This window comes from Gadus chalcogrammus, chromosome 17, assembly GCF_026213295.1.
Source record: "Gadus chalcogrammus isolate NIFS_2021 chromosome 17, NIFS_Gcha_1.0, whole genome shotgun sequence".
Lineage (NCBI taxonomy): Eukaryota > Metazoa > Chordata > Actinopteri > Gadiformes > Gadidae > Gadus > Gadus chalcogrammus.
The window spans coordinates 17,697,854-17,769,942 of record NC_079428.1 but is presented as its reverse complement, the minus strand read 5'-3'; the positions used below and the strand labels follow the sequence as shown (position 1 = coordinate 17,769,942).

Genomic DNA, 72,089 nt, shown 5'->3' with positions numbered 1-72,089 from the left:
AAGGGCTATTGCAGTAAGTCTGGTACATGGAGGGCCTTCACCAAATTTCTTGTCCCAAACACTGTTTGACTGCATAGTTCAAGGGCCAGCGAAATCTAGACCAAACCTTGGGACATCGCCGACTCCGAAATCCGTGAGAAAATACAAAAGGTTTGTTGCATTTTCATTTCATCATATTCAGCAGTCTCTATCTATCTGTCTTATCATTTGTGCCCCCAATTCAGTTAAATTGATCAGTTTATATCCGTTTTACACTGTGTATTATGCATTCTGCCACAAGATATAATTTTGGATGTGACGAAGTGCCCAGGTTGCGTTCATTGGACTGAAGTAGTCTTACCCAATTAAAAGTAAAATCATATCACTGGCACGTTATCAGCCACTAACGTCAAAGTTACAATCACCTCTAGCAAAGCAGTGTTGAAATATGAGAAAATTTGAGTTTTGAGCTAAAAGTAGTCACTGGAAAATGTTTAACTGGAATTGGATTAGAATTTTATCTGATTTTTAAAAAAATAAACTGTTAATCATTTTTAGGTTCAGAATCAACAACTCTGGAGGAACTCACCAGTCAACTGAACCTCTCCAAGACTATCTTGCCAATGCAGGCTGTCTGAAGCCACTGCACTGAAAAGTGTTGACGACAGGGATAGACTTGTGGAAGATGTCTTGATGTTTCAAGTCATTAATCGAGTCCGTGGACCATTTGAAAGGTATTTTAAATTTAGTTAAATGAAAATCTGTTGTTTGATGCCTGACACATGCAAAAGGGTGAACTCTCATTGAATCACCATTCCTCCCATACTGTCATAGGTTCAGAGATGGGTTAAAACACTGAGTCCTGGAGCAGATCCAGAATCATCCAGAATCGTTCAGTCAGTGATGTGCTACAATCCAAGGCCGCTCACCGCTGACCAGGTTGATGGGCTGTTTCCACATCCAGTGTCAGAGGAGGGAGGAACCAGAAAAGAGGAGAGAACAGTAGTTGCTTCTGGAGGGACTATTTGCAAGATGTTGAAGGTGTGTGTGAGAGATAGAGAGAACAACTCAGGAAACTATATGTGCACTTTTCTAGGAAAAGGGAAACAAGCTTCTGTTTGTTAACATGACAAGTTTATGATTTAAAGTATTGGTCTGTCTCTCATTCATATTTATCTTCCACCCCACAAAGTCTGAAATGTAGTTTGTGTTCTGTGCTTAATTCTATGCTGTCCTGCTTGCTCCAAAGAAGATGGATCAAAGAAGTTGGGGGACATCCGAGCATTGCAACTGGATCTGATGCAGTACCACCATCGGCTTCTCTCCCTCAACCATCTCTTGAATTTCTTCACCCTATGGTGGAGCAGCAAAGTTCCCTGTTGCCAAACACCCTGCATCAGTTGTCTCTCGACTGCCGATCTACAGCACGTCGAGTTTTTAAGACCAACATGGACTTTGCAATAGAAACACACGGGTTTGGCATGCCCATAGATGATGAATTTAAAGTTCAAACGTATAAAATGTAACGTATGTAAAAATAAATAAAAATCTGGCATTTTGTTTATTGTACAATTACATGGTAATGTCAAATTACTGAATTCACACTAGACACAGTTGCTTGCTTTGTTAACTTCAGTGGATACATTTCCTAGTAAGGGCTTACATTTGTCCTGTTGTCTGTTTGAGTAAGAATGGAGCCAGTTTACTTGATGAATTTGTTTTTATTGTAAGTTAATTAGTGTACTTACTTGTGAATGAGCTTGGGGGTTCTGTGCAGAAATGTAGATGTGTCCAATCTACATTTTTTATACAGGTACATTAACTATTAATAAATGTTTATGTAATAATAGCCCCATCTCTTATCAAGTTCAAGTTTATGACATACTAGACATCAACTAGCAACATCATATCAGTAGTGAAATTCTTAGGCTAAGAGCCAACTCAACTTTGCACACTGTAAGAGAATCATTCACTTATTCCTCTGGGATGTCTTGCTTGCAAAAAAAGTAAAAGAGACAGAAATAATTGTATTCCATGATTTCCATCATTCATTAATGGGTCATTCATTCTTGAATTTCTTGCATGTACTGTTGCTACATGACACTGTTTTCAGGAACCTCAATATTATTTTGCTCTCTACTGCAGGTAGCGGTTCACATTATCAGTGCTAAATGTTGATCAATCCTGAAACAAACCACGTATAGCTGTGTTGGCTTCCAATATGATGACAACACCTCTATGCCACATTGCAATTTACCTACCAGAAGCTGGCCTGATCAGGCCAGCTTCCTTGGGTAGGTAAATTGCAATTGTGGCATAGAGGTGTTGTCAGTCATATTGGAAGCAACAACACAGCTATACGTGGTGTGTTTCAGATTGATCAACATTTAGGCACTGATAATGGTGAACCGCTACCTGCAGTAGAGAGCAGAAATAATATTGAGGTTCCTGAAAACAGTGTTCATGTAAGCAACAGTACCATGCAAGAAATTCAAGAATGAATTGACCCATTAATGAATGATGGAAATCATGGAATACAATTATTTCTGTCTCTTTTACATTTTTTGCAAGCAAGACATCCCAGAGGAATAAGTGAATGATTCTCTTACCAGTGTGCAAAGTTGAGTTGGCTCTTAGCCTAAGAATTTCACTACTGATATTGATGTTGCTAGTTGATGTCTAGTATGTCAATAAACTTGAACTTGAATTAAGAGATGGGGCTATTATTACATAAAACATTTATTAATATGTTAATGTACCTGTATAAAAAAAATGTAGATTGGACACATCTACATTCTGCAACAGAACCCCCAAGCTCATTCAACAAGTAAAGTACACTTTAATTAAACTTGACAATAAAAACAAATTCATCAAGTAAACTGGCTCCATTCTTACTCAAACAGACAACAGGACAAATGTAAGCCCTTACTAGGAAATGTATCCACTGAAGTTAACAAAGCAAGCAAACTTGTGTCTAGTGTGAATTCAGTAATTTGACATTACCATGTAATTGTACAATAAACAAAATGCCAGATTTTTATTTATTTTTTACATACTGTTACATTTTATACGTTTGAACTTTAAATTCATCATCTATGGCATGCCAAACCCCTGTGTGTTTCTTATTGCAAAGTCCATGTTGGTCTTAAAACAATCGTACGTGCTGTAGATCGGCAGTCGAAGACAACTGATGCAGGTGTTGGCAACAGGGAACTTTGCTGCTCCACCACTAGGGTGAAGAAATTCAAGAGATGGTTGAGGAGAAAAGCCGATTGGTGGTACTGCATCAGATCCAGTTGCAAATGCTCGGATGTCCCCCAACTTCTTTGATCCATCTTCCTCTGTGGAGCAAGCAGGACAGCATAGAATTAAGCACAGAACACAAACTACATTTCAGGACTTTGTTGGGGTGGAAGATAAATATGAATGAGAGACAGACCAAATACTTTAAATCATAAACTTTGTCATGTTAACAACAGAAGTTTTGTTCCCTTTTCCTAGAAAAGTGCACATATGAGTTTCCTGAGTTGTTCTCTCTATCTCTCACACACACCTTCAACATCTTGCAAATAGTCCCTCCAGAAAGCAACTACTGTTCTCTCCTCTCTTTTCTGGTTCCTCCCCTCCTCTGACCACTGGATGTGGAACAGCCCATCAACCTGGTCAGCGGTGAGCGGCCTTGGATTGTAGCACATCACTGGACTGAACGATTCTGGATGATTCTGGATCTGCTCCAGGACTCAGTGTTTTTAACCCATCTCTGAACCTATGACAGTATGGGAGGAATGGTGATTCAATGAAGAGTTCACCCTTTTGCATGTGTCAGGCATCAAACAACAGGATTTTCAATTTAACTAAATTTAAAATACCTTTCAAATGGTCCACGGACTCGATTAATGACTTGAAACATCAAGACATCTTCCACAAGTCTATCCCTGTCGTCAACACTTTTCAGTGGCTTCAGACAGCCTGCATTGGCAAGATAGTCTTGGAGAGGTTCAGTTGACTGGGTGAGTTCCTCCAGAGTTGTTGATTCTGAAACCTAAAAATGATTAACAGTTTATTTTTTAAAAATCAGATAAAATTCTAATCCAAATTCCAGTTAAACATTATTCCAGTGACTACTTTTAGCTCAAAACTCAAATTTCTCATATTTCAACACTGCTTTGCTAGAGGTGATTGTAACTTTGACGTTAGTGGCTGATAACGTGCCAGTGATATGATTTTACTTTTAATTGGGTAAGACTACTTCAGTCCAATGAACGCAACCTGGGCACTTCGTCACATCCAAAATTATATCTTGTGGCAGATGCATAATACCACAGTGTAAAACGGATATAAACTGATCAATTTAACTGAATTGGGGGCACAAATGATAAGACAGATAGATAGAGACTGCTGAATATGATGAAATGAAAATGCAACAAACCTTTTGTATTTTCTCACGGATTTCGGAGTCGGCGATGTCCCCAAGGTTTGGTCTAGATTTCGCTGGCCCTTGAACTATGCAGTCAAACAGTGTTTGGGACAAGAAATTTGGTGAAGGCCCTCCATGTACCAGACTTACTGCAATAGCCCTTCCTGTAACAAAGTATCGGTCCTCTCTGACAGCTGAAAAAAAAGAGAGGTAGAATTTAGGTAGTGTTAGCATAACCTTTTAACTGTTGCCATGGAAATGCCTTAAAGTCACAGTTTGTAATCTGAGTTTGGCACCCTCTTTGGTACCAGGGTAGCCACACTGGCTTTTTAAAGTGTTAGGCTATTATTTCAAAGGATTAAAATCACTATGAGGTTCAAAATGGAGTGGGAGCCATAATCTATTTTACAGGGTATATAATTATTTCATGAAAACCAAAAACAAGTAATGGCTACCTGATGAATCAAGAGCCAAGTTGAGGTTCCCTTCTGTTCCCTCAAACACTGAAGACTGTGCAAGAGCTTCTGTAAGCAGTCGAAGAAATTCTCTTCTTGGACCACCAAGATCCTCAGCTTCTTCACTTGTTCCTTTGTCGTCAGAAATCTCACACTTATCCTGTGTGTTGGGTCTGTGGTAGAAATTACTGATTATATTCTATGGTAAACTGTGATTATTATGAGGTCTTTTATACATAATAGTGGAAAACACACGGTGCCTAGGTGTCTGGGTTTAGAACAGATGGAGCCCCCCTAAAAGGAGCAGGGCTATCTTTGCAGACCATTTGTTGTCTATTTTCTGACCATTCAGGTTAAAGTGGATTTATGACTGAATGGAGGCAGACACCTCAAGGAGAAGCTGTTCTGTTTGTGTGTATAAAAAGACGCCGCAGTTTGTGAACGGGAGTGACTTTGCAAACCCACTCAGGCTGTTGTCGTTGTTGTTCTGCTGCACGATAAAGTCTTTTGTCAATTCTTGCTCCGGACCCCTCGTTTTCATTTTACTCTCTCTCTTGAATTAGTCTAAGTGTTTTATATCTCGGTTAATCGTTCAACATATTGGCGTCGCGAACAGGAGGAAATAGGGACTCGCCAGCTGCCGGGCCAGAGGACGGGACCGAACGGATCATACGACCAGAGCCTCAAGGGTAAGTTGTCTTGCCATATATAGGATAGAGTCTGTTGAATCTGTTCATGCCCCGTCTGAACGCCGAGCAGCAGGTAAGTGTCTCTTCGATCAAAACGAACCGAAATTATAGATAATGAGCGAGTGAGAGGATACGGGGGCTCCGGAAGAGATTGACCGTTCGCGCGCACATTGGCCATTCGCGCTCTGTGGTTCTAAATGACAGAGACGTTGTGTGGCTCCCTATTTTTGATACGAGTTGTTGTTATTTTAAGTTTTGAGGTTTTGGTCAAATAGACCTATTATAAAGTCCTGTGGCTGTATTCTAGACTCGAATTAGTGGGAAAGGACAGTAACAGGTCCGCAGGTCGATTGAAGTGCCTGTTGGATGTTTGAGAGTATCACAGAGAGTTGAGTTGGAATTCATTGCCGTTGATGAATTCATTTTTATTTTAGAGGTTTGCTTGGGATGTCGACTGGTGAATTTCTAGTTCCATGTTGGCATTTTTGAGAAAGCAGATTCTCGCGCTTTTGAATAGATACGTTTCTTGATTGGAGTACCGTTTGAGTTGGTATTTTGAGGAGTCTCTTGTTTGTTCGTGATCTGGTCGAGTGTTTGTGTTCAGCCATTATTTTGAAGGAATAGACTAGTTGTGCGAAGCATCGTTTGTATGAGTTCAATGCCCTAAACGTGATTCAATTAAGCTGCAGATATTGGATCTGGAGGTGAGGCCAGTCTTTAATTCTGATCTTGGTGCTTTGTGGCAATCATTCTTGTTTGAAATTCTCGTTGAATCATTATTCATCCGACTGTTCATGTGTTAACCAAAAGGCCAATTTCTACACTCGGTCAACCTTTTATTTGTAATTAATTACAAACAATTCGGACATTTTTCAATATAAGATAAATAAATTGTATGAACCGGCTTATTGTCTGTATTTAAGTCGTGTTAGGATTAAGTTACCTCGGAGGTTTTTACGACCCTTTCATGTTGTTGTGGTTGTTGATTCTGTCATACAATAAAGTAGGCGACGAGAATAGTTAATTTGTTAAGTATGATAATCAATAAATAATTAGGACGGATAGAGATAGTTGATTTTTGAAGTATTTAGTAAATGTGTAATTCTTCTTTGACAATACCCGCCTGACTAACTGACTGCACGAGCAATCACACAGGGGACGAGCAGGGCTGCAAAGCATGGATTGAGACGAGCGCCGTGGGAGGAGTTCACGTTGTAGCTTAGAGATATAAAGTATTTAAACTAGACTAGTAGAATAACTCAATAAATTGTATTAATAAATATGTATTTCAGAAAAAAAAAAAATAAAAAATAGGTAGGGCTGTCGAAGTAATAATTAAAAATGGCACCAACAGCGGTAGAAGTTTTGAGTAGAGACAACCCACTCCTCAGAAATGAGATAAAACAAATTCTAGATAAAACGACATTGAGCATGTTGGTGAAGGGTCATCACAAACATGTGTAAAACACATTACTAAGAATGCTAAAAGGAAATTAAAGAAGCGGAACGAAAAGAAGGAGGAGTGGTCTAGTGGGACACAAGGGGCAGAGGAGCCAGAATCAGAATATGGAAAACACTAAATGCAAGCAATAGGTAGAATAAAGGTTTAATTAGGTTCGTCCAATTTAAATAGATAGGGAAGGCAATCGGGTAGGATTATGAAGAGGATTGTGATTTTGAGTAACGGTATAAGACAGAAGTGAGTCGCCCAATATTGAAGATGCAAGTTTAATATTGTGATTTTTGTTTTCTTTCACATCATCCCTAGTTAAGGACAATAGGTGGATTGATGCTACATCTGCTGGGAAGGAGTACATACATGCTATGTTGTCAAGATTGGATTCGGAAGTAGTGGGTTTTACCTTCAATGCCACTAATACTGCTGCAACACTTTAATAATTTTAGCTCTGATAAATTATCTTTTGTTTTATAGTCGCCCTGATGTGTATTCATGACGCACACATATGGTTGCATAAGGCAGATGCGGCTGAAGACTCTGTCTCCATCCCTCCACTTTGCGATCTATACCACCATATAGGTGGGGATTGATCGTATCCCAGGTACGGCATCCTGCAATAAGCCAGTATGGAAGGCTGGTTAGCCAACGACGGGTAAGATCCCACCTTGAAGCCCGGGACAACCTAATTCAGGCACAGTCACGATTACTTGACAGAGTCACTGTGAGCACTGGCTCACTTGAACATGTAGTGACGAATTGCAAGGGAAAGCCGGCTGATGAAAGGTGGAGGGGGAACAGAAGTCAGATATGTCAGCTCTGGCAGCAAAGGTCGTCTTGAAACGGGGCATGTCGCGTTTTATTTCATTTTATTTTACCTTTGTGGCATAGAAGGCCACTAATGCATGTATGTTTTTTCGGTTTAGTGCATGACTTCGGAACAGCGTGGTTTCGGGCGGCTGATGGTAAACCCACCCATATTGGGCTTAGGATTTGGACATACTGGTTTTGATTTCCCTTCCCAAAAGATTGGTTTCAGTTTACTGATGCTTAAGGTTAGACTTTCGACGTTGGGTGCACCAACGGCGTTATTAGATTTGTTTATCATTTAATGCGTATGGTTTTGACCATTGCGCAAGGGGGGAGGTATTGAGGAGAATTAGGAAAAAATTTGAAAACAAGGTTTTTCTTCACCATACTTGCAAATAATGATTAACATCCAGCTAAATAAGTGTGAAATATTTGAAAAAACAGTGTTCAACAGATGGGTAGAAGCAGTCCCATCAGAAGACCAAAGTGCGGCTACGGTAATCAAGGTTCTGACTAGAGAAGTCATGCCAAGGTTTGGAATTCCGTCACAAATTAACTCAGGCAATAGAGCTGCGTTTATTCAGAAAACACTCAAACAAGTGATTTAACATCTGCATGTCAAACAAAGATTAGGCTGTGTATACATTCCTCAAACCACAAGGTATGATGGAGAGAGGAATCGGACGCTTAAGACAAAGTTAAATTAGAGTACTAAATTAAAGGACTAATGCACTACGACTGACACTAATGAGTTATCGCATGAAAACTAACAGAACGACGCATCTAACCCCGCATGAAATGTTTACGGGTCGACCCATGCCTTCACCTGTCATTCGAGGGCCTCATAAAGGACCTCCATTAGAACAATTGGAAACTGAATTAAGACGTTATATGGGACAACTAACTGGCATACAGAGGCTTATTTTTCAACAAGAGAAAGGCAGAGTTCCAGAGTTGGAGAAGGAGCCACCAAGGGGGGTGGAGCCAGGTGACCATGTGAGAGAAGGACCATACAAAGTCACCAACGCAACACCAACAGCCAACCAAGTGGAAGGAAGTGCCACGTGGTATCATCTCAACCACTGCACAAAAGCTGCTCAACCCAAAGCCAGAGACGACCGTGAGGAGGAGGAGCCAGACGCAGACACACGTGGGGCTGACCAGCTGCCCCAGGACCAGATCCAGTCGAGCCAAGAGATACAGCAGCATGATGATGCTGAAAACGGGGAGCCTGTTTCTGATCCTTTACGGGTTGTGCCAGATTTCGCTGGCACAAGCACAGACCCCGAGGAAGGATGAAACCACGGGGACAACACAAACCTGGAAGGGCCAGGAATTAGGGGGTGATAGGCCTACTGAAGAAAGCCAGAGAGGAACACAGGATAATCCGGCCCAAAATCATTCAGGACAAGTTGACAACAAAGGGAAAACAGTCTTGTATGCTCACATACCACCGCAAGACCAAGTCAATGACTTTGTGTTTACTGTTATGTCGGATGATGAACACCTATGTGCATTAACCATCCGCCAGAATTATGAACATTCACATAGGAGAGATCGGTGTAAATTACATATCCAATTTAATCCAATGAAATGGTGTTTAACAGTAACGTCAGGAATGCATGTGGCTATAACAGAAAGTATAAATTAAATATGAGAGAATATATACTTCTTAAAACTGTGGCTTGGCAGAACAGACAGGCTTTAGATTGGCTTTTAGCAGAAAGGGGGGGAGTTTGTGATCTTATAGGTGAAATGTGTTGTACCTTCATTCCAAATAATACTGCCCCAGATGATGAACAATTTAAAACGTTTAAGAAAATAATTAAAGGAAAACGCAGGCCATGATCAGGGAATGTTTGGATGGCTTGAAACAAAGTTTGGTATGTGGGGAATGATGTTCGCAAAGATAGGTGTAGTGCTCCTAATAGTACTAACAGTAATGGGTCTGATCTTCTGCTGCTGCATTCCCATAGTCAGATCCGTAATAGCATCCAGGCTTTCTAAAGAGATGGCCCTCATGGTGACTGGCATAGAGGAGTCGGGGGAGTGGGAGAGGATGCTCTATGGAGAGATAGATTGGAGTGACACTAGAAAGGAGATTGGAATGTGAAAATCGGACATCAAAAAGAGGTCCTATTTTCTTAACTGATGACCTCTCTATGGGAGTCACAACCATTTCAGACAGTGTGAACAAATGGACATTTGGACTAATGGGTTCCAGGGCTGGTGGCTGCAGAACAGAAGCAACAACTACAGTGCCCTAAACCCCCACGTTATATAGTATACCAGTACATGACGATAATCAGAGCTATCCAAATCTATGCAAGCTTGTTGACAATCTTAGTTTTTAATTTCTATCATTTACTTATTTTTTTAAATGTTATTTTTTAAGTTTCATATTTTTATGTAATATATTCTGAAATGCTAATTTTCAATGCATTCTGAAAATACTATGTTATGTGTGAATTCTAGTTAAACATTTGATAGATCTTTTTGCCTTTAACAGGTTTTAAAATCCTGAGAATTATACAGGTTGAGATTCCTGAACATGCTTAAAGGTTTTTAATGATGATCAAATGTAGTGCAAAATATAGCCTAAACGACTGTTATGTTTTTGTTGTGATCTTATCTTACAAAAAAGGGGGGATGTGTGGTAGAAATTACTGATTATATTCTATGGTAAACTGTGATTATTATGAGGTCTTTTATACATAATAGTGGAAAACACACGGTGCCTAGGTGTCTGGGTTTAGAACAGATGGAGCCCCCCCTAAAAGGAGCAGGGCTATCTTGCAGACCATTTGTTGTCTATTTTCTGACCATTCAGGTTAAAGTGGATTTATGACTGAATGGAGGCAGACACCTCAAGGAGAAGCTGTTCTGTTTGTGTGTATAAAAAGACGCCGCAGTTTGTGAACGGGAGTGACTCTGCAAACCCACTCAGGCTGTTGTCGTTGTTGTTTTTCTTCACGATAAAGTATTTTTCAATTCTTGCTCCGGACCCCTCGATTTCTTTTACACTCTCTCTTAAATTAGTCTAAGTGTTTTAAATCTCGATTAATCTCCTACAGGTCAAACGAGATTCTTTTAAAGCCCCGAATGGGGCTTTAATGGGGCAGCAAAATAACGTCCTTGTTGAACGTTCTGTGGTACGGGGTTTTCTGTCTGACTCTATGAAAAACAACACGTCAGACGAGCCAACGTTAGTGCTATCTTCCCACAAATATGCTATCGTAAACACACCTATTAGCCCCAAGCTATTACAAATTGTAATAGTTGTCACCTGTGATAAGCGGGTAAACCTCAATTTAAAGAGGGAGAGAGATATCGGTGTCGGTTGAAAACTGTATGACCCTCACAAGTTCTCGACGTCGCGAAATCGAATTCGCGCAGTTCGTTTCATGACAGTTTGTACACACATAAATAAATGGCTATCTAGTACACTTAATTACGCTCTGCAACTGTAATGTTTTGCACACATACCATGTAAATACCCCTTTTGGGCTGGAGCTTATGTTGTTTAAAATCCGTTATCCTGGTTGACACCGAAATTAATATTAAGTAACGTGTACCAGCGAGTGGGGGGCTAATAGGTCGGGCTACGATAGCTAACAAGCAACATTACCTTTACGTTGCTGGCTAGCCAATATTAGAACAATGCAAATTAATGGTACGGTACAGTTATCTTAAACAATAAAAAATAAACAATTATACTTACTTTTGCCTGGGTTTAGCTTTCCATGAGCTAAAAGTTGCCCTTGCTTCATAACGGGGACAATAATTCAGTAGTCCGTTGACTGGTGCGGGTTGCATGCTGCTGCTGCTAGACCCAGGTTGGTACAAAGACCTAATTTCCGAATTAATTGAATTGGCAGAAGGTGTATCGAATGAGTTTGTTACGTTATTAATAAGTGAAGGCGACTGTAGTAAGTTCCTCAGTAAGGACACGGCTTCAGCGGTTAAAAGGCTATTGTCTGCCATTGACGGTTAGTGTAAGTAGTAAGTGAGATAAGGTGTAAGTGAGATAACTGACTATTAACGGTCTGATTACTGAGGTAATGTCAAGCTCTTACTCGCTCTTGACGGTTGGCTCAGATTGGCGCGCTCTGGCTGTTAAAAAATGCACTCTTTGTTCCCGCCTTCCGGTTTAAATGCCGACCTTGACCTTGGAATTTCATGCACACATACCTATGAAACACTCTTACATTCACTATTGAAACGCTCTCACCGTCACTACTGAAATTACTGGTATTGAGGGGAAAAACGGTCTGTCTAGTTACTGGACCAGATGAAATGAGACGGAGAGGTAATAAAGTCTGTCGGCACGAGGACCTTGGATTTATTAAGTAAAGTGGCAACGGTTATACAGAGTCATAAAGCGTGAGAGATCGAATATGTCTAAGTCCCTAATCAGCGCTGATGGTTCGTCCAGAGCTTCGCCTCCATGGAAGGTCTGCTTCAGAAGAAGATGAAGAGTCCCTGTGTGATACAGTCTTATGCTGTATCCTCCTCTCGATGAGGTGTGTGCGTTTGAGGTGTGCGTGGTTCTGTGTGTTTTTGCTTGACCTTGGATCTCAGGCCCTGGTATATGCATGTGTATCTCTTGTGTTCCTCCTAACGGGGGAGAGCTCCTCGAAGTGTCTCCTGTGTGATAAATTAATGTGGCTCTCAGGCCCTGGTATATGCATGTGTATCTCTTGTGTTCCTCCTAACGGGGGAGAGCTCCTCGAAGTGTCTCCTGTATGATAAATTAATGTGGCTCTCCCGTTCTTGAGGATGACTGGTGCATTGTCTGAGTGTCCACCATTTGCCTGGTTGGGAAATGGGGCCTTCGGCTCTGGCCTTGACCTGACTATATTATCATGTTTGTGTTATGTGTTCGTTGGGTTAGAGCAAGAGTTTACTATATTGTAATGTGCCTGCCATGTGATGTGCTCATCAGGCTAGGGTAGGAGTTAGCTATATTTGTAATGTACATGTGATGTACTCAGCAGGTTATTTTGCCCAACAGTATGAATACTACATGTGAAACGCTTGCACATCCTCATGTAAGAGCATACATACATATAACTGAAAAACGTATTCATACATTTGAAACATTTATACAAATATGTGCTTGCATGAGTGTTTCAGATAGATACGTATAAATGTTTCACTTGTATGAATGTAAGCATTTCATATGTATGTGTATATGCAACAGAGGCAGGTATGTATGTACAACCCGGTACCACCACAACAGTATGAGTGGCCGTTTAGGACATAACTAATTGAGACACTCTCACACACATACCTATGAAACACTCTTACACTCACTACTGAAACGCTCACACACTCACTACTGAAACACTCACACATACATACATACTCCCGGTATCACGCCATTGCGTGCTCCTGCGCACGAACGTTAATCTATTGAAGCGTGTTCCCGAGCACGATAGTCCGACTTTTTGCGTGTTACACAAAACGAAATGTAAACCAATGCATTCTGAATGGGAGTGTTCTAAGACAATTAACGTGCTCCACAAAACGCTACGAGAGAGAGAGAAAGAGAGAGCGGGAGGGACAGAGAGAGAGAGAGAGAGAGAGAGCGAGAGAGAGGCTTCAGAAAGGGTGTGCGCAGATAGTACAGTGCACCCTAGTTATGTTTATGCCAAAACCTATATATATAATTAGGCTATAATTATATTATTTAGCGTGTAATGAGACAATCTATAGCCAAATTGTCGAAGATGCCCGAGAATCTTCGGGGATATCAGCATGGGAAATCGGCGAATCAGACCCATGAATCTATTGTAGCGACCCTGGGACAGTTAAATAGTTTGTGTGTTATGTGTTACATTATATTTCGTTGTCCGTTATGCCAGTTGTTCTATGTGCATGTATTGTAATGTTATTCTTGTCAAACAGCGTGTTGTGGCTGCGCGCACGGACGCTGCGGCTCGGAGCTCTCTACGGTACCCAGTGCTTTTTTTTAATTATTATTATTATTGTTGAATGTGTGGCTTTTGTGTGTGTGAAATAACATGTGTGAGTGGGTTAAGACTTGCATACACCTGTGCAGAGTTGATGAACATTATATTTGCGTCAAATCGACATTACACCGGACTTTTTCTCTATTTACTATTTTGTATCTTTTTAGTATTTTGGTAGTCATGGCGATGGCGGAGCGCACGGACGCTGCGGCTCGGAGCTCTCTACCTCAGTGTTTTACATATACCAGTGCAGATTTGATGAACATCGGATTTGCGTGTCAAATCGACAATAAACCGGATTTTCAGCAGTCTCACCTCATACCGCCAGACATAGCCAGACCACCGTGCTCTGCCTGGACTGTTGTCGGGCCTGGGAGGCGACGCAGACGGCGTAGGGAACGGAAGCAGAAACGGGGATGCAGAGCGGGTCTACTAGTTAGGCTGAGGAAACAGCCCTTGAGACCGGCTCTGCCGAGCATCTTCTTGAGCAACGCCAGATCCATGGTCAACAAAATAGACGAATTGGAGTTATTGATGGCGGAGAATCGGCACACTCGGGACTGTTGCGTGACGATAATCACGGAAACTTGGCTTCACTCTTTCGTTCCGGACGCAGCAGTACAGCTGACTAGTCGCACCATGCACCGCTTTGACAGAACCAGCAGCTCTCTTAAGAAAAAGGGAGGAGGTTTGTGTATTTACATTCATCAAGGCTGGTGTATGGACAGCAGAGTTATAAACACCCACTGCTCTCCTGAACTGGAGACAATGACTGTTCTGTGCAGACCGTTTTATCTTCCAAGAGAACTAACAGTGGTACTAGTTACTGCTGTAAATGTCCCCCCGGATGCCAACGTCAGCACGGCTGTCTCCCAGCTCCACGAATTGATAAGCAGACAACAGAAGGCTCATCCTGAGGGAGCTTTTATTGTTGCTGGGGATTTTAATCAGGCCTGTCTAAAGAGTGTGCTTCCCAAGTTTGTGCAGTATGTCCAGGGTCCCACCAGAGGTAAAAACACATTAGATCGGCTTTACTCAAATCTTAAGAAAGCATACAGGACAATACCCCTCCCCCACCTGGGCAGGTCGGATCATATTTCCCTGCTCAGTGTCCCAGCTTACATACCCCTCAGGAGGAGAATAAAACCAGCCAAAAGAATTGTACAAATCTGGCCCGAGGGAGCACTCAGCCAGCTACAGGACTGCTTTTTCCACACCGAATGGGCTGTTTTTGATCAACTGGAGCTAAATGACCGCACTGAGTCTGTTTTGTTTTATATTAAGACCTGCACGGACAATGTTACAGTGAACAAACAAATCACAGTTTTCAATAATCTGAAACCATGGATGACAGCTGAGGTGAGGACACTGCTGAAAGCCCGAGACTTAGCCTTCAAGGCTGGCGACCAGGACCAGTACACCATGGCAAGAGCAAACCTGAGGAGAGGGATCAAAGCAGCCAAAGTGGACTACAAGAGGAAGGTGGAGAACCATCTGGCTGACAACAACCCGAGGAAAGTGTGGCAGGGTCTACAACACCTGACGAACTACAAGGGCACCCCTTCGGATGCAGTAACTGCCAACACTTCGCTGGTGGAAGAACTGAATAACTTTTTCACCCGTTTTGAAGTTCAAAAACCCCACCTTGCTCCTGCTCCTCCTCCTCCTCTGTCCTCCCAGCCCCTGAGCACCCACCAGCTTGAGCTGCAGGAACATCAGGTGAGAAGAGTCCTGAAGGCCGTAAACCCACACAAGGCAGCAGGACCAGACGGAGTACTGGGAAAAGTACTGAAGGCCTGCGCGGACCAACTGTCAGGGGTCCTAACAAGGATATTCAACTCCTCTCTGGAACAGGCTATGGTCCCACCCTGCCTCAAAGCAGCCACCATTGTCCCAGTTCCAAAGAAATCCACCATAGGCAGCCTAAATGACTATAGACCAGTGGCACTAACATCTGTCGTCATGAAGTGCTTCGAGAAGCTCGTCCTCCCCCACCTTAAGTCCTGCATCCCTCAAAACTTTGACCAGCATCAGTTTGCTTATAAAGCAAACAGGTCGACAGCTGATGCAATCGCCACTGTCCACCACACTGCAGCAAGTCACCTGGAAAAACAGGGGAATTATGTCAGGATGCTTTTTGTTGACTTTAGTTCGGCGTTTAACACAATCTTGCCGAACATTCTCATCAGGAAGCTGACTGACCTGGATTTCCCTGCCCCAACCTGTAAATGGATTTACAGCTTCCTGACGGACCGTCCACAGACAGTGAGGATGGGGACACAAACATCTTCCACCCTGACACTCAGCACGGGCTCCCCTCAGGGCTGTGTGCTGAGCCCCTTCCTGTATTCTCTTTACACGCATGACTGCGTCCCCGCCCATCACTCCAATGTCATCGTCAAATTTGCGGATGACACTACAGTGATGGGTCTCATCTCCAACGGTGACGAGACAGCATACAGGGAGGAAGTCCAGAGGCTCACAGCCTGGTGTTCAGCTAATAACCTTTTGCTGAACGCCAGCAAAACCAAGGAGATGATATTTGACTGGAGCGCAACGAGAGGTGACCTCACCCCACTCCAGATAGACGGGGTCTGCGTGGAGAAGGTCTCCTCCTTCAAGTTTCTGGGGATGCAGGTCAGTAAGGACCTAACCTGGCACACCAACACGGTTGCGGTGGTCGGAAAAGCTCAGCAGAGGCTATTTTTTCTAAGACTGCTGAGGAAATGCCAGGTGGGGACAAAGCTGCTGCAGACCTTTTACCACTCTGCTGTTGAAAGTGTACTGGTGTATGGCATTACGGTGTGGTACGCAAACTGCACAGCCAAAGACAGGAAAACCCTGCAGGGGGTTATTAAGACGGCAGGAAAAATCATCGGCTGCCCCCTGCCCTCCCTGGAGAACATTGCCACCTCCCGGGGGCTGAATAGGGCAAAAAGAATTATGAGTGACCCATCACACCCCGGCCATGGCTTCTTCCAACTCCTCCCTTCGGGTAGGAGATACAGGTCCCTTGGGAGCCGGACAAACAGGCTGAGGAATACCTTCTACCCCTGGGCAATTCGTCTACTTAACGCCTGACCCCCCCCCCAATGGACATGTGAAATCCTCTACCATATTTATTTATTTTAAAAAAAAGACACTTATATGTTGACTGCATATTTATATTTATTGTGCCTATTGCTGTTGTTTGTGTTTGTATTTTTGCACAGTTTTATTTTGCACTATGGGTAGTGAGCACCACCCCCAATTTCATTGTACAAGTTTGCACAATGACAATAAAGTATGAATCTATCTATCTATCTATGTGGGGCGAATCATTAGGTCAGCTGGGGGAGGGCCTTGGAAGAACAGGAGGGTGGGGGCCTGCACGCGAGTGAGACCGTGTTGCCGGGGTAACCGGGGTTTGTTTGGGTCCGGTTTTCAGCTGTTGGTTTCAATGTTGTTACAATGTTACGGGTTTCAGTGACCTGGTTTTTGGTCCATTAAAACTACCTTCAACTAATGACTCGACATGATTATGTCACCGGCGAGGTCGTTACACTATAAAGAAACACGTCATCTCAAGCGGGAGAGAACGTTTGCGGTGCTGGTTTGTGTCACCAACCCAGCAACCCAGTCGCCAAGAAAAAACGTTGACGGTGTACGTTTCCATGAACACTGGATACGTAGCATTTCAACGTAAAAAATAGCGTGTTATACCTACAGCAGGGGTGCCCAACCAGTCGATCGCGGTCTACCAGTAGATCGCCGACAGATCCCAAGTCGATCGCGAAGGGGCGATCGCGAATTTTTTTTATTTTTTTTATTTTTTTAATGAAATTAAATTTGCGCGGTAGCATATACGCGCGGTAGCGCATGTGCTGTTAACAGCAGTTGAAAGCCGTCAACAGTAGTTACACACTCCTAAACGTTGGCATGGCTGAGGGGAAATAAGCTAAGACTAGGGTTGCCAACCGTCCCGTAAAATACGGAATCGTCCCTTATTCGGCAATTAAATGTTGCGTCCCGTATTGAACCAATACGGGACGCAATTTGTTCCGTATTTCCATAAATGTCCAATACACATGTCTGTCACACACACAAATACTAAATCTAACAATAATGATCAAAACAAAACACAGGGAATACTACGGTCAGCAAAATTGTCGCGGCGGGATCTATGCAAGACCCGCTCTGGTCATCTGTGTGTCTGCGCATGCGTGTGGTGGTCATTGTTGCCTAGCGACAGACACCACACACCGGCGCTGCTCACAAAACCCGCGCCTTTTAAAAATGTCCACTACACCCGATATTCCACCACGTCCTCAAAAGCGTAAACGCTTGCAGAAGTACGGACGTGAGTGGGAAGACGCACATCCTTGACTGGACAGCGTCAGTGGAGATGTTTACAAGGCAAGTTGTAAAATATGTCGGCGAGTGTTTTCAGTGGCGCACGGTGGGCTGTCTGACATCAGACAGCATGCAACAGGAGAGCAACACTGCAGACACGAAAGATCACAGAAGACCCAAGCGTCAGTGTCACAGTTCTTCATACCCCAATCATCTCCTGAGGTTGATATGGTATGGGACATTATGTTGTGATTGATTTCCTATCTGGTTGTGCTTTTGCCAGAACATCGCAGTGCATGGGCAGAGCCTATTTTAGTAAACTGTTGTGGTTTGATTGATTGTTTAGGATGTTGAGTTTTAAAAGTCGAATGAACGACCATTTATTTAATATACAGAAGTATATAAATATTATATATGGCCATTTAAAGAACAAATCATACTAATGGATTAACAGTTAATAAATAAATAAATACATTTGTTAAAAGAAAACCTTTATTCTTTAATATACATACATTTCCTAGATTAAAAATGTTTGTAGAGCTTTCTGTGTATTCTGTGTCACAATTTTTATATTTTTGAGGAATGCAGTGTTCAGTGATCATTACATCAATTATATTATTAGTGTGGTTTAACTGTTTGGATGACCTGACTTATTTTCGAGTGACAAGACAGGCAGCAGACAAATGTTCAATTTAATCAACAATATGTCATCCCACTCCTCCTCTCTATATTACCGCAGCTGAGGTGACACAGGTGTACCACACAGTCAGACACAACCTCAGCTACAACAGTGTTGACTGTGCACATAAACTGAATCAAAAGATTCTCCTGGATTCAAAAATTGTAAAAAAGAAAATGTATAGGGAGAACAAAGGCAGAGGCAGTGGTTAAAGATGTCCTTGCTCCAAAGGCAGTGGCTGATGTTCTCAAGGCTCTAACATCAGATAAACCCCTCCCATTTTCCATTCAGACAGATGCATCAAATAAAGGCAACAGGAAGATGTTCCCCCTTGCTGTTCAATACTTCAGTCCAGAATGCGGGGTCACCAACAAAATGCTGGATTTCATTGAAAATGCAGATGAGTCCGCTGCTGGGATTGTAGCTCTCATTGAGCAGTCGCTTGACAAATTTGGCTTATCGTTGGATCATGTGACAGCATTTAGTGCACTGCAGAAAACACAAATGTGAATTATAGAATTCACAACTCTGTCTTCACCAACTAGAAGAAGTAACAAAAAGATCTGCTGCAAGGAAACTGCCATGCCCATATTTTGCACAACACAGTGAAGCATGCTCTTGACCAGCTCACTGTAGATGTGGAAAATGTTGTGCTGAAGGTCTATGCCTTCTTTTCCACATCTGCCAAACGAAGAGAATCACTCAAAGAGTTTTGTAGGTTTTGTGATGTTGAGTTCCAGGAAATTCTGCGACATGTCACAACCAGGTGGCTCTCCCTTAATCCAGCCATCACCCGGCTAATGCAAACCTGGATTGCACTGAAATCGTACTTCATCAGCCTGGGGAGAGGAGTGTCCCAAACAACTTCGAGCATTGTCAAAGTTCAGTGAGGACTCAACTGAGGAAGATGGAGACATTGTGGAGGTTAACCTTCTTTTCTGCAATAATATCCTCTCTCTCTTTGAGGAAGTTGTAAAGAAGCTGGAGAGTGATGAAACCACCTGTGTTGAGTTATATTCCATCATGGAAAACTTCGAGCAAAAGCTCACACAGAGACGAGATTAACAGTTATATGGCTACTTAACTAAATTGAAGCTGCAGCGTCTCCGTCCACTTGATGCTGACATGGCAAGGGCAGATTTTACTGCATTCCTCAACACAGCACTCTCATATGTTGAGAAATGGTTCAACTTTTCGGAAGACTACTGGTTGTAGTCTCCTCTCTCTCTGCACCATGGCACCATGACCTTTACTGACATTGAGAGGGTGACCACCAAGCTCAACCTCATCCATAAAGTCAACATGGATGAACTTTATGATGAATGCTCCACAGCAAAACCCATTCTGAAGAGGCTCAAAGAAGATGCTGAAGATGAATGGAAGTCCAAAGGTGTGGCTGCCAGGTGGGTGGCTCTCTTTCGAGTAGCTGACCTGCCAAACATGCTGTCTATCACCAGACACATCCTGAGCATCCCAGCATCCACTGGATGTGTGGAAAGGATCTTCTCCAGAATGGCCTACAAATGGAGTGACTGCAGGAACGGGTGCTCCACAGAGCTCATGAGAAGTGAGCTCCTGATCACTCTCAACTTTGAGCAGTCCTGTTCAGAGTTTTTCAACAGCGCTTTGAAAGACAAAGAGTTACTCAGTGCTGCAAGGAGTAACAAGAAGTACACCTGGAAAAATAAGTAACAGTTTTGAGGGGAGGAGTAATGTTGAGGGAAGGAGTAATGTGTTGCACTTTCTTTTTTTACATAAGTTTATAAGTGTTTTTGTTGTTTATTTGTACTGTTTTTTTTTGTAAAAATGTTCAAAGAGAGTCCCTATAGTTATGCACTTAAAAAGTAACATGAAGTTCTCAGTTTATTTTGTTTATATTTTAAAAGTTCATTGCTGCACACGCCACACAAAGAGATTTCATTCAGGATTTAATTGACTGCATTTTATAAGAGAATGTTATGTGGTAATAAAGCATTTCAAGCTTTAAGTATGACTAATTCCTTTCTTGATCAACCCTTTACTAAAAACACCAGCACAAAATAAAACATACCACTGCTGCGGGCACCCCGCCCCACAGGAGTCGGGGCCGTGGTGGGCGTCCCTTATTTTAATTTCTGAAAGTTGGCAACCCTAGCTAAGACCTACCATTTTCACCCTGAGTGGGAGGAAGATTATTGATTATCGTTGAGAAGGTGCCGTGCGCAGACGGAATGAAACCCCCATTGAAGTCTGTAGGTTCACGATACAACCCCCCCCCCCCCCCCCCCCGTCAACAATTGATTGTTCTCTACCCCCCCCCCCCCCCCCCCCCCCCCCCCCGGCTTGAAGGTAGGTTTGCTGGTAGATCTCGGGAGGTTGGCTACTTGAAAAGTAGATCTTGGGTCAAAAAAGGTTGGGCACCCCTGACCTACAGTATCCACGTGTGCCGCTGTGGAGGCGGGTTTCGGGGTTAGGGACACGATTGTTTAGGGGGGGGGGGGGAGACTGTTGTTGACCGGGGAGGGGGGGGAGGGGGAAGACACGTTTGTTGAGGGGGACGACGACACACGATTGTAGGGGGGGGGGGGGGGAGACTGTTGTTGACCGGGGAGGGGGGGGGGGGGGAGACACGTTTGTTGAGGGGGGGGGGGGACACACGATTGTAGGGGGGGGGGGGGGACACACGTTAGTTGAAGGGGGGGGGGGGGGGGGGGGGGGGACACTTTGTTGAGGGGGGGAGACACGTTTGTAGGGGGGGGGGGCACGCTCGACAACGAGAGTTGGTTTTTATTGAACGCTCGACAACGAGAGTTGGTTTTTATTGAACGAGACTTCAACCCGGAACAGCTGCACGAAACGATGGTCACGTCACTCTCGGTGACGGTGTCGACAATAATGAACACACGAACAATGTTAATAGAACAACACACAACCACATAACATCCCGAACCCATTAACCCCACTTAATCCTAACAACAAAACAAGTTAACAAAAGCCCCATTTGTCAACTGAGAACCCCAATTCCCAGAATCCCCCGCGGCTCCGGAACACGGCGTAGCTTATATTAATCTTTATTATCTGAATCGGAAATGCAATATTTTAGGACAGATACACCATTTGTAACTCCCTCTAATAGCATTCGGTAGACACCAATGGTTTCCTTTGACGGGTTTTATTGTAGCCTTTTACTCCAACTCCACCGTGAAAACTATAGATGAATACATACACAGTACAACAGAAATCACGGCATTAGCTTTACATAAAATCATAAATTACACGGCACACAAAAAGCCAAACAAGCAAAACAAAATACAGGGAAACAACAAGAAACATACCTCGTTGGCTGCATGCTATTTACAGGGACTTTGAAACTAGATTATTTTCGGCGATGCGTATCACAAGCTATTCACCTTCTCTCATGCCGCATCTCAAACTGACACAAACTGACAAAACATCAGCCTAAATACACACACACACACAAGTGACGTCATTCAACAAACTATTTAAATACAATTTTAAACCTGAATAACGAACACAATTATTGAATTACTAATATAAACAAAAATGAATTTCCTTATGTCTTATAATATGAAAGTAATAATTAAATTACAGAAACCTTTTAATGATGACAGTTACACTCCCACCAAATCACACAAACCAGTAATGTGGGATTTCTCTAAACTAAATATTTTTGTCAAACTTTAATATACAAATGAAATAGTTCTGGTTTTAAATTAACAGCATGTCAACCCTTCCTCATGAAATGTCAAGCAAACATTAACACTCTAGTCTGCCTCAAGCAGAGTAACAACCTTATGTATTGGTCTCTCAAGAAACACAGTTTTAACTGTGGGTTTCCCCTTTTTGTCAAATGTGGTGTTGCTAACCAACAATCTTAGCTTTCTGACTTTACTGTCTAACCCTGGATAGACTTCTGTGACACGGGCTAACTTCCACTCATTGCGTGGTGCCAGATCATCTTGTAGAAGGACAATGTCGTTGACCTTTGAGTCTCTTCTCTTCTTTTGCCATTTTTGTCTTGGTTGCAAGCTCAATAGGTATTCTTTCTTCCAACGAACCCAAAACTCATTGGCCAAATACTGGACTCGACGCCACCTCTTCTGAAGATAAAGATCTTCTTTGATAAATTGTCCGGGTGGGGGTAGAATAACAGTTGGCTTCATGGTAGGCGCTATCAAGCCTTTTTGACGACTGGTCGAGAATAACTGTCAGAACACTTCTTACACTTCTTATTTGCCTCTCCCAGGCGCCACCCATATGACTTGCTGCTGGGGGATTCATAAGAAATTCACACCCTAGATCCTTGACCTTTTCTGTGTCCATTCCTTTCACGAGTCCTGCAAACTCTCTTCTTGCACCGACAAAATTGGTTCCTTGGTCACATCTTAGCTGGCGAACATTCCCTCTGATGGCAATGAATGCTCTTAGTGCATTAATGAATGCGTCAGTCGTCATGTCATCAATGACCTCTATGTGTATAGCTCTTGAACATAGACAGGTGAGTAAAAGACCATACCTTTTGAGCTCTTTACGTCCTTCCTTAACATAGATCGGTCCAAAACAGTCTATGCCGGAGTAAGTGAAAGGTAGTGCTGCCTCCATCCTATCCTGTGGTAAGTCACCCATTTTCTGTTCTTCAGTACGCCTTCTGTACTTTCTGCACTTAACACATCTGAATAGGTGTGATGAGACTGCACTGGAACATCCAATGATCCACCATCCATTAGCTCGCAGTTCGTTTATCGTCATTCCACGTCCTTGATGATAAACCTTCTCATGAAAGTGCTTGATGAGTAAAGCTGATATGTGACCTTTACTAGGGAGTATAGCCGGATGCTTCACGTGTGGATGTAACGTGGCTTGACTGAGACGTCCTCCCATCCTTAGAATACCTTCTGCATCCAAGAATGGACTCAACTTGTACAGCTTACTATCTTTGGACATGAGAACTTCTCCCTTTGCTTCCAAGCGCTTTATCTCATCTGAGAATGCTTGTTCTTGAACTAGTTTGACGATTGTTTGTTCTGCTTCTTCCCTTTCTTCTAGGCTTGTGCTTTCGTTCGTTCTTTGCTTCAGACCTTTGTGTTCCTTGACTTTCCGCTTCAATCTGGCAACTGCTCTTACTGCTCTTTTCCAATCAGAGAACTTCTGTAGGCGATCCAATAATGATCTGTCTTCTTTTGTCTGAGTGTTACACACTAGAGCCTTGCGAAGTTCAGGATCGTCTTCCTTTATCTCTTCTACCTTGCATTCTCTGTTAGGAAGTTTGAGTTGCCAAAGAAACTTTGGTCCGGTGAACCAGTTTGAAGTCTTCAGCTGCTCATCTGAGAAATCTGTTTCTAAGACTCTGATGATGTCTGAAGGAGAAATTTCCTTGACTTTGGTACGGCTCACATAATGCACTTCAGTTCGGAGGTTGACGGAGGGCTCCAAAGTTGGTGTTACTTCTCTCACTATTATGTGATGGCTCACTCCAATGTTGTCACCGTAGTCCACATAGAGATTCCCGTGGCCAATAATGCTCCATCCAAGGTCTGTACGCTGTGTGTAAGGATGGTTATCCTTGCCAGGAACAACTTCCCTTGGAAGTAAGGCTTGTGAGCAGTTGTATCCAATGAGCAAACCTACTTCACAGTCTTGCAGAGGTGCAATCTCTCCTTGAAGGTGCTCTAAATGGGACCAGGACTTGGCGGTTTCATCAGTTGGTATGTGAGTTCTGTTGGCTGGAATAAATTCCCGGGTGTAGACTGGTGGTAGGGCAATCTTCTTACCAGAGAAAAACCCTCGAACTTGGAGGTTGTTCACTTTTTGAGAGCTTACTACTGTTGTTTTTGAGCTCATTGTAGAAAGCTTCAGATTGACTTGTTCTTTGGTTACTTCCAAGGCTTCCACTACTTCACTCAAGGCGAAGGTTGTGTCGCTTTGCGAATCCAACAGAGCATATACAAGGATTTCTCGTGCTGGTTGAGTTGTTGCTGAAAGCCAAAAGGAATTATTGCCGCTGTTTGCATGTTCGGTTCATGAAATAGCACTCTGTTGGCAGTAGCAGCTGTGAATACCCCTTGGTGTTGTGTTGATTGAGTAAATTCATTATTCCTCTCTTGACTTGGTCTGGGCTTTTCTTTACTTGTATTTCTTTCAGTGCGTGGTTGTGTTTGTTGCTCTTTAGATCGCTCCTCATGCAGACAGGTTGGATGTCGGTTGGAGCACACGTCGCAAACACTCCTACTGTAGCAGCTCTTTGAGTGGTGACCTAACTTCAGACAACCAAAGCACAGTTTTTCAGCTTGAATAAATGTGATTCGATCTGAAATTGGTTTATCCCTGAAGTTCCTGCATTTGTGCAAAGTATGTCCGTTCTTCTTACAGAAAAGACACATCATGATGACAAACCCTTCATTGGAACTTGTGGTCAGTGTCTTTGCTCCGACACTGTGTTGTCTTTGGGACTTTTCAGGCTCAGCTTGTTTCAGTGACTGCAGTGAAGTAACAGGGTTACAGGCGATTTTTACTTCCCTTGTCAGAAATTTTACGAACTGGCTGAATGAAGGGAATTGGTTTCTATCCTCTTCTTCATCAACAACCTTCCGGTTCCATCCTGCTATTAACCAATCCGGTAACTTTGACAGAATTCTCCTGTTTTCATTACAGTCATTCAATATTTCCAGTGCTTTTATATGGACCATGGCAGCCTCGCAACTGCGTAGAAAATCTACAAACTCTCTGAGTTCAAAGTTGTCTTTAGATCCTATCTTGGGCCATGCTTGTAGCTTGTCTCTGTAAGCCATTGCAACTGTGAATGGGTTTCCGTATCGCTCTTCCAGAATCTTCCATGCACTAGCGTAGGCCGACTCAGTTCCAAGTAGGAAAAAGCCATCGATTGCTTTCTTAGCTAGTCCACTTACATACTGACGGAGGTAGTATATTTTCTCCTTATCTTCAATGTTCTTGTGGCCAATAAGTGTTTGAAATTTCCAGTCGTTGTACTTCAGTGGATCTCCGCTGAATATTGAAGGTTCAGGGATGGGAACTCTGTTAGCGCTCAGAGCATCTGCTAGCACCTTGACAAGCTCTGCTGTACTTTCATTTGAGCCGGTACTCGTACTTTGTATGGGAGACTTTTGCATGGACAGACGATTTGAAGGTGGAATAACTGGGTTGTCTGCTACCAGTTGCTGTCCCAATGTGTCCATTTGCTCTTCTTCTGCGGCCCTTGGTTGATCATACACCTGCATTCTGGCTCTTGCTGCATTGAGATTCTTGACTGCCTCCAACTTCTGCACTTTTCTCCTCTTTTCTTCCAGAGCTCTTAGAAGAGCTCCATGCTCCTCTTCTAGCTGAGCTTTGATTTTTACTTCCTCTGCCTCTCGCTCTAAGCTGCGCTTAATAATTGCTGCCTGTTCATCAGATATCTTCCTTTTAACTTCTGCTTCTAGACACTGTATTTCCTGCTGTTCCTTTTCTTGTTGTTCTAACACTTTCAGAACAGCTTCGCTTGCGGCAGCCTCTGCGGCAGCTTCTTGGCGTTTTATAGAGGACCTGGAGGAGTTGATTGAGGGAACTTTTAACTCGGTGGTGAAAGAACCTGACTTAGAGGAGCTTGTGCCAAAGAGAGAGCCTGCTTCTGGCCATTTTACTTCTTCTGCTTCTTTGGCTTCTCCATCGAGTCGGCTTGAGGCTTTGCTTACAATAAAGTTGGAGATCTCTACACACAGATCCACTTTTCTGCGCGTGTCTTGATCCGGAGTTGAGACATTGCGCAGCTCATCATAAATTAGCTGGACATCTGCTGAAAAACCTGCGATATCACCAATGATATCCTTGAGCAACTCTTCAGATAGACGGTCCTTTAATTGTGACAATGACTTCTTGGCTAATTTTACTTGTGTTTTCCATTTATCATAAGTGTAGTTAAATTTTTGTTGAAGCCCTTTACATTTTTCTTCTTGCATTTCTTTGCCTTTTTCTGTGAGAGATCTGATTCTTGAACTTTGTCTTAGCTTTGGCGCTTCATCATGCTGGGCTTCAGGAAGGCCTACTTCAGGTTTATCTTGGGAGTCTAAGCTATGAACTGTTGACTCACTTGGCTCTGTCATTGGTTAAATCACTTATTTAAGTTGACTCACTTGGCTCTGTCATTGTTTAAATCACTTATTTAAGTTGACTCACTTTTGAAAATAAAGCGTGAATGTAAACATCCCTTTAGTTGTGTATATCTTGCAATAAATCAAATAACTTTGGAGGTCACCCTTAAATGCAAACAATATGTAAACCTCTATAAATTGCCCAAAGCATCAAATGCAGAATAAAACTTTGATGGAGCTACAACACACTCTAAGTTGAAACACAAAAGTTCAATGAGAACTGTAGTTGCCCTTTAACTTTGGCACTTAAATGCTTCCATACAGCATAAGAAAAAACATTCACTTAACACAGCTCTTATTTACAGTAAATAATAACCAAATCCTATACAAAAGCCTTAATTTTCTTAGATCACTCTTAACTTAGAGATGTCCGTTGACATCTCGCGGCTCCGGGTGCCTTAACGGTCACTCATCTGTCAGTTAGAGATGTCCGTTGATCGCGGCTCCGTGTGCCTTAACGGTCGCTCATCTGTCAGTTAGAGATGTCCGTTGATCGCGGCTCCGTGGGCCTTAACGGTCATCTGTCAGTTGGAGATGTCCGTTGATCGCGGCTCCGTGTGCCGATCCAGCCAAACCTTAACAGGCCGATCCTTTTCTTGCGCTCCTTCGTTGAACTGCCACTCGCGTCGATGAACAGTCCGAGTTTTCACTGTAACTCCCTCTAATAGCATTCGGTAGACACCAATGGTTTCCTTTGACGGGTTTTATTGTAGCCTTTTACTCCAACTCCACCGTGAAAACTATAGATGAATACATACACAGTACAACAGAAATCACGGCATTAGCTTTACATAAAATCATAAATTACACGGCACACAAAAAGCCAAACAAGCAAAACAAAATACAGGGAAACAACAAGAAACATACCTCGTTGGCTGCATGCTATTTACAGGGACTTTGAAACTAGATTATTTTCGGCGATGCGTATCACAAGCTATTCACCTTCTCTCATGCCGCATCTCAAACTGACACAAACTGACAAAACATCAGCCTAAATACACACACACACACAAGTGACGTCATTCAACAAACTATTTAAATACAATTTTAAACCTGAATAACGAACACAATTATTGAATTACTAATATAAACAAAAATGAATTTCCTTATGCCTTATAATATGAAAGTAATAATTAAATTACAGAAACCTTTTAATGATGACAGTTACACCATTAAACGCGTTTCTAATGACATTTCTAGCGAGAAATGTACATTTTCCTTCCATAATCTTCAGTCAGTGAATGTGTATGATCTTTATTAATCTTTATTATCTGAATGGGAAATGCAATATTTTAGGACAGATACACCATTAAACGCGTTTCTAATGACTTTTCTAGCGAGAAATGTACATTTTCCTTACATAATCTTCAGTCAGTGAATGTGTATGATCTTTATTAATCTTTATTATCTGAATGGGAAATGCAATATTTTAGGACCGATTCACCGTTAAACGTGTTTCTAATAACATTTCTAGCGAGAAATATACTTTTTACTTGCATAATCTTCAGTCAGTGATTGTGTCTGATCTTTAGTTTTATAGTTATTAGGATTTGATCGGCTCGCTCGCATGTTTCAACGACGTCAGGTTGCTTTCGCTAAACTAGCAGCTCACGTGCTTCCTGCGTTTGTGTTATTAAACTGTTACTTTATGTAACTTTTAATGATATCATCTTGTTAGAAACACGTATATCTGAGAGCCAACCCAGTCGCCAAAAGCATACGTTGACAGTGTACTTTTCGTGAACACTGGATTACGTCGCATTTCAACATAAAATAGCGTGTTATACACACACACACACGCACGCACACGCACACACACACACACACACACACACGCACACACACACGCACACGCGCACGCACGCACGCACGCACACACACGCACACGGTCGTGCGCAGGAGCACGCAATCGCGTGATACCGGGTTGAAAGAAAGACGTCAACTCTGGAGTGACCGAAAATTTGCGGTGCTGGTTTGTGTGACGTAAGTACAACTAGGTGATTGACTGCTATTTAAAAACGGTTGAATGCTTGAAATACTAAGATTATGGAGTTGATAGTGCAAATAATTATATTGCCGTTGTCAAAGAATATTAACAGGTATTAACAGCTAATAACAGATAACAAAAGCGTTGCTTCATAGGCTAATGTAGGCCTACGTCGCCACCTGTCCCTCGGGTAGGCTAGCTAGTTCGTTAGTAATTGAAATTGAACAATGAGAAAGGCTTAGATAAGTACCATACACAGCATCATGTTAGAAGGTAATTTACACAATGTAGTCGGCTGTTTGTAAAAAATAGTTTGTTTTTAGTGATTTACTTTTTTCTCCATGCAGCTTCAAATAAGCATCATACATCTTAACTATCTCTCTGCCAATCTAATATTTTATATCTATAATCTTTCTTATCTATCTACTATCTGTGTATCTAATCTGTTTTATTTATCTGTCTATTCGGTTTGTCTGTGTCTTTGTAAATTAGGTAATCTTTCAATATGCCAGGCAGCACATGTAAGACATGCCCCTCCTGCAAAACCATTCTGCCTTGCGCTAAAAAGGTTTGCAGCCACTGCAAAATGGTCCAGCCTGTAAAAGAACGCCTCAAAATTGCCTTGAGAAAATTTGAGGCTAAGCGGGAAGAGTGGGCGTCTTCCCGCAAGAAGAACCACAACATGGCTGTTGTCAAGCAGGAAATGTTCCTCCTGGTATGTAAACAATTCTGTTTTAATTATGTTCTACCTTTAACTGTCTGAATCACTATTGCTTTGAATAGTAGGTCTTTTTTGATTACTACAGGCAAAACATTAACATGCTGTGATTTCCTTACAGCTCGAAAAGCTTCAAGCAGCAGGATATAAACCTGTCCTGCTACTTGGAAAAGCCACTAAAAAGAGCCATGTGGTCAAGGTGTTCACACCTCGTTGCACATTGGCCACATTTGCGGAGGAGTCCCTCAAAAAAATGGGCTCCATCCATGAGTACATTTGTCAAGGTATGATTCTTTATTTTTATAAATTCCACACACCCTCTGCTTTGTTTACCAAAATACTAACTGCATCTTGTTATTTGTCCACCACATTCATTTTTATCATGGAACTATTGCTACAATTTTTTTGGTTGCCATTTGCAATTTAATAACCCTTTGCAACACTTTTCAAACTTGCACAGGATGGACCCCTTTTGCAAGTGGGACTGCAGAGGGGCCAGAAGAGGGCAGGGGGACCACTCAGGTGAAGACATACAGGAATATCTATGACAATTAAAGAGGCTAATCCTATATATTGTTATATACTGCATATATACTCCAATATATTATGCTACAAATTACAATATACTAAGTCAGCTGTATAAGTGCTAACCTCTTTTCATGTTTGTTTATGGTTATTTATGTGTATAGATGTGTATAGATCTGTATGGTCTTAATTTCATATTTTTTAAAACAGAATTTACACTTGCACTGTTGAAGTTCCACTGTTGGACTTTGAGTGAGTGTTATCTTATGTCATCTTAGATGGACATGGACATGGGAGAGGTGGAGGACAGGGCCGTGCAGGTGGAGGAGGGGGAGGAGGTGGCCCTGCAGGTGGAGGAGGGGGAGGAGGTGGCCCTGCAGTTGGAGGAGGTGGCCCTGCAGTTGGAGGAGGTGGCCCTGCAGGTGGAGGAGGTGGAGGAGGTGGCCCTGCAGGTGGAGGAGGTGGCCCTGCAGGTGGAGGAGGTGGCCCTGCAGGTGGAGGAGGGGGCCCTGCAGGTGGAGGAGGGGGCCCTGCAGGTGGAGGAGGGGGCCCTGCAGGTAGAGGAGGTGGCCCACCCGGACACGGAAGGACCAGGTATGGATTTTTCAATTAAAGCATGCATGAGAAGGTACTAAGTGTCATACAAATAAACATCATTGCCTGAATGAGTAATATTTTATTTTCCATTCCAACAGCGGTCTCTACTGTGCAGAGGAAGCGGAGGAGAGAAGGTATGTTCAGAATGTCTGTACAGATCGAATTGCTAATTGACTACTATTCTTTTCACCATAGCATTACATTTATTGTAGTTATTTTGGAAAAAGGACTGTAATAAGAATGTTGGTTATGACCATTTGAGTCTTTGTTTGAATACCTCAACATTTCTTTCCTACAGAGCATCACAGCCAGAAGGGGCTTGAAAAAAGGAATAACGCCCCGTGCCCACTACCTCCGTCAGTTGTCCGTTGCCCATTGACTTTGAATGGGGACGGTCGCGCAATGCATTGTGGATCCGTCCGTTGACTTGGAGCGTTCGCCACCGTCAAAAAGTTGAAAAATGTTCAACTTTTTCGGCAGCGACGGATCCGTCATCCAATCAGATCGCGTATGCAAATTTAAGCACTGTGACGCGACTCGGGCTCTGACGATACTGGAAAGCGGGAAAGCGGGTAATCTTGCCTCGCAACAAGCAGGAAGAAGCGGGAAGAACCCGGCGAACCGATTTGATTGGCTGACGGATGCATCTGCAAAGACTACTCCCCCATCCGTCAGCCACGCCTTCTGACGTCCGTTGACTGACGGTGCAGTGGGCACGAGGCGTAAGACTTTACCGAAGAGTAAGATGAAATAGTTTGTAACGATCAGAGCACTGACAAACCCTTTACACAATTTATAATTATGGAATTGTAAATTATTCTCCTGTGTATTCATAGCAGCGATTACAGCATTAACCCATTTAAGCCGGGAAAGCATTGCCGCTGTTCTACCTTTAAAGCCGGGAGCGCTGTTGCGTCATTCTACCTTTAAGGACGGGAAAGCGTTTGCGTCGTTTTTCTGTATAAGGATTTTTTTGCCCAAAGTGTCGGCCTCTGGGCCAATGAAATGCATCAATATAGACACATATAGGTGTCAACTTGTTCCTCGTGAGTTTAGTTCAGAAATTTCTTCAAGCAAGTATGGCGGAATTTGAGACTGAAGACTTTTCTGACGGTAGCGATTTCGAGGAGTTTCTCGGCTTCGAAGATGTTGATGAGGCCGAGTACTTTGATAACGAATACGAACCGATTGACCGGGAATTATGGTTAAGGAACATGTTCGTGAATGACGACGAGGAAGAAGAAGTATGGAATGGGGCTATGGGAATGGGGCTGCTTGTGTTGCCGGTGCGAAGAGATTACTGGCGACAGAGTAAGAATCTCTTTCGGACGCAATACGCCAGAAATATGTCCCGGGACAGATTTGCGGCCAGCTGGAGGCAAGGACAATAGTAATACTTATTGATTGGGATGATGCTGTAATAAGTAATTACTACAGTTTATATGTAAGAGATGTATTACTGTCCCGGAGATGCGTAAAGCACCCGGGTGCGTAAAACCAGATAAGCTTCTCTGGAATGTCACTTATACTTATCAATAGTAATACTTATTGATTGTGATGATGCTGTAATAAGAAATTACGACAGTTTATATGTAAGAGATGTATTACTGTCCCGGAGATGCGTAAAGCACCCGTAAAACCAGATAAGCTTCTCTGGAATGTCACCAGTGGCGTAACAAGGCAACGACGGGCCCGTATGCAGGATGTTCAAGGCTCTTCCAAAGAATAGAGCTTCTTTGGAATTTCACACCTAACTGCGATCTCCAGAACAATAAGGCCTAGGCTACTATACATTCCCAAATTATAGCCTGTATCTTTTAATTACGCTACTTCTTAGGATGGAATGCAATTGTATTTGTATTATGCATAATACTTTTATTCAGTCATCACATACAAGTGCATGTAATTTAAAACGCAGACTGTTTACAGTTTTAGTCCCAGTTTGTTCCCCTTCCCATGTTTGTTATTATATACTTTATTACTTTCTTATATACTTATTTCACTTTATTATACTTTATTTTTTTTACTGTTTTGTGCTGTTCCTGCACTTTTACATATTTTTTTACTTTTTTATTTACTTTTCTACCTGTATGTAAATATTGTAAATATTTGTTAATAAAAACTCAAATTTCCCATGAAAGCCACAGGTGTCAGCTCTCAAATACTTTTTGAATTGTGTTCCTATCTGTTACAGGGGCTGAGAAATCAGTAATTTAGTAGGCGTTGACACAATTGCTGAATTTCTAGAAAAACTTCAGGTTTTGGGGGCTTTTCTGAAATCGCCTATAGGTTTTACAGGCATTTTTTCCAGGCGCTTTAGGCCTAAATGGGTTAATACAGTATTAATAATTACTGTTATTGATTTTATATTTGCGGTATTTTATATTTGCCAGTGGATAAGCATAGATGGTTTTGTTGTGAAAAACATGTTTTTTATATTTTCAGATTGCCCCTACCATATTGGTCGTGACTCCTTCGAAATAAGGAGTTACGGGAAGGAGAGGATGAGAAAGGTTTGACAGACCCATAAAGACCCAGCAAAAACACATGCGTGATTAACTGTAGGAATGACATTCTCGCTGATTGATCATGAGCATGCATATTAAGTGCATACTGTAAATGTAATTTACTCATGTATACAAGTAATTTGCATAATATTTTGGAATAGTACCGTCAATGCATTTTGTCTATCAAACTCATAGGCTAACACTGAATTTATTATCTTACTACTGAATTTATGGTTCCTTTCCTTGATAGGGCATTAAAGAAGTCCTTGTTGATTGGCAGCCTTGCCCAGTTTGGTATGTATTTAATTTGGTTTCTTTCTGTTTCACTGGTTTTTTTTAAACCACTTCATTGCTTTTCCGAGTATTCTATATTATACCATATTATTTTGCACCATCTTGGTGCAAAATAGCTGCTGCTATTTAACGTTTAACAGTAGTTCTTCCACCAAACACACTTGCCAACCAGATTTCCTATCAAGTGGTTTCATCATTCCCTTTCTTATGTGTCATACACTATTACATTATTAGATCTTGAATTATTAGAAAATGACTTGAAAGTGTGGTATTGCTCAAGAACAAAAATGTGCAAAGATTGGGCTTGATTTGTAATTGCCTTTATAGATGAGAATCAATATAAAGTAGGTATATACTGTGTGTTATGTAAGTGGAGTTCGACCAATCATCACAAAACGGTTCATTGATATATTATTTGTTCTCTTTTCAGTGGGAAGGAGTGGGCCAGGTCCTGGCAGCCAAAAGATTTGAATTAGTCCCCCTGCCCTCTTCAAATAAAAACATATTTTCAGTCTTTCTAGAATGTGGTGCTACTCCTGATACATGATTGCCCTGCCATTCAAATGTGGTCACTAAGAGCTTAATGACACACACACACACATATATATATATATATATATATATATATATATATATATATATATGTATGGACACAACAGTTAATATAAATATGAATTCCAGTCTGTAGGCAGTACATGGTGGGTAAAGTTAAAGTAACTCAAAGTTGTGGGCTGAAGGGTCTCTAGGTAATAGAGTAGTAGCAGCAATTAATTGAGTATTTAATCCATTCAATGTATTTAAGATATGCATCCAGGTATAATTGCAAATGGCTATATTGTATAGAAAATATTGATTTTAAACATACAAGTGCAAGCAGGGCCTACTGAATGTCAATTTAGTCACAACAGATTATTAAAATATAGTGCTGATAGATCTTTATTCAACACCAAAACACCAGATTCTCTTGGATGATTAAGTTAGCTGCTACGTCAAACCAACCATGGTGTGGTGGTGGTTTCATATATGTGAAAGGGCATTCAAATATAGCCTACTACAATAATAATAATAATACATTTTATTTGTAAATCACTTTTCATAAAAATAATCTCAAAGTGCTACAACAAAACACGAAGGGCAATAACACAATAAAATAAATAATAATAATCTAAGGACCATAGGTGTTATAGGGTGTACCGATGAGAAGGCTGTTACAGTAATCAAGCCTGGAGGGGATTAAGGCGTGGACGAGTTTCTCTGCGTCAGAGAAGGTGAGGATTGGGCAGAGTTTTGATCAATGATCAATTAGGAGGCCGAAGCCCTAAAGGACAACCCTGTCTCATGAAAATTACGTTCCCAGAGAACTATTCGGCATTCTCAATTACGTTTGTCTGAAAACGTATTTTGTCTCAACAGAAAAACATGGTGGCTAAGCCTATGATGGTTGCTATGGACGCTGAAACTAGCAGCCCGAATGCCGTTTAAAGCATGGAAATAAAACCATTGTCTTTGCTGATTATGTTATTTTATGGAACCGTGTAATGATGTTATTTTTCCACACATAAACACAGAACAGTCTGTTCAACCCGGTATCACGCCAAGGCGTGAAATAGATACATTGGTCCACCTCGCAAGGAGTGTTCAGTGTCACGCTATGCCTGACCAAAGCGTGAAGAGATACACGTTTCTTCCGCCCATCTAAATGAATGGAGGAATAGCACCAATAGGGGTCGATACGTTCTCCCAGCATTTGGGGGAAATGGTTACGTATATATATATATATTAGATTAGATTAGAAAACTTTATTTATCCCAAAATGGGCAATTTCGTTCACAGTTTCCAGTCTCACATAATAGATTACTTAATAAATACAATAAATAGCAATAGGAGGTAGACAAAAACATATATCAAAGGCAGTCCAACACACACATTTAACTCACAATTCATTTCAGCCCGTCAGTAACAACCACCCTGCCCCCGGAAACACCCAGCAACACTGGTGTGCTCTCCACCTACTCCTTACTTTTGTCATCATTTAGTAACCTGATGGTTGCAGGGATAAAAGAGTGGGAGTACCTCATTGTTCTTGTCCTGATTGAACAGTAGCGCCGCCCTGAAGGCATTAGGCATATATATATATATATATATATATCTCCAATATTTTAGGACAGATTGACCATTAAACGTGTTTCTAATAACATTTCTAGCGAGAAATATACTTTTTACTTGCATAATCTTCAGTCAGTGAATGTGTCTGATCTTTTGTTCGATAGTTAGTTTTATGGTCTCCCTAGCATGTTTCAAAGACGTCAGGTTGCTAGGGACGCGACGATCTAGTTGTGGGCCAGCAGAGGGTAACATTTATACCGAATTTGGCCTGTAACCAAATGTATGATATGCTATACGTATAGCCTAGTTTATATGTTATAAATATTTGTTATATGGTCTGGTTATACCTGAACTTGGTTAAAGATGTTCAATGGTCAGATACAGATCATGTTATAACGATAATTGAATAAAAGTTATGGTCTACTTATAGATAGAATATTACACGACGTAATAATTGTATACATATAATAGCCTATATTTTAATATTCAATTAATTAATTACAATAACGGCTTTAAACATGTGACATGCCTACGTTTTTTGGGCCTTTCTTTTCAATGGGCCTGCGTCAACGTCACGTGACTCTCGGCAAACCACGTTGGTTAAAGACGGCAATGGAGCTTGGTTAGGAAATAGAAAGATATACCATGAAAATATCTTCCCGTAACGGGGCAAACAAGGTGTCATTTGTCATCTACGTTTCGAGGCGATTGCAACGGTGCCATGCATGACCATATTTGACTGTGTTTCAGGGTAGTAATTAGCTGTTGATTTTGGAGGCCTTTATAGATAATAACCAGCTATAGATTTGCTACCCGATGGAGTTTTCTGACAAATTACATGTTATTTAGCATCTACATTAGCAGCTGAGTCCAATGAGATCAAGCTCGACCTTGTGCCACACAGAGATCATGTCCTAGACCATAGGTGTACCATGTAAAATACAGGGGCCATGTAGTGTAGGGGGCCGTGTAGGGCCGTGGAGTGTCATGCTTTGTGTCATTGGACTCAGCTCAATGTGTAGATGCTAAATAACATGTCATTTGTCACAAACTTTATCGGGAAGCAAATCAATAGCTGGTCATTATTGATTAAGGCCTCCAATTTCGACAGCTAATTACTACCATTAAACATGTTTGAATGTGTTCATGTGTGGCACCGTTGCAATCGCCTGGAAGCGTAGATGTTGAAGGACATCTTGTTTGCCCTCTTACGCACCGGCCCTACAAGAAATTACTCAGCAAGTGCTCCATCTTGTTGCACCTCACCCAGCGGCTCGCTTGCAAGATTTTGGTCTGAAGTTCTACCCAAACCTACACCCTAGCCATCCAACATGCATATCTGAGAATCAGGCCTCTCTTTAATAATGACAAAAAGTTATGAGAGAAACACACATTAACTTTTTGTTATCTCATAAGCGGCGTGGTTCCGGCTCCTTTTGACCTTTTGACCCCCGACTTCAAAAACGTGGCCACAGGCCAGCTGTGTCTACACACCTTTAGCCACAAATGTACACCTCCATCCCACAAAAAATGGGGACTAGAAACTAACCTCTGTCTTATGTACATTTACTGTACTGTTGGAGGTCACGCCCCTTTGCCGACCTTTTCGAGATAGCTAGGGATGCTAAAATGTTTACACACATTTCCCGGGGCCCCGTGTACGACATATCCGAGATTTGGAGTTCTAGCCCTTAGAGAAAAAAAGTTTTCCCAAATGGAGTGTCATTTGGACAAAGCCCCTCAGAAGTGTAGCCTGCAAGACCTAATGGTTCAGAATGTGGTGGAAAAACAGTTTTTGAGATAGGAAGGTCCTACCGCCCTGAAATTTTAATACCTTATTTAGGGCCTAACTGGGACCTCCGCACCGAAACTTGGCCCGGTCGGACCCCGAGGGCAGGAAGGGGGGGCCCTTCCTGCCCGAGACTTGGCCCGGTCAGACCCCGAGGGCAGGCCCCCCCTTCCTGCCCTCGGGGTCCGACCGGGCCAAGTTTCGGTGCGGAGGTCCCATTTCTAAACAGAATTTAGAAATGATGTTTCTTTCCCAAAATCGTTTTATATATTACAAAACCACCATTATATTTAATATATCATTTCAGGATAGTTCACTATTCCGATATACTGCATGACATTTTAAAAGCATTGAAAAATGCATACCACTGCCATAGTCCTCCCATGGCCATATTGCGCCAGTGCTCTGTCCAGCCAAAGAGTGGTCAACCAAGGCCACATCAATCCTTTGGAGAGGTCTGCAACAAGACTGTTGTATTTATCAATCTCCTGGAGAAGGCGCTTTTTGTCTTCCGTCAACTTTCTTCGGAGACGATGGCGAAGCTTGTTGCTGTCTAGATTGTTTAGGAGAAACGTAATATGCAGACACAAAAACCTTGTATAGGTTATATTAAAAACAATATAGATACATTGTTAGGTATACCGGATAACTCAAGAAAAAGCCTACATACCATTCTGACGGTAGAGGGTTTGTTTCTGTTGCTTTAGACCCAGATGGAGACCCTCAATGGACTGCTGGAGAACGTGCAGACCCGTTACTGGGGTCTCTGTAGATATCCGTTAGGGTGAAATTAAGCTCAGTGTACTGTATTCTATACAATGCAACCGAGTTTTCTAGATTTTTGCAGCACTAATGCTTCACTGATTGTGTATTATTTTGATTACCGTTTGAACACAAATGTCTGTAAGGAAACTGCAAAAAGGCATGTATATTGTTCTGTCCTCACCGCTCTCTGCCCATTCCTTGACTTCAGCAATCCACTGTACAGCCATTGCATTTGAGCACTGCAGGTCCTTCTGCAGTTGTGACAGCCTCTCTGCCTCTTCTTCTGCCCTTTTAGATGTCTAAAATATTTACAATAATTACAATAGGAACTCAGTCTGCCTAACAACCATAGGCGTCGATTACGGGGGGGACATGTCCCCCCCACTATTTGAAAAACGAATTTTGTCCCCACCACTTTTAAAAAAGGAAAACTTTTTTTTTTTTTTTTTTAAATCCCCACATACTCAACCGAAATCGTCGAGTCTAAAATCATGTGATAGGCGCGCTCGAAGACATCATTTATTAGATAGGCCTACGACAACTGGCACAAAAACATACATGAATATGAAACATACCTTCACATATCTTGTGGAGAGGGCCTTGTGTAGCGTCTCTGCTTTGTGATGGTTCCAACCCATTGCATGCACAGTGAGCATGTCCACACGTGCTGGTATAAGGAGAATTACATTATGTTCTGCAATCTATGAGCAATATTAGATGATAGCATAAACTCAGACCAAAGTGACTTACCTGCTTTTGACATGTACTTTGTTGTCAGGGCACAACGGGAGAGGTAGCTGTTTATTTGCTCCACCTCCTCACCGGCAGTTGTGCCTGCTCCCTTCTGGTTCCGACCACTCCATTTTATCTGTTGCAAGGATGGGTGGATTTGGGGTTCATTAGAGCCAATGAAGCAGTTGGAAAACGTGGACAAATATTATGGAAAAGGAATTCAGCTTAAAGTTGTCCATTCCTATAGTAACACATGGCGTATTCATTTGAAAATAACAGATAACAGACATACCTCACACTTGGTAGCATGAGCTCTTGCATGCATGATGCTCAGGAAGGGCTTCATTTCTGTGAGGCTCTTGAGAGCTGGAATGACCGAAGCAACTTTTTGTAGGTATGGCCAGTATTTGCATGCCACATCCATAGCAAAAAACTGTGCCTTGCTTGGGAGAAGCTCCCTTTGGAGATACATAGATACGCAAATATCTCTCCTCGGTACATGTTTAAGGGGCTTTTAAAAGGAAGCCATGCCGACACACCGCAACCTCAACGCCTTCCTCATCCAGTTTAGAGGCCCGCCTAGAGGTCTCCCTTGCTGCTGCCCATTGAGAGTCTCCACATGTGCCTCTCCCCTTTATCTGTGAATATAGTGCATACACATATTGTTAATGTAATTCACGACAAAAGAGTAGGGAGTATGGAATACTTCTAGAAGTCCAGGAAATGCAATGATTTCCTTTAGTAACAAGAACTATTTGAGTGTTTAAACTTAGCTTAAACTTACATTCTTCACCGCCATCTGTATTGTGTTGACAAATCAGACACCTCACTGTCTTTGGCTAGAAATAGCCATCCAAAAACAGGGAGTGTCATTAGATCTAGGGGAAAAATATATAACATCCATTACCTACTCTGTTGTTCACTTACAGTCACGACTCAATTACCAAAGAGAACTTAAAGTGCACCTTCCAGTATGGCCAAAGCGATAAAGCTTCCTGTTGCCATCTGCTGACACTGCTACCATTTCAGGTGTGCAGGCAGGGCAGGTGAAAGGGGTATCACAGCAAGCTGGTCTTTCTCAAAGGAGGGCGTATGCAAACTCAGAAAGCTCCTCTGGCATCCCCGTTGATCTGTCCCAGACTAGAAAGGATATCAGAATATGGAAAACATTTTTGAGATAGTCAAAAAAAAAAAAAAAAAAATTGCTGACAATATTGGTGAGCATAATAAATAGTATTGCTGATGTCACTTACTCTTCCTGCACACAGTTTGCGATGTTCCAGCATTTTTGCAAGGGCTTGCCTGGAGAATCCAGGTGAGATCAACTTCAGCTCCTGAAAGGGTTGAGGAGGTCCACCGTGTAGATTGTGGAAGCATTTGCAGAAGCTGGCCAATATCCACTCCTGACTAGTCCTCTCACATCAGGGGCCCACTGCTGCAGGCATGTTTGGCAACCATAACGTGGCAAATGCAATCATAACGCCCTAACGAAAAAAACAACATTAGTCATAATCATTGACACATATTGTATATTAGACTAAACAGAAGTCTAAATAGAGAACTGGTTTCTACCATTGATGGTAATCAAGATGACTGGTTTCCCAGCTTCCACTGTGAAGCTAGGGACCTGGCAGGTGCAGTGCTGTGCTGGCATTGTGGGTAAAATGCGATCTGTCGAAAAGAAAAGTGAACATTCTGTATATGGCAGCAGACTGAATAAACAAGATAAGGATCAGGAAGTCTAGACAGGTAGATTTGTCAGACCTTACCTTGCTCATGTGTGGCATATATTCCAGTCTCTCCTCTTGAGATACATGTGGATGGGGGAATGGCTTTAAAGAAGCCATCCACTACGCTGTCCCTGTTGTGGAGTGGCCGTTTGCTGTGGTTATGCATGTCGCAGGCCCCACAAAACCACTGCTCCGGAAGGCACTCTCTGCACCTAAGCAGACAAAACACTCAAGTCAAGTCACTCAATTTATATGATATACTTTTTTTAGTGTACATAGATACAGTCTATTATTTGATTGATGAACATCCAACCTTATAACAGCCGGCTTGTGGCAGAAGCAACACAATGGCTTGTCAACAGCCTCAGATTCCAAAAGGCATCTGAGGTGGTACGGCCGTGCTTCCTCCAACGGTCAGAGGCTTCTGCTGCACTAACAGACCACGATGAGCTGCGCTTCTCTCAGGCTCAGCAGGACAGGGGCTTGAATCAGTAGGGCAGAAAAGCCTCTCCATGTTTTTTTCTGCAAATAAAATATAACCAAAAGATCTACATTCTATATACAGTATTTGGATTTCAGAATTAAAACACTGTATATTTACCAAACATCTCTTGAGGATTTTGCTGTGCTCTGGGTAAGGGCAAGGACTCCTCTGAAGGAAGTGCCAACACCTCAGTGTCCATGCCTGTTAAACAGTACATGACAGATTAATATATCTCTACGGCAGACACTCAAGTGCTTGCACTGCTGCAAGAAACTCAGTTGACAGTAAGTACGTCGTACTGCACTCCCTCTCCCCCGCTCCCATGTACTTGTACTTGGAATGGGTAGAGCTAGCGTTGAAGGAGAGGGGGGTAGGACCATTTGAGGTTGTGTATTTCAAAATCTGCTGGCGTTTGTCGCAAATCCCATACCCAACCTTTAACCGTCCAACTGTTACAAATTCGACGTTGACCCTACCTGGGAACGAAAAATCGAAATAATAGAAAATTCTGAACCCATCCCTAATTGCCATGGGTAATTGTTGTCACCAATTAAACTAATCTGAATTTGCACATAAACAAACCTGTAGTTAGGCCAACTCCATCGGTCTGCACGCCTGTATGCCCGCCCGCCTCCACGGGGTACCTCCACGTCATCCCTCTGGCGTTGCCTGCGTCCGCTCCGTTTGGTTGATGCTCCGTGGGATGATCCCCTCCAGATCTTGCCCGATTGACATTTCCGCCAGCCTCCTGTGTGTTTAAGTCCAACATCTTGTTAGACGGAGTTGCTGAGGTACTGAAACATTCATTTCATGTACAAGTTCAAGTTCCGTTAATGTACAAAAGGTTGTTACCATGGCTTCTGCAAGGAATTGGTCAGGCAGCAACCAACGGCAAGGTGTCCTTCCTTCTGTGCGAGGGGTCACGGAGTCCAGGTCAACAACTTGTCCATAGCAACACGAGAGAAAAGTTACAGCGATAGAATGAATAGAACTACTGCCGACAATCGATTCTTGAGAATGCTTGTAAGATTAGCAGTCCTAGCTATATGTCGCTCGAGAGCAGCGTCATAGAGCTCGTAAGTTCGCCCCTTCCGGTAGGGCCCCTCATGGGACCTCTGAGATCGAAAAATATGAAATGGGTTTCAATGGAGAGAAAGTAATTATTTTCTGGTCCCCGTCTTTATATGTGCTGGATTACACATATGTATACGTTAGCGGAAGGAGTCGGAGCCAGGCTGAGCCAAAGTCGGCGCAATTTTCCACATAGCCTGCATTAATAGAGTCATTTTTTAGTTTTTATAGTTTTTATAGCTGCTAGGCGTAAAGAGTTCACCCTTCAAAGCGGGATGTTTATTGCGGGGGAGGGAGCCACGGCGGCAGTCGTGATCGTAATTCCGGTTAGTGCACCACCACGGAGTACTCGATTTGGAACAGCACTCACATCTGAAAAGATTAACGTAGTAGATAGTACGGATAGTATACTTCCTTTAAGTATACTCATGGAAGTACAGTATTGGAACACGGCAGCCTTAACAGCATAGCCTATTTGTATAATAAGGGAAATAATTACTTTTCCAAAGCCAAAACAGGCTTCTTTTTTTTTAAGTTTTACAAAGAAGAAATCTAAAAATCATTGTACAAGATACTGTGTGTGTGTGTGTGTGTGTGTGTGTGTGTGGTGTGGTGTGTGTGTGTTGTGTGTGTGTGTGTGTGTGTGTGTGTGTGCGGTGCGTGTGTGTGTGTGTGTGTGCGCGCGTGCGTGCGTGTGTGTGTGTGTGTGTTTGTGTGTCTGTGCGTGTGCGTGTGTGTGTGTGTATAACACGCTATTTTATGTTGAAATGCGACGTAATCCAGTGTTCACGAAACGTACACTGTCAACGTATGCTTTTGGCGACTGGGTTGGCTCTCAGATATACGTGTTTCTAACAAGATGATATCATTAAAAGTTACATAAAGTAACAGTTTAATAACACAAACGCAGGAAGCACGTGAGCTGCTAGTTTAGCGAAAGCAACCTGACGTCGTTGAAACATGCGAGCGAGCCGATCAAATCCTAATAACTATAAAACTAAAGATCAGACACAATCACTGACTGAAGATTATGCAAGTAAAAAGTATATTTCTCGCTAGAAATGTTATTAGAAACACGTTTAACGGTGAATCGGTCCTAAAATATTGCATTTCCCATTCAGATAATAAAGATTAATAAAGATCATACACATTCACTGACTGAAGATTATGTAAGGAAAATGTACATTTCTCGCTAGAAAAGTCATTAGAACGCGTTTAATGGTGTATCTGTCCTAAAATATTGCATTTCCCATTCAGATAATAAAGATTAATAAAGATCATACACATTCACTGACTGAAGATTATGTAAGGAAAATGTACATTTCTCGCTAGAAATGTCATAGAAACGCGTTTAATGGTGTATCTGTCCTAAAATATTGCATTTCCCATTCAGATAATAAAGATTAATATAAGCTACGCCGTGTTCCGGAGCCGCGGGGGATTCTGGGAATTGGGGTTCTCAGTTGACAAATGGGGCTTTTGTTAACTTGTTTTGTTGTTAGGATTAAGTGGGGTTAATGGGTTCGGGATGTTATGTGGTTGTGTGTTGTTCTATTAACATTGTTCGTGTGTTCATTATTGTCGACACCGTCACCGAGAGTGACGTGACCATCGTTTCGTGCAGCTGTTCCGTGTTGAAGTCTCGTTCAATAAAAACCAACTCTCGTTGTCGAGCGTTCAATAAAAACCAACTCTCGTTGTCGAGCGTGCCCCCCCCCCCCTACAAACGTGTCTCCCCCCCTCAACAAACGTGTCCCCCCCCCCCCCCCCCTTCAACTAACGTGTGTCCCCCCCCCCTACAATCGTGTGTCCCACCCCCCCTCAACAAACGTGTCTCCCCCCCCCCCCCCCTCCCCGGTCAACAACAGTCTCCCCCCCCCCCCTAAACAATCGTGTCCCAAACCCCGAAACCCGCCTCCACAGCGGCACACGTGGATACTGTAGGTATAGTCTCGCAAAGCCAGACCAAACTACAGCAAGTAGAATGGTCTGGAGCCACGCTACCTCGAGCCGTCTATCCGTGGGGAAACTGGGCGGCCTGTTTTATTTCTTTAAACCAATCACAATCGTCTAGGGCGGGGCTAAGCCCGGGAAGCAGCAGCGGTGTCCATGCAAAATAGTGCCGGGGGGGGAATTATTTTGACGGAACTTCTTGACGTTCAGAGGCTGTCAGAAATGGCTCAATCCCAAACGCCACAAAAAAACATTAACGATGTATGATGTGTGATAAAAACGAACGACGTTTTAACATTTATATGTGGTTCTTGTAGAACACTACTAAAGAAATACCGTAGGAGCTATTGTGAAGTGGAACGGATCGGTTCATTGGTTAAAATCCATGTCAAACGCTCATGCCGCTGTCAGAGTGAAACGATGCGCCAAATCCACACCAACCGGCGATAGTCGTGACCGCAAACGCATCGTTCCCCGGGGAGAATCCTGCAGACGGAGTCTGGGCTTTCCAAGGTAATGTCAAAATAGGCTATGTTGTGGTCCTACCATTGTAATGAAATCAGATAGGCTAGTAATCAGTAATTACATTATATTAAAATTAAACAAGATTGGATGTCTAGTTCCACAAACAATTTCGAAAACTTGGTAACGCCCAGCAACCGGAAGGGGGAGGAGTCGCGGCCAAATCGGCCGCTAAGCAATAGACGCTGTCCACTTCCGTTCAGCCAGACTACTGTAGGTATAACACGCTATTTTTTACGTTGAAATGCTACGTATCCAGTGTTCATGGAAACGTACACCGTCACGTTTTTTCTTGGCGACTGGGGTTGCTGGGTTGGTGACAGACAAACCAGCACCGCAAACGTTCTCTCCCGCTTTGGATGATGACTTGTTTCTTTATAGTGTAACGACCTCGCGGTGACATAATCATGTCGAGTCATTAGTTTGAAGGTAGTTTTAATGGACCAAAAACCAGGTCACTGAAACCCGTAACATTGTAACAACATTGAAACCAACAGCTGAAAACCGGACCCAAACAAACCCCGTTACCCCGGCAACACGGTCTCACTCGCGTGCAGGCCCCCACCCTCCTGTTCTTCCAAGGCCCTCCCCCAGCTGACCTAATGATTCGCCCCACACGCTGTTTGACAAGAATAACATTACAATACATGCACATAGAACAACTGGCATAACGGACAACGAAATATAATGTAACACATAACACACAAACTATTTAACTGTCCCAGGGTCGCTACAATAGATTCATGGGTCTGATTCGCCGATTTCCCATGCTGATATCCCCGAAGATTCTCGGGCATCTTCGACAATTTGGCTATAGATTGTCTCATTACACGCTAAATAATATAATTATAGCCTAATTATATATATAGGTTTTGGCATAAACATAACTAGGGTGCACTGTACTATCTGCGCACACCCTTTCTGAAGCCTCTCTCTCTCTCCTCTCTCTCTCTGTCCCTCCCGCTCTCTCTTTCTCTCTCTCTCGTAGCGTTTTGTGGAGCACGTTAATTGTCTTAGAACACTCCCATTCAGAATGCATTGGTTTACATTTCGTTTTGTGTAACACGCAAAAAGTCGGACTATCGTGCTCGGGAACACGCTTCAATAGATTAACGTTCGTGCGCAGGAGCACGCAATGGCGTGATACCGGGTTGCGACCAGAGCTCTACTGGTAACGGACCACTGTCTGTACCTGAGCTCTACTGGTAACAGACCACTGTCTGGACCGGAGCTGCTTACTGGTAACAAACCACTGGTCTGGACCAGGCTCTACTGGTAACAAACCACTGTTTTCCACGGTACCAAGATGGATTAGACAAATTGACACCACTCACAGAGCAGTTCCAAGCACAGAATGTTTTAGTTTACCTTGTAATGAAACCAGGGTGGGAAAAGTGTCATCCACCTCTTATATATCCATCCAACACTTGTTCCACCTCCTCTCCCTCTCCCTCTCCCTCTCTCCTCTCTCTCTCTCTCTCTCCTCTCCTCTCCTCTCTCTCTCTCTCTCTCTCTCTCTCTCTCCTCTCTCTCTCTCTCTCTCTCCTCTCTCTCGTCTCTCTCTCTCTCTCTCTCTCCTCTCTCTCTCTCCCTCTCTCTCTCTCTCTCTCTCTGTCTCTGTCTCTCCTCTCCTCTCTCCTCTCTCTCTCTCTCTCTCTCTCTCCCTCCCCCTCTCTCTCTCTCTCTCACTCCTCTCCTCTCTCTCTCTCTCTCTCTCTCTCTCTCTCTTCTCTCTCTCTCTCTCTCTCCTCTCTCTCCTCTCTCTCATCTCTCTCTCTCTCTCTCTCTCTCTCTCTCTCTCTCTCTCTCTCTCTCCAGGTAACAGGACAAACAAGGTGTCCTTTGACATCCACGTTTCGAGGCGATTGCAACAGTGCCACACATGATCATATTTGAATATGTTTCGGGGTAGTAATTACAGGGCTGCCAAGTTTCAGAAAATGACAAGAGTGAGACTTTAGAGTCAGAAGCGTTCGGCCGCCGACCAAAAAAATTGGCCTTTTTTAACATTGATTTATACCTTAGGACTAATGTCCTAAGGTATAAATCTAAAACTTAGATCACTAACTCAGGGCCGGCCCTGACCAATTTGGCGCCCTAGGCAAGATTTTTGCTGGCGCCCCCTACCCCGTTGGATCGCACAGTAAATTCGACTACCAATGTTCATAAACTCAGAGAAGCTACAAAGCTTTGTCTTTGAGACTCATTGATTTTAGATAGAAAATTAAACACACAAAACGTATTACAAACCAAGTAACAAGCAATGAATCACTCATACAATAAGTATGCACAAAATACTGCAAAGAAATGCATGATGTTTACTAAAGGCATTCATAAGCAAAATAATAGATAGAGTTCAGATTCAAATTATAGTAAATACAATTAAATGTAGTATGGTTTATCTAGTTTGGTTCTAACCAGAGATAGAACCAAACGAAGTCTAAAAAAAATACAAAATTAGGGCTGTGCAGAGGTAGACGGGACAGCAGCACCTGATGCTGTGTCACTGGGGGTGGTACTGAAATATTTTAAAAGTGCATCTGAAGGGAGAAGAGAAGTATATGTGACGACTGCATGTTACATTTTAATAAAAAAACAGATGCTTGGTGTGCTATACATGAGACTAATATAGACTAATGAAAATGTGATGAGATTCTGTATATATAAATGAAAGTATATATAGCCTATGAATGATATGTGAAAGCTAAGGTGTGAAATATTAACATTAATACACTTTAACTACACACTCTTCACCCCGCCCCCCTCACAGAGGGCAGGTACAGAGCAACGAGCCAGGCAGGCACCCAGAAAAAAGGCTTCTCCATTATTTAATAGCCTTTGCTATGACTTTATGTTGCTGTGGGCTTAAATAATATTTCGAAATAATAGTAGTAATGGCACTGAAAAAAAAAAAGTAGTATATATATATATATATATATATATTTTTTTTTTTTTCTCCCCGTTTTCGGCGCCCCCCGCGGGTGACGGCGCCCCAAGCATTTGCCTATACTGCCTATGCCTAGGGCCGGCTCTGCATTAACTAACAAACAACTAATACATTTGCTGAACTACATAAGCAGAGGGCAGACAAACTGCTTTCCCTGTCTTTTTTCAACGTGTGATATTATCATATTACATTTGGGAATCTCAAGAATAGATTTGACTTTGGATGAACAGACAGCGGAGACAAAATATTAGCAAAGGGGAGGGAGAGGCGTCTCACACCTACTTCGCTAACATTAAATTGACATCAGCCCTTGCTCCGTTTATGTCACATTATTACTCTTAGGATTGTTTAATGTCTATATGAAGCCATTTAACATTACACAAGTGATTGTGATCATTTTGAAACCAAGACTGATTTTATTGGTGAGCTGATTTTGAGAAATCAAACTATGCTGCTACCTAGTTATGCTAGCTAACTAACACGAAGAGTTGTATTACCTTACGTTTTTATACATAATGCTGTTATGAAATATGAAAACAACCAGTAAACATCTCTGTGTATAATGTATATTTGAAAGAAGGCGATTGATGTAGGCCTACTTACCCTTCTTGAAAATGTTGCAGAATGCAGTCCAGAAGTCAAATTTGGCACTATATACAAAGACGCTCCACCAAGACGCTCCACCAAGACGCTCACACGCGCAGGTCGCGGGAGATTGTTTACAAACTGTCAAACGTATACATCGCAAAGTGGACACCGTGCGACTACATAACCACTCGAAGCCGCGAGGACCAAAGCTTATTATCATGAGAAAAAAAAAATAGAGTAATGAATGGGGAAATAAGCGTGAGAAATGGCAAGTGTGGCGTGTGGTGTGAGAATGGGTCAAATTGCGTGACTGTCACACTCAAAGCGTGAGGCTTGGCAGCCCTGTAATTAGCTGTCGATTTTGGAGGCCTTTATCAATAATAACCAGCTACAGATTTGCTTCCCGATGGAGATTTTTGGCAAATTACATGTTATTTAGCATCTACACGTTAAGCTGAGTCCAATGAGATCAAGCTCGCCCTCTTGCTACACGAGATCATGTCCTAGACCTAGGTGTACCATGTAAAATACATGTTACCATTTGCTAGAGTGTCATGCTTGGTGTCATTGGACTCAGCTCAACGTGTAGATGCTAAATAACATGTCATTTGTCACAAATTTCTATCGGGAAGCAAATCAATAGCTGCTCATTATTGATTAAGGCCTCCAATTTCGACAGCTAATTACTACCATTAAACATGTTTGAATATGCTTATGTGTGGCACCGTTGCAATCGCCTGGAAGCGTAGATGTTGAAGGACACCTTGATCGCCTTCTTACGCCACCGGGAAGATATTTACATGCTTCTGATTGACCAATGAATTGATTCAGCTATTCCCCCAGAAGTCTGGGGTCAAAAGGTCAAAAGGAGCCGGCACCACGCCGCTTATGAGACAAAAGTTAATGTGGATTTCTCTCATAACTTTTTGTCATTATTAAAGAGAGGCCTGATTCTCAGATATGCATGTTGGATGGCTAGGGTGTAGGTCTGGGAAGAACTTCAGGCCAAAATCTTGCAAGCGAGCTGCTGGGTGCAGGTGCAACGAGATGGAGCACTTGCTGAGTCATTTCCTGTAGGGCTGGAGCAACAGGTTGAAGCGTATGCGTACTTTGAAACCCCCTTTGATATATAAGAGACCTCAAGTAACAGCTTACTTAAATGTTGTCGACCCAGTCACCTATTTCATCACTTCCTTTAGGGCTTCGGCCTCCTAATTGATCATTGTAGTATAATTGAATGCCCTCTTTCATATTATATGATACTTCCACCACTGGGACGTGGCAACAACTCTCCAAATCCATATGGGGAGGGGGGGGGGATGCTTGTGGACAGTAGGGTTGTACACTAGACATAAATTGGAAGCAAACTCAGGAGAAGGAATGACCTCTCACAAATATTTATTGAATAAATTGTTTCAAATAACCCTGCCTCGTTAAATCAATGAGCTTGGTGTTTTGCTTTCAAAAATAGGTACTTAGTACCCCCAACTTACTCCAAAGTGCCCCTAAGTGAAGGGGCACCTCAGGCCAAAGTGCCCCCAGAAAAACTTTGGCCTAAAGTACATGAAGTACAAAGTACATGTTTGGTCATTAATGGTCTGAGAGGGCCCCCTATTGGAAAAATGACGTTGACGCAGTCCAAAGACCCCAAAGTAACCCCGGGTGACCGGTTCTGAATTCAGCAGCGGACACTTTCTTCAGTTTGGGGCAAAGTGCCCTTCATTTTGGGGGCCCCAATTCAATTGGGGTAACTTTTCGCACAAAGTGTGCCAAAATCTCCAATTGAGTATACCGAAAATGACCTCTTCCCTCAGCGTTGGCGAGGTGGTGAGTGGCCTTCAGGGCAGCCAGGATCAGGCGATTCTTCAGACTGAAGTCCGGGTCCTCCGATCGCGGAGCAGCCGGGGCGCGCGGCGCCTCCCTGGGTGGAAGCGGACGCGCAGACCCAGTGCGCGCCGCGGTAGCCACCGGAGGCCTCGGGCGTCGTGGAGGTCGGGGCCGGTCGCGGGGTCGCGGGTCAGGACGCGGAGGTGGAGGTCTCACCTGTGGCCGTGTCCTCTGGGGTACGGCGGGGGGGCCCGGAGCCCACGCAGGGTGGCGAGGAGCCCGGCGCGTCTCAGGCGCGCGGCGATGGGGAGGCCTCTGTGTCTCGTGGCGAGTAGGCCGGTCTGTAGGCCTCAGACCAGCCCTCGTGGTGGTGGTGACGGGCAGGCCCGTAGGGAGACCAGTCCCTACCGGGTCTCGCGTGTTGCTCCCATCGCCTGGGAGACGGATGGCGTGGAGCCCAGAGGCGTTCATGTCTGTTGTCAAAATGACAGAAGCGGGCCTCCGGGGCAGGTGCAGCCCACGCGGAGGGGTTCATCAGCGGTGGGGGGTAGTGGGGGTCCCGAGGAGTCCGTGTTCGACGTCCCCGTTGGACCAGGGTCCACTCACCGTTGGTTAGGGGGTCGTTGGGATGCATGGTTCTCTTCGAGCAGTGCAGGAACTCGAATGATAACGGAATGAAGCTAAGCTAAACTGTAAGGTAATAAGACAAGTGCGATCCAGCCAATATCCGTATTTATTTTTAGGAAATTAGGCTGCTGTATGCTAGTACGACGTTTCGTCAAATAACTGACTTCATCAGGTACAAATTTAGTAGCAAAAGAAACAGACCCTATGACAGAGAATCCACGCAAGCCGAGGTAACAGAGCACAAATGTGACAGCACAAAAACAAGGAGGATAAACAGCTTTGAGATTTGAATTGGGCCAATAGGGAGGTTGAATTTTCAAATGTAATTGTGCAATAATGCAACAATGTAGCATAATTTTGTCACCAGCGGGTGGAGTGAGGAGGACCATGGTGCCTGCACCTTCCGGAGCCGCCAGCAGTGGTCGCTGATTGTCCCTAAACCGGGTGGTGTTGGACTGACAGCTCGCGACAGAATTTAATAAAAACATCAGGCAGGGGGGCAGAATAAACACAAACACATGGTAAGAAAAATAAGAAAGGGGGATCCTTTGTGGGGGGCCGGGGGCTGGGGTGGAGGTCATGTAAGGGGGCCTTTGGGGGGTAGGGAAGGGAGAGATTGGGGTTAGGGTCAGGGGTGGGAGAGGTTAGGTTTAGGGCCAGGGGGCGGGGTCAGGGTAAGGGCTAGGAAAGGGAGGGGGTTGGGGTTAGGGTCAGGGGTGGGAAGGGTTAGGTTTAGGACCGGGAGAGGGTCGGGTTAGGGTTAGGGTCAGGTGAGGGAGAGGGTTAGGGTTAGGACAGTCAGCAATTAACGACGCCACGATGGCGTCGCTGGCACGGGCCATCATCAGGCGGCTCCCCAGGGGTCCCCGACCCACTCCAACGTTCAAACCAAGGGCTTGCATGGTCCCCAGCCTGTCAATCCAAATCCTCTCCGACCTGCGCCGTTGGGCGGCAGACCAGAAGGGGTTGGCTTCTAGCACCGACGCGGAAAGGGCCAGCCATCCGTGTTGTATAAAATGCACAACCAAGGGTAGGTGAGCGTCTCTTTTATGTTTGATATTATGTCGGTGCTGGTGGAAGCGGACACGTACTGTAGCTGTGTCCCAATTCAGGGGACGCATCCTTCGTAGACCGCGTCCTTCGAAGGATGCGGTCTACGTAGACCGCGAAGGACACTCCGAAGGCCGAAGAAATGGGACGGTCTAGCTTTCGGAGCATTTCCGGTTTACGTAACAAACCGTTACCGCCCTTTACCTTGCGTGACCACCACGCGCTGCTCCTGTCACCGCCACCCTGACAGCTGACCTGACCGTAAACAGCAGTTATACCGGACAGCGCGAAAAAAACAAAACAAAGAAACCCAATAAACCAACAAAAATGGAGCCAGAAATCATAATTTTATTTTGTATCTTTTATCTTTATTTGGAGGAGTTGGGGAATACTCACCGCCGGAGCCGACGGGGGATATATCTTCGGCTCCGAGCAAGAGACGACCACAGATTGGTAAAGCTGTGTTACCTTACTTTTAACCAGCAGTATTGTTAACATCATCGTGTTATATGGCTAGCGTAAATGTAAATGTCATTGAACTTTGACAATATAATTACATATTTAAAATAGTCTCAACCTTACATTAATATAAAAAAAATGTTTCTGTCATTAATCAGCTAAATAAAGGTTGAGTAACTTAGATTGATATATAACTATTAACTATATTATATATATATATATATATTGCATAGATAGATAACGATAGATATATACATATATATTTAAGCATTATCTATCTAAACTCTCCACACTTAATATCCAGCTATTGTTCAACAGTTTTACTTCTGTTTCTTTCACTAAACAGCCCAGACCCGTGTACTGCCGGATCAATCCGACTGTTCCTGTCCTGGACCGTTATTTTAATGGCCAGGACACCAAAACGGATTTCCGATTGGGCAGGGAGGCCCTGGCAGTGCTGCTGGACCTTCTCGGCCAGGAGCGGAGACATGGATGGGGTGCCACCATTGAGACCCTGGTGTTTCTATTCTGGCTGGCTAGTGGGACATCATACAGGGTGGTCTCCAGAGTGTTCGGGATGCCTCGTTCCACTGTCCACCGCATCGTCCACAGGGTCACTGAGGAGGTGGTGGCCATTCGCCACAAAGTATATATATATTTATTTTATCACTAATTTCCTCTATCTTTGACTCTTGAGTTGCTGTAACAAGTAAATGTCCTGTGTGGGATAATAAAGTTGATCTTATCCTATCCTATCTTAAGGTCATCCACCTCCCGAAGACCCCTGAAGACCTGGCGGCAGTGACAAATGGGTTTGCAGGGCTGGCAAGACACCGCGCTTTTGGGAAAGCAGCGGGAGCAATCGACGGCTGCCATGTCCGTATCAAGCCACCGAGCGGCCCTGATGGTCACTGCTACAGGAACAGGAAACTGTTTTCCTCTATAATTCTGCAGGCTGTTTGTGACCATCAGGGCCGCTTCCTTGATACGTACGTGGGCTGGCCTGGGTCAGTCCATGACTCCAGAGTCCTCCGCCACAGCCCACTGTACAGGTCACTCTACCCTCCTCCAGGGCACTTCATCCTTGCAGACGGCGGGTACCCTTGCCTCCAACACCCACTACCCCTCATCACTCCCTACAAGAGGCCAGTGCGAGGTGTGGGAGCCCAGCGCTTCAACTGGCATCATTCCAGGGCACGCTCCATTATAGAGCGTGCTTTTGGAATGATGAAGACCAGGTTCAGGGCCATCTTCCTGCAAGCGCTGGAGGTGCACCACACCTTCGTACCTCACGTAAGTAATCACTCAACAGGATTTTTTAGAATACTAAGAGTAAATCAAAAAAACATTTATTATTTTCTCAGGAGGCATATATCATTTTTCATTTCTTTTCTTTACCATTTCAGGTCATAACAGCATGTGCCATCCTCCACAACATCTGCCTTGGGGACGATGACATCATGGCCCCAGAGGAGGATGAGCCTGAGGACGTTGTAGAGGAGGATGAGGGGGGCGATGGTTTGGAGGCAGTTAGTGGTGCTTCCTGGCGGGACCAGCTGTCTGCAGAGGTGTCTGCCCTGGAGGAGGCCCCCCCTGACCACCAATATATACAGGCAAGTAATATAATTGAAAAGCTATTTCTATTTATTTAAAATGTTTTGCAGAATAGTTTTACCCGATTTCTTTTGTCAAAATAAGGTTGTGTAGTATTTAGTATGCACTCTTATTCTTGCCCTTTTCCAAATATATTTTAGTGACATGGCAGCCGTCGATTGAGTCAGCCCTGCAAACCCATTCGGTGCGGTGCGGTGGACAGTGGAGAGAGGCATCTCCAGCACACTCTGGAGACCACCCCTGGATGTCCCACGGACAGGAGACACCAGGGTCTTTAATGTGGCAGCCCATCCGGGTCCAGCAGCACCACCAGGGGCTCCCTGCTCTGCTGAATCAATATGTTTTTGTATATAGTAGTTTTCCAAGTATATAGTATATATATATAAGTTTATATAGTAGTTTTATAATAATTGTTGTAAATAGTCACATGAATGTTTTGTTGTAAATAGTTTTATTGTGTTATACATGTTTTATAAGTTTTATACAAATAAATTAGTTAATAATAAATAGTTAATAAAAAGTTAGTTAATAAATAGTTAAATAAGTTAAATAATAAATAGTAAAATAAGTTAAGTAATAATAATAAACAATGTTAACAGAACTGAAATTATTTGTCAGCAATACGCTCCAAAATTGAAAAAAAACGGTCCATTCTCTCCCTGCTCTCCTGGGCTCTTCTCTCCTCTCCCTCCCTGTTCAGCCTCATGTCCTCTTTAATCAATTCGAACATTTCGTCCTCTCTGTCCCTCTTTCTGGACCTCCTCCTGGACCTGCTCTCCTCCTCATCCTTCTCCTCCACCTCCAAATCCACCACTGCCGTACTTGGCCCTGGTGTGTCCTCAGGGATGGAGGCAATTAGGACAGGGGGGTTGATGGAATGCCTCTGTCCCAATACCTCATCCATGAGGACAAACCAGGGCCAAGTGGCAGCAGTGGGTTTCCCACCTACACCCTCTCCTGACCCTGGATACTTGCAATCCTAAGGCAGAGGAAATCAATCATGGCAGTTAACAACAACAGCAGTATCGAAACAAATTTCAGCAAAAGTGTTTATTAACTTGCATGGTTAAAACAAATAATGTATAAAATAACCTGTACATACTTTATATATTTTTTTTAAATTATCCCATTTTTTCTTTGCCTGCAGGGGAGTCACATTCCCCTGCAGGCCTATTTTCTCCAGAATTGTCCTAAACACAGAGAGATTATTAATCAGAGAAAACAAGAGACACATTTATCAATCATGTTAATAGCCCATGTTAACAATAGGCCATTTATAATATATACATTTGACCATCTTGTAAAGGTTACATTTAAATTAGCCCTCATCCTATATGACGCCCATAATAATAAGACAACCAGTAGAAGTCAAAACACCCTTTTTCTTTGTGTGTTTTTGGAGTGCTGTCTAGTACTGATGCGAGCTGTGACTTTTTTTTGTCTTTCTTTAATAACCCAAAATAGGACATCGTAGTAAACGATTTCTGTGGATGTTGTATCTGTCCTGCTTTTCAATGAGGGCTAATTTAACTAACCTTTACAAGATGGTCAAATGTAGATATACAAATGGCCTATAATATTTTTTATAAACTAACTTACGATATAAATAAACGATTGTTTCCTTACCCCCAAGCCACACTCGCCGAATGTTTCACCCCGGTGAAGAGCTCGTCGTTCTCCCCCCTGAGTTTGATAAATTGAGCAGTATGCTCCTTGCTCCCTAAAGCAAAACCAAATGTTAGAATTAGTTTTACTTTACACTAACAAACAAAAGCAGCTTAAATAGCAAAATAACCAAGTTAGCTGTGTAATCAATCCCAACGTCTGTAACGTTACGGTCTGAAAACCAGGGTCCACAACCTGTGTTCGCGTTGGTCCATTTATCTAACGTTACAGAATAGCAAATTATCTATATAATCGCCCCAATTTCGGTAAATAAAACCATTTTGACCGCTTAAATTTAAAACAATAGGGCTTAACGTGTGTTCTTAGTTACCGTTACAGCTTCACTAACTGTAACGTTACCTTACTTATATTGCCTATTACTTTAATGAAATAAGTTTTAAGGATAACTTATTTGTGTTTTTAACGATACAAATTAGTATTTTAACATTTGTATCGTTAAATACTCGAGTGACTGGAAACCAAATACTTACATTTAAATGAAAAAGTCAAATCCACATTCTCCGCCATTGTTGTTTTATTTTTTGGATTGAATGCGCAATGAATCTTGGGAGGGATACGTTGGGCCGTGAAGGATCTTGGGATACGTTGGGCCGCGAAGGATACAGCCGATGCATCCTTCAAATCCGGGAAAAGAAGGCTGCATTCGTAGGCCGCATATGAAGGACCCTTGGAATTGGGACAGCACTTGGCGCGACGCTGTGACGCAATCGGCGTCGACGCATCCTTCGAATGCAGCCTTCGAAGGATGCGTCCCCTGAATTGGGACACAGCCTGTGTTTCCTGTTTCTCCTACGTATTGGAGTTCACAAGTGAGACAGCGGATCAGGTAGACACAGTTCTTCGTATTGAGGCCTGAGTGCCGTTCAGTGGGGAGAACATTCCCATTGTTTTGGTTCCGGGCCAACGGAATAAAATTATAAAAATACGAGAGTCTAGTGACTCTGGGCTCCGACAAGGGGCGCAGTTTGGCCCTCACCAGGAGGTCTCTAATATTTATGTTTCTCCTGTAGGCGGCGATGATGCCATAACCCGGAAGGTAAGTGGTCGTGTCGAGGAGATGTTGGAAGTTCGACCTGACCAGTCGGGTCAGGCGAGCGGACGAGGTGGAGGAGGTCGTGATAAAGGGGATGCGTTGCCCCTCGAGAGGAGGACGTGTGAGTTTAAAGGTTTTAAGGGAGAGACGGCGGGCCAATCGCGAATATCCCCTAAGGGCGAGGGCGTCAAACAGAATTTTAACTGCTTCCCAGAAGTCTGCAGTTCTGGAGCATATGCGCTCAAAGCGCAGGAGTTGCGGTTTAAGGAGCCCCGCGAACGTGTGCCTAGGGTGGAAGCTGCTCCAACCCGGTATCACGCAATTGCGTGCTCCTGCGCACGAACGTTAATCTATTGAAGCGTGTTCCCGAGCACGATAGTCCGACTTTTTGCGTGTTACACAAAACGAAATGTAAACCAATGCATTCTGAATGGGAGTGTTCTAAGACAATTAACGTGCTCCACAAAACGGTACGAGAGAGAGAGAAAGAGAGAGCGGGAGGGACAGAGAGAGAGAGAGAGCGAGAGAGAGGCTTCAGAAAGGGTGTGCGCAGATAGTACAGTGCACCCTAGTTATGTTTATGCCAAAACCTATATATATAATTAGGCTGTGGAAATTGCAATAAGTTAAGAACACAACTTCGCACGTTGAGCACACAGCCGTGTGACTCGTTTATTTTATAAAAAAGAAAACCGGAAAACAAAGCGTGCTGAAGGTAAACAAATCCAGCATGGTCTGTGACGTCATGAGACGCACGTAATCCTTAGGGACCGCGATCCCTGAACCACCAAGAACGTAAATGACATGCAGTAAACAACAACACAATTGAAAGAACAACACATAACGAAATACTGTAGGTGAATTATGTTACGGTCACTACAAGGCTATAATTATATTATATAGCGTGTAATGAGACAATCTATAGCCAAATTGTCGAAGATGCCCGAGAATCTTCGGGGATATCAGCATGGGAAATCGTCGAATCAGACCCATGAAGGGGGGGGGGGGGGGGGGGACACGTTAGTTGAAGGGGGGGGGGGGGGGGGGGGGGGGGGACACGTTTGTTGAGGGGGGGGGAGACACGTTTGTAGGGGGGGGGCACGCTCGACAACGAGAGTTGGTTTTTATTGAACGCTCGACAACGAGAGTTGGTTTTTATTGAACGAGACTTCAACACGGAACAGCTGCACGAAACGATGGTCACGTCACTCTCGGTGACGGTGTCGACAATAATGAACAAACGAACAATGTTAATAGAACAACACACAACCACATAACATCCCGAACCCATTAACCCCACTTAATCCTAACAACAAAACAAGTTAACAAAAGCCCCATTTCTCAACTGAGAACCCCAATTCCCAGAATCCCCCGCGGCTCCAGAACACGGCGTAGCTTATATTAATCTTTATTATCTGAATGGGAAATGCAATATTTTAGGACAGATACACCATTAAACGCGTTTCTAATGACATTTCTAGCGAGAAATGTACATTTTCCTTACATAATCTTCAGTCAGTGAATGTGTATGATCTTTATTAATCTTTATTATCTGAATGGGAAATGCAATATTTTAGGACCGATTCACCGTTAAACGTGTTTCTAATAACATTTCTAACGAGAAATATACTTTTTACTTGAATAATCCTCAGTCAGTGATTGTGTCTGATCTTTAGTTTTATAGTAATTAGGATTTGATCGGCTCGCTCGCATGTTTCAACGACGTCAGGTTGCTTTCGCTAAACTAGCAGCTCACGTGCTTCCTGCGTTTGTGTTATTAAACTGTTACTTTATGTAACTTTAAATGATATCATCTTGTTAGAAACACGTATATCTGAGAGCCAACCCAGTCGCCAAAAGCATACGTTGACAGTGTACTTTTCGTGAACACTGGATTACGTCGCATTTCAACATAAAATAGCGTGTTATACACACACACACGCACGCACACGCACAGACACACACACACAAGCACACACAAGCACACACACGCACGCACAGACACACAGACACAGACACACACACACACACACACACACACGCACACACGCACACGGTGCATTTCGCTGCTAAAACAACAACAAAAAAATATTCCCTCAAATATTATTACTTTCAAAACGTTGGGCAAAATGGCCAATAATATCATTTTTTATTTGGGATGCTTCTAGGACAATTTGGGTGGATTTTGAACGGTATGTGGGGGGCACGTTTTTTGCAGGACCTGGCAACCCTGCGCTGTTGCCCGAGATCTGGATCCACCCCGGCGTGGTGCCGTCTCCTTTTGACCTTTTGACCCCAGACTTCTGGGGGAATAGCTGAATCAATTCATTAGTCAATCAGAAGCATGTAAATATCGTCCCGGTGGCGTAAGAGGACGAACAAGGTGTCCTTCAACATCTACGCTTCCAGGAGATTGCAACGGTGCCACACATGAGCATATTCGAACATGTTTAATGGTAGTAATTAGCTGTCGAAATTGGAGGCCTTAATCAATACTGAGCAGCTATTGATTTGCTTCCCGATAAAGATTTGTCACAAATGACATGTTATTTAGCATCTACACGTTGAGCTGAGTCCAATGACACCAAGAACGACACTCTAGCTAATGGTAACATGTATTTTACATGGTACACCTAGGTCTAGGACATGATCTCAGTGTAGCAAGAGGCCGAGCTTGATCTCATTGGACTCAGCTTAACGTGTAGATGCTAATTAACATGTAATTTGTCAAAAATCTCCATCGGGAAGCAAATCTATAGCTGGTCATTATTGATAAAGGCCTCCAAAATCGACAGCTAATTACTACCCCGAAACATATTCAAATATGATCATGTGTGGCACTGTTGCAATCGTCTCGAAACGTAGATGTCAAAGGACACCTTGTTTGCTCTGTTGCACTACCGGGAAGATATTTTCATACTTCTAATGGATTGATTCATATTTTAAGGTTCTCGGAGTGAGACTTTAAGTGGCTGCAGCAGAAGTGTTGAGACGAAAGATGATATCAAGAGATTTATAGAATATTCCCATTCACATTATGATTCTTCGTCGTAACATCCGACCAAACATCCTTTACATTCACAGAGCGAAGATTATGAAAGTCCAGGCTCAGCAAGTGCTCAATCTCGTTGCACCTGCACCCAGCGGCTCGCTTGCAAGATTTTGGCCTGAAGTTCTTCCCAGACCTACACCCTAGCGATCCAACATGCATATCTGAGAATCAGGCCTCTCTTTAATAATGACAAAAAGTTATCAGAGAAACACACATTAACTTTTTGTTATCTCATAAGCGGCGTGGTGCCGGCTCCTTTTGACCTTTTGACCCCCGACTTCAAAAACGTGGCCACAGGCCAGCTGTGTCTACACACCTTTAGCCACAAATGTACACCTCCATCCCACAAAAAATGGGGACTAGAAACTAACCTCTGTCTTATGTACATTTACTGTACTGTTGGAGGTCACGCCCCTTTGCCGACCTTTTCGAGATAGCTAGGGATGCTAAAATGTTTACACACATTTTCCCGGGGTCCCGTGTACGAAAACTTTTTTTCTCTCAGGGCTAGAACTCCAAATCTCGGATATGTCGTACACGGGGCCCCGGGAAATGTGTGTAAACATTTTAGCATCCCTAGCTATCTCGAAAAGGTCGGCAAAGGGGCGTGACCTCCAACAGTACAGTAAGACAGAGGTTAGTTTCTAGTCCCCATTTTTTGTGGGATGGAGGTGTACATTTGTGGCTAAAGGTGTATTTATTAGAACACGGGCTGTGGTGGGACAAGTTATTTTGTTGAACAGTTTACTCAAAGGGTTTTACTTCAGTGAACAATGCAGACGATTATGCTGAGCATGTGCATGTAGAGAAGAACAGCATCTGGTTAAAAGCAGTACCAGGGTCTTTTCTGCCTTGCATTCTTAAAATGAGTTTCTTGACTTGCAGGAGTTATAGGTCTGTGGTTAGTCAGCTACTCTGATCATGGGAAAGCCACAACGTTGAAGTGACTGTAGTACAGAGCGGGTGGGATGCACGGGGCGGATCATTCTGCACATGCGTTAATTGCGATAAAAAATAAAACAAAAAACTTAAAGCATGCCCCCGGTGCGTTTGACAGTTAACATGGGGGCTGAGAAGGTGGTCTAAATAAATAATAGATTGCGCTGAAAAACGATAGCGCTCGTGAAGAAAATTATCAGGAAAATAAAGTATATCCAACCGGGGTCTTAATAATCGTTCCTCACGGAGATTCCTTCTGAGGATCGCAGCCTCTACGTCCACAGGCTCTCGTAGAAAAGGACATGCCATTTCTAACACTTCCTTCTGTCGGAGAGCTGCCTTCAGCCTTATAGACAACAAACTCAGAGTAGGTCTAACCACCTCCCGAGCAGGTTAGGTCCACGGCGTATGTTGCCGCAGCAACTAACTCTCGGTTGCGCTGAACCTGCTACCTGAAACGGAAAATCCAGAGTTTCCACTAACTCAGAGCGAACAAACTCGGGGTTGCCTCAAAACCAGCTACCTGAAACAGGGCTCTGCCCTTCTAAAGCAGCTCATGAATAAAGGTGGGGCTTCACTGCACTGGGGCTCTGTTAACCAATGAGCAAAGACTTTGGCATCATAAATACTGGACTGATTTTGAAAGAATTCACTTTCAGAAATTTCTGAAGCAAGAAGGTTCCTGCCACTTCCCACAGAAATCTACCAGCTGAAATCTACTGAACTTCTGAAGAGCATATTCCTTGGCCATCCATTGAATCAAAAGCAATTCTAATTGCTACCTTCTACTCCTAAAGCGCTGTTATTCCTTGGCAATAGCCTGCAAAAGCAATTTTAATTGCTATTTCTGATCAAGAAGGAAACAAGAATCTTCAAAACAAGGATATCAAGGAAAAACAATCTTCATAAAACTATCTTTTTGATATACCTTGCATTTTTCAAAGAACACAAAAAGACATGGCAGAGCAGAAGGAAGTGACTAGAAGTCTTGCCAAGACATTTAAAAGGTATATCAAGGTAAGTCAGCACCTAGGTTATTGCTTGAAATTCAAAACGTTGGAAAAAAAAGACATTAAACAAGCTTACAAGCGCCTTAGGTTGGCTGTGCAAACCAAACCAACAGATGGGAAGGTTCACACCCAAGTTAATGCAGCTTGTAGTGAATGGACAGAGGATACCATTGAAGTTATTGCTAGACATTTTGAAGTTGTATTGGCAGATTTCAAATTCAGTGGCGATACCAAAAACTGGGAGGAGGCTTGGACTATGGCAGTGAAGTGGGTGAGTCAAGAGTTGGTTCAACTGGATATTAATGCGGCAGACAGAGCTAAAGTGATGATTCAGGAGAAATTTGAGAAATTGTATAGAGATAAAGCCTTGTTTACAAGGCATGAGCATTTCAATGACAAATTTGCAAAGCTAAGCATCCAGAGACCAGTATTGATCATTGGAGATTCAAATATGTCAAAGCTACCAAAATGTAATGATGAGAGAGTATAGATAGATTCTTATCCAGGTGCCAAATTTAGCCATGCCTTGCACATGTTGAAGAAAACAGAGAAAACAGATACTGTCTTGAAAGTAATTCTTTCATTTGGAATTAATCATGCAGACGGCTACAAATTAGAGCAGGTAAAGAAAGATTTGGAAAACATTTTTAAAGTTGCACAAGAAAGATTTCCAAAGGCTGTCGTAGTTATGCCGTTGATCTCTTTCTCAAAACATCTTCCCAGCCATAAGAAATGAGTGCTCTCTTGTATTAACTCATGGATTGAGCAGTATCCACATCTTTCTAACATACCTGAGGAAATGTTTAAAACTAGCGTGAATGATCATATACATTGGTCTCCACAAACAGCAAAACACATCCTCTCTGACTGGAGAACACAGTTTAACTTTTAATTATCAGTGCTAGAATATATACTAGTCCAGGCCAAGGATCAATTCTTGGCATGTATGGATAAACTGTCTGAATATGATGCTGATAAAATTCTTGTGTTGTACTACCTTGAAGCTATTGTGGTGGTGGTGAGTTAGGTCCCCCCCTTCTGTAAGCGTCTTTGGGTCATTGAAAAGCGCTATATAAATATAATGAATTATTATTATTATTGTGATTCTAGGACACGTTCAAAGGCCGAGCGTGGTGCAGACATAACTGTGAGGACAGCAGATGTGATTGCCACACCAAACAGCCGCCGGGCAAGTTGATCAAGTACTCCAAAAATAACTCAAACGTAAAGCCCAAACATTGCAGTTTGGTATTGAATGGAGAAATATTGCATTTGACTCTTTTTCTTGCAACCAGGACTATATCTCCAGATGAAGAGGTGTTGCTCCCTCTTAGTGTCAAATTAACTCTTTGAAGGACTCCTAAAGCTTACAGGGCATCTGCCTTCAGAGACACATATGACATGTCCCTGTTTGGTGAAATGTTTCATCTGTGTGTTTGTTTGTGCTGATGGCTCTTTAAAGTATAGGGATGAGGACTCCAAAAGCGTGAAATGACCCATTTTGGTGAAATGTTTCATATGTGTTTTTTAGTGCTGATTTTTGTTTTGTAGCTGTTTTGCAACTTTTTCTAGCTTGTGTAACTTAAATTGAGGTTCTGTGGTGATTTACATGGTTTTAAATTGTACAATTGTGATAAATGTGTTTTCTTCAAATAAAAGCAGATTTTATGGTGTATTTTCACCAAGTGTGTGTTTGAGTGGTAATCTGGGGACAAAACCATGTTAAAAGAGACAGCTGACCAATATTGGGTCGTCACATGAAGGGAAATCTGAGTGTAACTACTTTTCAAGTAGAGAGATATATGAAATAATTATTTAATCTACTTGTATTTCAAATTCGAGAGAGAGAGATTACATTTTTAAAGTCGCACAAGCAAGTGTTTGCTATTCTTAAAATGACCAATTCCAACAGCATATGCTGGTTGAAATGTTTAAGGGAACACTTGATTAGGTTTAACTGGAGTCTTGGGGGGGGGGGAGAGGTAATTGTCATGTATTAAGATGTTGGTTGGTTAGAAAATAATTCAGAGAAATACAGAGATAAACAGAAGAGGCATGCGAGCATGAGGTTGGCGGTCATATACGCACCATCTCCAAGCCGAAAATAATTCTTCTATGGGGTTTAGAAATGATGTGTAAGGGGGCAAGTATAGGACTTCAAATTGATGATGGTTGGTGAACTAGTTGCGTACCAGAGCAGCCCAATGGAAACTAACATTATCCCAGACAACAACAAACCTGGGCTGCTCTGGTCTGTCCTGTACAGCTGCATCGTGAAGTGCATCCAGAAATTGTATTATATGTTCGGTATTGAAGGGACCTAGTTTTGTTTGATGGTGCAGTAGCCCTTGAAGGCTTATGGCAGCACACAATGAGATATTTCCCCCGCGCTGCCCCGGGACTTGCACAATTGCCCTTTGGCCAATTATGTTACGACCCCGTCGTCTTGTTTTGCTGAGGTTGAATCCAGCCTCATCAATGTAAATAAATTCATGAGGCTGCGCAGCTCCATCCATCTCCAAGATGCGCTGTAACAAAACAAAATACATGCAATACATAGTTTAGATGGCATTACTCAAAACACTCAACTACAGAACTACACACGCAGAACCCCCACCCCATCGAACAGGTACCTGGTACCTCTCTGAATGTATCTATGTGGTACTGATACAATGGCACATATTCAGCTGTAACTGGATGACTCCAATACTGTATTGTAAATGTAAAGGACTGTAACACTTACCTGTACATATTCACGTCGAAGTCCTTTGACCCTGACACTGTTCCTCTCAAATGGGACCCTGTACAATTGCTTCATGGTAATTTGGTGCTTTACCAAGATGCATCTGATAGTGGAAATGCTCACTCGCTCTATGATTATTGAATACTTCTCTATCTGCAAGTATTTGTTGCTGAAGAAGTCACGCTTCTTCACGGTCCCTCACGACGGAGGCTCTGTCGTTACCTCGCCCGTCAGCTCCTCCACACACACACACACACACACACACACACACACACACACACACACACATGAAGGGTGGGCTGGGAGGGTGAGGGGGGGTGACGAGGGGGGGGTGAGGGTGATCGGGTGGGGGTGAGGGGGGGGGGTGTGATGGAGGGAGGATGAGGGGGGGCGACGAGGGGGGGTGTGGGTGATGGGGTGGGGGTGTGATGGAGGGAGTGTGAGGGGGGGTGATGAGGGGGGGTGAGGGTGATCGAGTGGGGGTGTGATGGAGGGAGGATGAGGGGGGGTGATGAGGGGGGGTGAGGGTGATGGGTGGGGGTGTGATGGAGGGAGGGTGAGGGGGGGTGATGAGGGGGGGTGAGGGTGATGGGGTGGGGGTGTGATGGAGGGAGGGTGAGGGGGGGTGATGAGGGGGGTGAGGGTGATGGGGTGGGGGTGTGATGGAGGGAGGGTGAGGGGGGGTGACGAGGGGGGGTGAGGGTGATGGGGTGGGGGTGAGGGGGGGTGTGATGTGATGGAGGGAGGATGAGGGGGGGTGAGGGTGATGGGGTGGGGGGTGAGGGGGGGGGTGTGATGGAGGGAGGGTGAGGGGGGGTGAGGGTGATGGGGTGGGGGTGAGGGGGGGGGTGTGATGGAGGGAGGATGAGGGGGGCGACGAGGGGGGGTGAGGGTGATGGGGTGGGGGTGTGATGGAGGGAGGATGAGGGGGGCGACGAGGGGGGGTGAGGGTGATGGGGTGGGGGTGTGATGGAGGGAGGATGAGGGGGGGTGACGAGGGGGGGTGAGGGTGATGGGGTGGGGGTGTGATGGAGGGAGGATGAGGGGGGCGACGAGGGGGGGTGAGGGTGATGGGGTGGGGGTGTGATGGAGGGAGGGTGAGGGGGGGTGACGAGCGGGGGTGAGGGTGATGGGGTGGGGGTGTGATGGAGGGAGGGTGAGGGGGGGTGATGGGGGGGGGTGAGGGTGATGGGGTGGGGGTGTGATGGAGGGAGGGTGAGGGGGGGTGATGAGGGGGGGTGAGGGTGATGGGGTGGGGGTGTGATGGAGGGAGGGTGAGGGGGGGTGATGAGGGGGGGTGAGGGTGATGGGGTGGGGGTGTGATGGAGGGAGGGTGAGGGGGGGTGATGAGGGGGGGTGAGGGTGATGGGGTGGGGGTGCGGGGGGGAAGGGTGAAGGAGGGGGCTGATGGGGGGGTGTCATGGAGGGAGGGTGACTAATGCCGCGTTTCCACTGCAGGGTGCGGTACGGTTTGGTTCGCCTCAGTCCGGTAGGGAGGGGGCGGTATAGCCCAGCTCAGTTCCGAGGTCGCGTTTCCACCGCCGACAGTACCCTTTGTGGTAGGCCGGATGTCGATCGCCGCGGCAGCTACGTAAACATCGTAAACAACGTCTTCCTCCCCAAGAATGCAGACGAACGTCTCCACTTCCTTGTTCGCCCAAGCAAGCGTTTTACGCGACATGTTAATTGTAAAGAATAATACCTCGAGGCTACTGTTTGTTTGTTTTTATCCCCACATCGCCCGCAAGTGATGATTCTGTCAACCAATCAATGGAGGGGGTATGTAGCTAGAATTTCCCGGGACCCTTTCAGGCGTCTCGTCTCGTTTTCAGTACCCCAACGGTGGAGTACTGAAAACGAGGCCTAAACGGGTACAGCTAAGTCCGGGTCACGCCCACTTTTGGCGGTGGAAACGCAACCCGTGCGGAACCGATCCGTTCCGCACCCTGCAGTGGAAACGTGGCATAAGCATCTCTGTGTCGGTTGTAGACACACAAACACACACACACACATACACACATACACACACACAAACATGAAGGGTGCGTGAGGTGGGCTGGGGGAGGGAGGGGGAGTGAGTGTGAGGGGGGTGAGGTTCAGAGGAGGGTGGGGATTGAGGGGGAGGGGGATGAGGTTGACGGGGGGTAAGGGGGAGGGGGGGGGTGAGGTTTGGTGGGGGTCTGAGGGCGGAGGAAGGGGGGCAGGGGAGGGGGGTGAGGCTGAGGGGGGGTAATCACTGCTCCCCGGTTGTCCCAGGTCTTACAGTTTTCCTCGAAACACACAAAAGATGGAACTATGCACACAATTCTGAAAACGTCAAGCTCATGAATCAACTACAAGACTCTATTCCATTGTTTTCACGCATAAATAAATTCTAAATCACATTTTTGCCAAACTCAAAGCACAAATCTCCTCATTGAGCCCACTTGGTTCACCTGGAGACCACTGGCCTTCAGAACGCCACGCCCAATTACCAATTGGTCTCACTCACTGTACAGACTGATGTACATGTACATCTGTTTCACCTCATTTATATTCTTCTTTATATTTTTTATTGGCCTACAAAAAGCTTTTTTTGTTCAGCTGAACATTTACTGTATTACAGTAACCAATAAATATTTGCTTTGTTACCTTTTCGTACTTGTGCACTGATTTCATCATTACATCCCCCCAAAGACAGTCTAAACCTTTTCTTACTGTAAGGTTTTTCATTGTACTTCAGTGCAATTACTGTACTGGGTGTTTTGCCAAAATAGGTAACATTGGTGTATTTTCAGAACTCCAACAACGTTGCAGTATCAACTATAGGTGTACAGTACGACTCTGTGGGATTGTGAGTTTAGCCCATTGGAGCTCATTGGATCGACAAATCTGCATTGTTTCCTATACTGCTACGATTGTGTCGATGCAATATTTATATTCTGCTCCTCCTCCTCCTCTTCCTCCTCCTCCTCCTCTTCCTCCTCCTCTTCCCCTTCCTCCTCCTCCTCTTCCTCCTCCTCCTCCTCTTCCTCCTCCTCCTCTTCCTCCTCCTCCTCTTCCTCCTCTTCCTCCTCCTCTTCACCTCCACCTCCTCCTCTTCCTCCTCCTCCTGCTCCCCCTCCTCCTTCTCCTCCTCCTCCTGCTCCTCCTCCTGCTCCTCCTCCTCCTCCTCCTCCTCCTCTTCTTCCTCCTCCTGCTCCTCCTCCTCCTCCTCCTCCTCTACCTCCTGCTGCTCCTCCTCCTCCACCTCCTCCTCCTCCACCCTCCTCCTCCTCCACCCTCCTCTTTCTCTTCCTCTTCCTCTTCCTCCTCCTCCTCCTCCTCCTCCTCCTGCTCTCTCTGTCTAATTATGTCATTACCTTACACACAAATGGCGACGACGTGCTAATGACTCATGGCCACTGCGGAGGTTGATCCAGTTGAAGATAAGTCAGTTCAAACTGATCAACCCTGTCTCATCAAAATTACGTTCCCAGAGAACTATTCTGCATTCTCAATTACGTTTGGCAAAAAACGTATTTTGTCCGAGATTACGTTTTATTGAACGTATCGCAAATACGTTTATCTCAGCCTATTTTTTGCCATTTATTTACTTCTAGGATTTTGTTTGCTTGAAACATATCCCAGATATGTTGAATGTCAACGTATAGCACATTATTGTCATTAAGGAATATTTCCCTTTCGGGGAACGTTTCATTTAACGTATTTAGTCTGAAACACGTATCTTGGCCGTGAATACGTTTTATTGAACAACCAACAAGGTTATAAAATACATAAATTCCTTGTTATATAGCCTACAATACATGAATTATAATTATTTGACAACTTCCCATCACTGCCAGTACGGCGAAGGTGACGGTGATGCAGGGTTGCGAGCTTCACGGGTTGTTTTACAAACGGATTCGCGGGTGTAAACCTCAAAGGCGCGGGTCAAGGTTTTCTTGCGTATTTCAAAACCCAGCGCAGAAACAGTTGGGGTGTATTAATATGTATTGTATAATCTTCTTGAAAACTCAGTCAGAACTATTAAAAACCAGAGGATGGGCGGGGTTGGGCAGTGGACACACACACACACACACACACACACACACACACACACACACACACACACACACACACACACACACACACACACACATACACCAACCCGGTATCACGCCAAGGCGTGAAATAGATACGTTGGTCCACATCGCAAGGCGTGTTCAGGGTCACGCTTTGCCTAGTCTGGCTGAACGGAAGTGGACAGCGTCTATAGAGTGGCGAAGTCACGCCCCTTCCGGTAGAGCTCATGGGACCTATGAGATCGAAAAATATGAATGGGTGTCAATGGAGAGAAAATAATTATTTTCTGGTCCCAGTCTTTATATGCCCTGGATTACACATATGTTGTTTGTGGATTTTCATGCAAAGAAAACTAAAAAAATGTGTAAAGAAGTTTGATAATTTTAGGTTTTATGTGAGGCCGCTTTGTGAACTACAGCTCTTCGCTGCTCTCGACGCATATGATATACGTCACCACACCCGCACTTGGAACTCGGCACAGAGATGGCACATAGAGATGGCACATAACTAAAACTCTCCACGTGCCCGACTTATAGTGGTTTCGATGCTTTTATCCTCGCCTTGAAAAAAAGTGGTGAAGTGGAGCAGAGAGATCGCCATCTCTGTGCCGAGTTCCAAGTGCGGGTGTGGTGACGTATATCATATGCGTCATGAAGTACAAAGTACATGTTTGGTCATTAATGGTCTGAGAGGGCCCCCTATTGGAAAAATTACGTTGACGCAGTCCAAAGACCCCAAAGTAACCCCGGGTGACCGGTTCTGAATTCAGCAGCGGACACTTTCTTCAGTTTGGGGCAAAGTGCCCTTCATTTTGGGGGCCCCAATTCAATTGGGGTAACTTTTCGCACAAAGTGTGCCAAAATCTCCAATTTAGTATACCGAAAATGACCTCTTCCCTCAGCGTTGGCGGGGTGGTGAGAGGCCTTCAGGGCAGCCAGGATCAGGCGATTCTTCAGACTGAAGTCCGGGTCCTCCGATCGCGGAGCAGCCGGGGCGCGCGGCGCCTCCCTGGGTGGAAGCGGACGCGCAGACCCAGAATTTAATAAAAACATAATCAAATGACCCCGTTGCATTAAATTATTGCAGTGGAGGACAAAAAAAAATAACAGAAAAGAATAAAAACATGAAAGATCGAACGTGCCCCGAATAATAAAATGCGTAATAATGTGACCGTAAATACGGTTCAAACATTAGAAGCATCCTTATTTGCATTATATATACATTTTAAATTACATATATACAATAGGGAAGAGGAAGCAGCAGGTGAGTAGGGGATGAGAGATGAATGAGAGGGGACTGGGGGACACGGGATGGTGGAGAACGATAAAAAACGAATAAAATAAATTAAATTGAGGGCCTAGATAAAGGGGGAAGACGCAGGAAGGGTCAATGGGGAGCCGGGAGGGTAAATGAATAAATTGGTGAAAGTAGGGGGGCCGATCGTAAGGTCGAATTAAACCGCAATAAAAACATAGCGTGTAAACAATGTTATTTTTGTACGTTGTACTACCATCAAACATCCAGGAGATGGAGCATGGAGAACCGTGGTGTTATAATGAATTTGGGTCACCAACAGGGGGTGCTAAGTGACTCCAAACCATATTAATGTTGGAGATCCAAGATGGCGGCCTCCGTGGGCAGAAAAGTAAACAAAATATTAAATAAGAGCGGTATTAGGGGTCACAAAAATCGAAATGTGTGACGATAAATAGTAAAAGTAGAACACAAGACGAACCAGCGGAGAACAAAACACAAAAAGCTACAAATTGAGCCGAAAAACTTAAAGAGTTCGGACCAAAATGGCCGCAGAGTGTTTTCGTTCCCCGTAGTCAGCAGGTGTCGCCAAATAGACCAAAACCATGCGTTCCTATTAAAACAGTGGGTCAAATCAATGTACTGTCGAGGTTTGAAGAGTACATTAAAGCACTTTTAAGGAATGATGTGGTAACGTGATCGCTTGAATAAATAAGAATGGCAGGGAAGGGGGGGGGGCACAGGACATCAATAGAATAATTACACAGGGTGCATTTGGAAACCATATTAAAAGTAATATTGTTTGTAAATAGGAATGTATGAAAAATAAAAATAGGGGAACGAAGGGGGGCTGGGGCAGGGGGGCAGAATAAACACAAACACATGGTAAGAAAAATAAGAAAGGGGGATCCTTTGTGGGGGGCTGGGGTGGAGGTCATGTAAGGGGGCCTTTGGGGGGTAGGGAAGGGAGAGGTTGGGGTTAGGGTCAGGGGTGGGAGAGGTTAGGTTTAGGGCCAGGGGGCGGGGTCAGGGTAAGGGCTAGGTAAGGGAGGGGGTTGGGGTTAGGGTCAGGGGTGGGAAGGGTTAGGTTTAGGACCGGGAGAGGGTCGGGGTTAGGGTTAGGGTCAGGTGAGGAGGAGGGTTAGGGTTAGGACAGTCAGCAATTAACGACGCCACGGTGGCGTCGCTGGCACGGGCCATCATCAGGCGGCTCCCTAGGGGTCCCCGACCCACCCCAACGTTCAAACCAAGGGGTTGCATGGTCCCCAGCCTGTCAATCCAAATCCTCTCCGACCTGCGCCGTTGGGCGGCAGACCAGGCTCCAGGCTCCAGGGGCGGGTTGCGGGAACAGCTGGACCAGAGGGACCGGAACGTCCAGAACCTCTAGCTGCAGGGACAGATATTTACCATAAGCATTACAATTGTACACCTACAAAGTCAACTATATTCCTGAGGACCCTCTTTTCAAACCTTCTGCTCTATTTACATTATTTCAAATTGCTCAAGCTCATGTAAATTCGCTTTTTTCTCCACTTCATATTTTTAGACACTGCTGCTGTCACTACCATAACATGTCAACACTGTCACTTTTGTATACAAATATTAGAATATTAGATTATACCTTAAATGTTTGCTTTCTAATTAGAGGTCTGAAGTAGCTAGCAACAAAGTGGAAAGAAGTTAGCTAATTTGAACAACTCATGCAGATCATGTGGGTAGTTTTTTGTCACCACCGCCAGGTTTTCTGACATACTCATAGACATACACATTTAACATATAGAAAAAGATAAAGTAGACATTAATAATAATAATATAATACACAGAAGTGATAGCAGCATATCAGTGATAGCAGCGAAGTGATAGCACTTTACCAAAGCAGCGCTTTGCAGGGTCTCCACGGTGCCCAAAAGTGATTTTAATACCTCCAGAGGGTGTGTGAGGAGCCTCGGGGTAATCCGGGAAAAGGGCATCAAAATCGGACTGACCGGAGCTCTCCAGGGTGTGTGTGTGTGTGGCCTTTTCCTTTTTATTAACTCGGCCATTCATGACTAATTATACAGAACTTAACCACTATTTTTTTCAGATGGCCGAAACAAGTGGCTACACGACGGGGGGGGGGGGGGGGGATGTCGGAGGACTCCACCATCATCCTGTCCAGAACTGTAAGTTACACCCTATTGCCACATTTTATGTTACAAGTCTCAATGTAAACTTATTTCTAAATACATATGTACAATACAATGCATACAATGTTTTTTTTAAAGGAGGAGGATTTCTTTTCTTTATCTGGGGAGGAGGAGGCCCCCGCTCCCCAGCTGGCTCCCCAGCTGGCTCCCCAGCTGGCTCCCCAGCTGGCTCCCCAGCTGCGTCCCCAGCTGCGTCCCCAGCTGGCTCCCCAGCTGGCTCCCCAGCTGGCTCCCCAGCTGCGTCCCCAGCTGCGTCCCCAGCTGGGGAGCCAGCTGGCTCCCCAGCTGGCTCCCCAGCTGGGGAGCCAGCTGCG

At 43.9% G+C, this 72,089-nt stretch overlaps 1 protein-coding gene and 5 long non-coding RNA genes across 6 annotated transcripts; 2 read left to right on the top strand and 4 right to left on the bottom strand.

Moving 5' to 3' along the window:
* Positions 1 to 3,040: 3,040 nt before the first annotated feature.
* On the bottom strand, positions 3,041 to 14,284 carry LOC130369816 (G2/M phase-specific E3 ubiquitin-protein ligase-like). The gene is made up of 5 exons (XM_056575373.1): positions 14,245 to 14,284; positions 4,852 to 4,983; positions 4,336 to 4,590; positions 3,835 to 4,014; positions 3,041 to 3,365 (listed from the first exon to the last, which is right to left on the bottom strand). Exons 1-5 carry the CDS (start codon positions 14,282 to 14,284, stop codon positions 3,073 to 3,075), a joined length of 900 nt encoding a protein of 299 aa, XP_056431348.1. The 3' UTR covers positions 3,041 to 3,072.
* A 17,711-nt stretch (positions 14,285 to 31,995) lies between these two features.
* On the top strand, positions 31,996 to 34,141 carry LOC130369687 (uncharacterized). The gene is made up of 3 exons (XR_008892877.1): positions 31,996 to 33,276; positions 33,521 to 33,564; positions 33,995 to 34,141. It is a non-coding gene; the product is annotated as an uncharacterized LOC130369687 (long non-coding RNA).
* A 3,748-nt stretch (positions 34,142 to 37,889) lies between these two features.
* On the bottom strand, positions 37,890 to 39,083 carry LOC130369673 (uncharacterized). Its single transcript, XR_008892863.1, has 5 exons — positions 38,975 to 39,083; positions 38,800 to 38,891; positions 38,406 to 38,523; positions 38,130 to 38,225; positions 37,890 to 38,012 (listed from the first exon to the last, which is right to left on the bottom strand). It is a non-coding gene; the product is annotated as an uncharacterized LOC130369673 (long non-coding RNA).
* Positions 39,084 to 40,523: 1,440 nt separating this feature from the next.
* LOC130369686 (uncharacterized) lies at positions 40,524 to 41,089 on the bottom strand. The gene is made up of 3 exons (XR_008892876.1): positions 41,000 to 41,089; positions 40,726 to 40,898; positions 40,524 to 40,627 (listed from the first exon to the last, which is right to left on the bottom strand). It is a non-coding gene; the product is annotated as an uncharacterized LOC130369686 (long non-coding RNA).
* Positions 41,090 to 51,813: 10,724 nt separating this feature from the next.
* Positions 51,814 to 53,016, top strand: LOC130369690 (uncharacterized). The gene is made up of 3 exons (XR_008892880.1): positions 51,814 to 52,208; positions 52,561 to 52,860; positions 52,977 to 53,016. It is a non-coding gene; the product is annotated as an uncharacterized LOC130369690 (long non-coding RNA).
* Positions 53,017 to 54,420: 1,404 nt separating this feature from the next.
* Positions 54,421 to 56,263, bottom strand: LOC130369675 (uncharacterized). Its single transcript, XR_008892866.1, has 3 exons — positions 55,985 to 56,263; positions 55,455 to 55,548; positions 54,421 to 55,018 (listed from the first exon to the last, which is right to left on the bottom strand). It is a non-coding gene; the product is annotated as an uncharacterized LOC130369675 (long non-coding RNA).
* Positions 56,264 to 72,089: the final 15,826 nt, after the last annotated feature.

Excerpts from the sequence above, each read along its gene's own strand:
- LOC130369816 (XM_056575373.1), bottom strand. The coding sequence starts at position 14,284 with ATGGATCTGGCGTTGCTCAAGAAGATGCTCGGCAGAGCCG. Across the intron at positions 4,984-14,244 it reads GAAGATGCTCGGCAGAGCCG|GAACAAGTGAAGAAGCTGAG; the intron begins GTCTCAAGGGCT and ends CTGACGACAAAG. Across the intron at positions 4,591-4,851 it reads CTTGGCTCTTGATTCATCAG|CTGTCAGAGAGGACCGATAC; the intron begins GTAGCCATTACT and ends CTTTTTTTTCAG.